Below are 72,089 nucleotides of genomic sequence, written 5' to 3' on the forward strand. Positions count from 1 at the left end.
TCCCTGCCCGACGGCTGTCAACCCCATTACTCGTACTTAGCTACTAAATAAAATAAATACGGATTACGGGAATGTCTCCTTAAGTGTAGTGATGTGATAGTATCGATATCGAGAACTATTCTCAATTTTTTATTTATTTTAGGGAGTTTTTACAGAGAATACGCATATGTAACAGAACCAATAAACACAGTCAAATTGGCTTATGTATTTTGTAATTACAAGTACTCACAGCCAGTATATTATTAATTTATACGTACTAAGATTTAGTTGTGAACAAACAATTCAAATTAAGAATAAAATACCTTCAGTATTAATCTTAAAAGTTACACAACAAGAAAACAGTGATCAAAAAATATTATTGTCTATATCGACAGTATTGTATCCTACAACTATCGATGAAGTCATTAAAAACAACGTGCAAAAGAAAAACTTATCGATACACAATACCAAACAGCACAACACTAAAACAAGCATGGGTAATTTTTTTACATTTCCCCCCGGCTTTCTGTAACCGTGTACATCAATTCCCGTATTACTGCCGAGGCCCTAGCAGCTATGTAGGGATACTAATGACTCTTGTTACTCTTAATTAGTGAATAATATCTACTGTAATGACCAAGCTTTTTGTAGTTTGCTTCGGTAAATGTAATAAATGGTTTTTGTTTATCAGTTTTTTGCAGGATCTCTTTCGGTTCGGATGTAATTAACTCAAAATTGTGAGCAGTCATTGAAATGGTTTACAAAAATGCGAACTGTGATCATTAAAATCCAAGAATAGTCATTTTTTTATGGGATAAGCCGAGCAGACGGATCACCTGATGGTAAGCAATTGCCGCTGCCCATGGACACCCAAAATACTGGAGGTGTTACAAATGCTTTGCCGGTATTTCGTCCACTATATTATTATTTATATTCATAGAATAACGTTACTTAATCTTAAAATTTTGGCAGTGTTTCTTCATCTTGTATATCTTAATTTTATCAGGACAATTGTTCAGTTATTTTCGAATTACGTAACAATTACAAAAAGCAACAGCTAACAACTAAATCCTTTAAACATCCCCCAACAAATAAATACACATGCGTTCAAAAATAGCGACTCACGCTACAGTATTTCATAGCTTGTTCAGTGACCCGAGCGATTGTACAATTGGGTACACCTGCGGTGTTGTGCCGTGAATTTTAAAGCATCGCAACATCTCACACAAATTCCACTCTGAATAGTAATAGTATACGAGTTCGCTTTCCCTGTTTTATTGCGCCGAAGTGTACGATTGCGTTTCTTGCTGATTTCTAGGATCTTGGTTTTATGTGGTCTTTCTGGATTGGTGTGTCAAACTTTGGCCGTTAGTTTTTGGTATTAGCTATAAAACATCGGACCTTTTTTCACAAAGGTGCAAATAAAGATTTAAATCATCTAACATCATCACTTAACACATATAAATATGATAATAGGTACATATGTGCAAGTCTTTGAGGCATGATACGTTCAGCAGAGGACACGTCTTGTGGCTGAAATGATGATCATGATTGAAATATACGAACACAATAATAAATGTTATTTCCAATTTAAAAGCCTGTTCAATTTTAAAACTTCAACGACAAAATCTCTAATATCTAATTTTATCATTGAACTCTAGCTAGCTGCATTTCATGAAATCGGAATCGTACCGGAGGTTCCGATTCCGGCCGCGTCTGATGTACCGGATCCGAACAAATCATGTAATAACCGCAGCGACTAGACGGGATGAAAATTTTCTAAGTACAGTCAGATAGGAACATACTGTATCTATGAGTGTATCAATGAAGATCCAATTTTAGGAACTTTCTAATTATTATAAAATAACTATTTTAATCACATAATTCTAATAGTGTCAATTTTTTTTTTATTCTTAATGCTTCAGATTCTCTGTCTGGACTGTAACTACAACTGTAATATAGGCTCCACTGTAGATTCTGTAACCAGTTTAGTACAATAACCAGTTTGGTATAACCTTTACGCTTTCCACGCAGCTGAAAAGGTTCAGTATAATCTCTATGAAAAGTTTAGTCCCATAGCCTTTCAATAAATACAAAAAATCTATCCCCATTGATGTTTATTTTATGTCTTCTCAGAATAAACCCATACAAATCCCCGTCTCACGATGAAGGCCAGCTTCTCTAACACGTAATCTATCCACTAGTCGCCAGTGTATCTAAACGACGTATTATCCCCCTACATAGCGTAAACACCATACAAATTGTTATTCACCGACACAAGCACACATTAATAGCCCATCAGTGGGCTGCAAGTCATTGCCATGATCGATGGACGATCATGGGAAGCAATTTTTCAGATCCACTCTCTGTGCGAGCAATTTAAGGCTGAAGACGATTTGATGTTATCTCTTTTGGTGATATTTTTATCTATAGTGGAACGTGATATCACGGTTATTGTTTTAGAAGGGGTGTTTGACTGGTTTCGGGGTGATGTGTAACTGCTAAATTATGAAAATGATAGTTTCATATGCCATGTAAAAGAATTATTAGGTAACATCTCTTGATCGATACTCTAGACATTGACAAGACACCCATTACTAAACATGGATCTTTTTCAATGATTTCCAGATCAGTCAAAGCGAACCAACTTGAGTCCAAATCAGAATAAAGCTATTAATTATGTAAATACGTTTACTGGAATGTCAGCATCATTGAATAATTAAAACACCTAATGAAATCACGGACATAACTAGATAACTCAAAATACACGCCTACTACCTCCAAGCCCTACTTAATACAGTTTATAGTCAAGATAAAATCCCAGAAAGCATTAAAACAACAATTTTCTCTCATACATACCCCAGTAACGACATATAAAAGAATCTTAACCGAGTAAATACCTTGTAATGTAGGCAAGTATATTAGTTTAAGTAAATAACAATGCAGTTTCTTCGGCCGCCAATGTAAATAGCCACCTGCGGGTCTTGCAACCGCATTACACAAATGAGAGTATATTTCTTTGCAGTTCCATACACTGCGGGCCACGAAAATGGGTGCAGTGAATTCTTAATAACGTTTTCTTTCTATTAGTGAAAGTGCTGCTGCATTAAACTGGTTATACAAACTTGAAATTAAGATTGTGGTGCATGTTGCCAGTTTCTTAGTAATACTCGTATTGTTGGTTAAAGTTAATTAGTTTTTATTAAGTTCTGTATTATTTGAACTGCACTTAAAAGTACACAGTCTACAATGAGTTGCTATCTTATTTATTTTATTAACATACATAATTTGTAAGTTTACTATCATGACGCGAGTGAAACTTGTCCATGGAGAACTAAAATATATAAATATACTTTGGACATTGTTATAATCTTGACATTATCATAACCAGTAAAGCAAAATACCAACGTCCATATAAATATTTTGTTTTTAATTTCAGACAGAATTTCATTTTTGCAACTGTAGCTTTACTGCATAAGCCTAAATAAATAAACTGGCTTGCTCGTATCTCGGCCCAGAACTAATATCAGCGTTGTGTAAACATAGTGCGCCAAAATTGCTGAAATTGCGCCTGTGGCGATACTTTTGCAAGTAAGTGTAGTGTACAGAAGATGGGAATGTAGACGAAATGGCTTCTTGGTTTTTCCTACGTTTGAATTTTTAAGGTCCAATGGCCGTGAGTTACTGAGTTCTACTTTGGATGTTAGTACTTACTTGGGTTTTTTGTGTGCATCAGGCACACAAGTTTTTTGGTCTCTGAATTTGTGTTTGGAAGCTGCTATTCAGGTTGAGGCTGAAATTTTTAATGTTGGATGAATGGAACTGATTCTTTGTATGTCACTTGGGGTCAATAGTATACCTCACATGGTGATCTGGTCGCATTTCACCGCCGACTTGTAACATACAGTAAAAAATATATCATCAAATGTTTTCATAAACTGTACCTACATACATTCATTTGCTTTTTTTTTGTGTGTGTGTGAAATAAATGTTTTTTCTTGCTTTCTTTCTTACTTTTTATGTGGTTTGGAACGTATTTTGTTATAGGTAATGTGACGCATTAAATAAATTACATCGTAATTCAGATGTGTGTTTTTTGTATTGTTCTTAAAACGATAGGTTCGGTATCATCAGTACATTTTAAAATAGCTTTACAAAATGATAATTTTTCCGACTGTCCTAAAAATAATCATTACGAAACTCGAAACAAATTAGCGAAACGGTAACAAAATGTTCTCCATTTAGAATCACCACAGAATTATTCTTAATTAAACTTTTGTAAGGGGATAAACGTTATGCAATCCTCTTCTTACTACCAACTTTTAAATGTAAAACGGTTTTGTCGTATAAATTCGGTTTACGATCTTCAGGAGTTATAAGAATTGCGAAACACTGAGTGATGTAGGCGACATTCTTTGGAAATGGAGTGAAATTGCATTGTAAGGCTGTTCCAAAGTAATTTTTGAAATTGGATTTTATTTAATACGACCATTTGAATACGAATACTGACGTAATATATTTATGTTAGTTTTCATGGATTGTGCTGATCACTTTCCATTAGATTTACCATTTCTATTCCGTAATCGTATCGTTTCATGCCTTTTATCCTCTAAGGGAGAAGGTGTAGGCAGAGCTGCACATTACGGCTAAAATATACTCCCACATGTCATCATTTGTGTTATAAGTCCCATGTAATTAATAGGAGGTGAGCCTATTGCCATATACTGGGCACAATTCCAGACTCCATGCTACTACCGAGAAATTTTCAGAAAACCGAAAAAAGCCCAGCAATACTTTGCTCGACCCGATAATCGAGCCCAAGACTCCTTGCCCGGCAGTCGCACTTGTAACCACTCGACCAACGAGGTAGTCCATAATCATGATCAATTTAATGGCACTTATGAATGAGTTGACGTTCAAAAGTGCCTTCCTGGTCTATTTGAAATAAATGATTTTGATTTCGATTTATGATTTTGAGTCATTTATTATACGTGCCATCACTATTTTATATCCTTTAGCACTAAGGTTATTCAACCCATGATGTGTCAGTATTCTTCAATGGAAACAAAATGTACTATAATTTGATAGATGAATCAAATGACCTTGAACTATGGATAAGTTCAAGTTAAGTGTTTGTTATATGGTTTCAGGAAATAATCAATGGCTGGCGCGGTAGCTGGGCAACTAGCTACTGCGAGACGTGTCGCAGGTTCAATTCCTGCACGAAACAACACTGTGTGATCCACAAGTTGTCGTTCCGGGTCTGGGTATCATGTGTATGTAAACTTGTATGTTTGTAAATACAACGTTGTAAAAAAATCTTTGAAAGTCTTTTTCTAATGTACCATATCTAATAACAATATGATTCCTTAAAACCTAATATATAAAATTCTCGTGTCACAGTTTTCGTTGCCACACTCCTCGGAAACGGCTTAACCGATTTTGATAAAAAAATTTGTGCTTATCCGCTATCTGTGAGAATCGGCCAACATCTATTTTTCATTCCCCTAAATGTTAGTTTTTTACAACCCAAAATTTTTTAGCTAGTGATAATATAGAAAATTACAAAAAAGAGTAATAGATGTATTTTTTAAAAATATTGACTCATTGATTTAATATTCGAAGATATAACCTACAAAGCGCACACTACGTTAGATCAGTGCTAGAAGAACAAAAAGCAACAATGCCCCCACTCAGTAGAACTACAGAGCAAGTCTCATAATAATTCCAGTAACAAATGAGTTACATCAGAGTCAGGTCATCATGTGGTGATGAAGTACGCCAGTTAATAACATGTTCGAGTCCCCAGCGGCATTGTACCCGACAACTAACCACTACCATTGGTTTATTTTGACTGGCAATATAAGTAGCATATGTTTTAAGTGTGATAGAGCCATGCTTTAGACCTAAGGATAGTTGGACAGACTCAACCGGAGTGATATCACGGTCTCACAGAAAACCGACGTGAAAAAACACTTGTGTTGTGTAAGTGTTACCAATCGCCGATTCCCCAACTACCCTTAAATTCCTAACGCCTCTGTTGTTTTAGGTATCCATTGGCGGCGCCAATTGCTTACCATCAGGTGAACCGTCGGCTCATTTACCGGCTTAAAAAGCAAATACAAAGAGGAGATGTTATAACGTCTTTTAATCCTCAAAAGAGGTAAGCAGATGTGCAAGGATCAATCTATACCTACCTAAAATTTGACACCGACTTTCCACGAATTGTCCTACACTGTGTTCAAGTTCAAACTCCATGGCATTATAATGATAGATTTTAGAAAAACTTAACAAGTACATAATCAATAACACCGCCGGAACCAATGTTTGGCAGCCAGATCAGCATTGCTACCAGCAAAATAATTTCCATATAGCTTTAAAAACCTAAACCACGACACACTATCAAAAAAATTTGTTTCTTTCTCCGTTTACTTTAGGCAGTGAAAGATATTATTAGAAACGGAAGGACCATATTGTATCAACCATATCGAAACTATCACTAAACAGTTTGACATTCTTAGTAGCGGCCTTTGAATCAGCTCATACAAAACGAGTTAATATTTTATGTGGCGCGTGAATACTCGGTTTTGCGATCGTCTCGAGACCACTTTAGATGAAAGATCGATTATTTATCGAAGCTATAGAAATGATTGAGGCTTACTTAGTCTAAGACCTGTTAGGTCTTTCAAGTTGTATAGGGAATTAATATTTCAGCAAGTTTGGCTTCTAGAACAATGCTGTTTTGCTGCGAAATATTTAAGGGTGCTTGTCAGTGAGACTCCCTAAGGTGGGATATATTGAAAAGCTAAAAAGAGTACAGATATTTTTTGTAATAGTCTCGTAATTGATATATGTATGTACATATAAATATTACTAATTATTGTACTAGATTCACAAGGCATAATTATGCTTAGATAATATAGTACCAATATGTAATTGGATGTAATCCTTATGGGACAAACCACAGGCAAACGAACAGACGGCAAGCAATCAGTACCACATCATAAAAAGTATCATAGTACCGCCCAGGGACAACAAATGAAAAGAGTTTTTAACGGAGAAGAAATCTTTTAAATCCTTTATGATTTTATAGTCACCAAAGAGTAGAATAAGTTTACCAATAATATATGACATTAAACTTCAATAGAAACTTCAAACCGAAGTGTTGTTGGACTGAATTGTCTAATTTTCCCTGAATACGAAAATAAATACTGCATTAGGATAGGTTCAGTATGCAGTGATATTTGATTACTCAGGAGCACGGACTTAAGAAATTATTATAATCACAGAACATTGTATTAATATTTTAGCACTCCGTTACAGAGTAAGAGTAGGAACAGTAATATAAAATCATGGCCACTGCGGAAGCTGGTGGTGATGCAGAAGAGTTGGATTATGAGACCAGTAGTCTTTTATCTTTAACTACAGGAGTGAAGTACGAAGACCCTAGGTTTCATTTAAATCTAGTTCAGAAGGTAACTGTGTACAGTTTATTTGTATTGAAAATACCACGATGATGAAGAGTCCATCTGTGACTCAAAAGTAGTAGTGCTTTTCTCAATAAATTAACTATTTTTTAGTTAACAATTTTCTTTACATTTATTCTACAAATAATTAAGTCACGGCGTTTTTGTCATCTTCCTAAACTATGAGCTTCCTTTACATTAGAATATGTAACATTCTCAGTAAGAATAGGTAAAACTTAGCAGTTTTGACATGTCATACATTATTTCATGAAATAAGGCAAGAGTCTATAAATCTATAATTTGTTAAATTATAGATTTAAAGACTCTTGATTGTAATCTTATCCCCAGAAAGAGTTACCTTCGGAACGTCCAATCATACCTTCGACAAAATGTGAAAGGCTGACTTTCTACAGAGGGTACACGTCATCACAATCAAAAACAGAAATAGTTGCTTCTCATCATGTCGAGTTAAATAGGTAATTAAGCTGATGTATTTTGTTCGACACACTTTTGTAATTTGAAATTAGCAAAACTGTATTTTTTTGCAACGTCACGCTCATATCTCCGAAAAGGTAGGCAGAAGTGCACGTTACAGCACTATACAATGTACATCCACTTTTCATTCACCATTTGTGTTATAAGTCCCATGTAATAAGGGGTGAGCCTATTGCCATATGCTAGGCACAATTCCAGTCTATGTGTTACTATATTATATATATTGTATAACACTATATTATAAAAGTCATGTTGTTTAATTACAGTTTTCTTTGGTTTTACGCGTTCAACGTGTTCTTCAAGAGCTTGCCTCATGGATTCGTTCACTTTTTCCTTGCATCCTACGCACCAGAGGAACATAGTTTTATCGCTAAAATGGTTCCGTTCTCCATAGGTACGTAAAGTGTTATTGTTTTTAAACTTGTATCATTGACTGACTGACTGATGACTTAGGTTAAATTCGGATTGCATTTAGTTGGGCGAATGAATAGCCCTTTTTTATCGCGGTGCAAATCTTGGTGGTCTTTCCTCGTCGTGGGGACAAACGGGCGTCTCTTACCAGCTTAAACCATCGCGGCGTTCCTCCTCAGCCAATGGTTGTGACCAGACTAGCAGGCCTCTCTTCCTAAATTTACGGCAGGTCGAACAAAGTTGAATGAATAGCTCTGAATGCAACTGCTGAACAAAATATGTCGAGTTTCATTAGGTCGTGACGCAAGCTAACGTGTTTTCAATTTTTCTTTATACGGGACTTAAAACATAACTAGCGAAAAGTAAGTGTTACAACAGACAGAGCTGAATAAACTTATTAAAGGTTTGTTCACCTCTGTCTTCATCGTCAGGGATTGAAAGGAAACTACACGTGTATAAAGTTATAATAAAATTAATGTTTTCTTCATTAAATAAATTATTTTCCAGGTTTAAAGTATTTGTTCATTTTAACTGGATTCTTGGAAATGATGCTGTATGTAGATTTACTGGTTTTGATGTTTCACTACACGAGTTTCGGTATTATTGCGAAAAATCCATGGAACAGGTACCTATCCACAAGTTATTATTTTGGGTAGTATTATTATTCGAAGAATAGGAATGATGACAGGGTCCGTCAGTTAGGTAATGAAAAATCCTATCTATTAATTTGTAGATTTGCTTAGTAGAGAATTTTGACATAAACTCCATACAAAATGTGTCAAAATTGTATGTCTAGTAAGCAAATCTCCAGATAGGTTATTGAAATTGGTCGTAAAAGGTATGATAATTATTTTATAATATTATGTTTTACTTTCCAGATGCTTGAATGCTACCTACATTGATCCACGAACGTCTCTTAAGGTAAATTGCTATGAAATAAAGGAATTCACACAGAAGTTTATAAATAATACTCATAAATATTCCGGATTTTATTTTATTGATTCAGATACACAAGAATATTTTCAGGTAGCCCAAATTGAATATTATAAGTAAGTATTGTGATCATCAATGACTATCTTTCTTTACTGTATAACCATAGAGTTTCTCTGCATAAAACCTTCCGATCTGCTGGTCATGTATGAAAATTATCGCTAATTGCTTTGAACTGCACAGTTGGTGCGGTTGCAGGACAACTGCTGCCGCGTGACGTGTAGCAGATCCATACCATTCTTGTTTCGGGTTTGGGTGTCATGTGTATGTGAACTTGTATGTTTGTAAACGCATCCATGACACAGGAAAAAAAAATAATGTGGGGAAACGTTATTTTCTTAAAAAAAAGAGTTTTAATTAGACGAGGCCCATGGTCCATGGTTCATTGTAACCGGCAAGTACTGATGCAGATCATTACTATTTATTAATTTCAGACAGCAAGTTTACAAAATCGCTACTGATTGGAATATAACATTGTTTGTGTTACTATGGTTTGCTGTGCAAGGTTTGCAGATATACGCCTGGAGGAAAGGTTTTTGGAAGGTACTGCAAATAAGTAATGTACTTAGTAAACTCAAAATGATTTGCTTATATCAATTAATATAGAATTAAACCTTAACAAAATTAACTAAAAATCACGGTTTACTCACGTAGGTAAATTAATGGAGAAAAGTTCTACTAGTTTCAAATCACAGAGCACGCTGCTCATGTTGAAGGAATTTTCTTGCGTAGACGCGGCCACGTCGCCGCAGTCCTGATTTGTTGCGCGATTATTGCGCCCTCTGCCGGTAAACACGTGTTTGTCCTAAACTCCGGCGGCGGGTGCGATGATGTCTAGTAAGACTCCTTGCGATTGATGGCGTATAAATCTTGATAAATTTTAGGTACTGAACTACGGCCAATGGGGAATCAATAGCGTCGATATATGTGTCTTTATATACTTGACGGTGGTACATTACCAAGTGGCCCATACAGAGAAATACTCTCATGATTACTTTCATGATTACTCGTATGATTTGCAAAAAGTGTCGGACAAAGAAACGGATTCTAGCCTTGGCTTTTCATTTTTGGTAAGACATCTTTGGTCACATAGGCCATACTATGTATAATGACGTTCTATTTAGAAGGCCGCAACCCTATTTGTATGTTATGAAATCTACACAAAATTGCTGTTGATCTGTCATGCATGGCTTGACACTCCCACAACTACAAGAATGGTGTAATCGCCACGCCTAATTCTTTTTTCTTAAGGTGTGTTTGCGAATTCCAATTGCTGATTTTAAAATTGAGCTCGGGTTTCATTAAGTTTGCTTCGGCTAAATGCCCATAAGTATGAATCATGTTGTATGAATAAAACTTTGAAATAATGTATAGAACATCATAGTTGTATCATTACAGGCGGCTGACCTTGAAATGCTTGCAGAATCGATCACAGCGCCCTCAGTGGTTCATATATTAGCTGCTAGAAGCGAACAAGAGGTAAATGCACTAATCTGATTTATAAATTTGATCTTGAGAGCACAAGTCTCTCAGTCCTCATCTATACCTAATGCGCTCTAACAAGGTGCGGCTGACAGATGCCAGTATGACGTTGACGTCTCTCTTTAGGGATGGACATTAGAAAAATCTTTTTTATCGCTATCGATACTCGCAGCATACATTTAATTCTCTTGAATTTTTTTATTAAATGTGTGTGTTATTTAGTTGTGCAGTCTAACTACGTGTATATACTTGTCAAAATAAATATTTTATGACCGAGCCCTGAGGTGTTTCAGAGTTACAGTTTTACAGAACCGTGAAGAAAACAAGGATATATTAGTTTGTATATGTTAGACTAAGTACCACCACGCATTATCAATGGCGCCGGAAATGTCTAGAAAAATGCCTACTACTTATTTCTGCTCAGATAATGTCACTGTGGTTTGGGCAGAGAGAGCCGCGTCTACAGTGGATTTACCCACATAATTAAAGGTTTTTTAAGAATGATAATTGAACGACGCATGATTTTCGTTTTTTATTCTAAAAAACATCGACTACCTATCCATTGTAGCCGTACATCCCATCACTAAACACGACTATGGCTTTACGTTATACGCATAACACTTTACTTTATTTTTCATTTCATTAGATTTTAATTGAATACTAGATCATTCCGGTTGGTTTTAATTTAATTAACTACGCATCCGAATGATTTAACATAATACGAATGTGATACAGCTAAAATATTAAGGCATAATTTTTAAATCGCAGCAACTTTCAAGAGTGATACGAAACGTTACTGAATCTGTCAGCCGCACCTTGTTAGAGCGCATTAGGTATAGTAATTTAGCCTGTCTGTTATAAATAATATTATAAAGAAAAAAACCTATCAAATATTTACTCGATACTTAATATAATATATTAGATAATAGGTTTTTTAAGGGGGAATATCATCCAATGACTTCTTCCGTCTTGGGTGAAGCAAGAGGAAGTGTCAGACTCTTACTGACTAAAATCTACCCTGGTCCTACTCTTGCTTTTCGAGCCGGAGCCCTGATAAACCCGCTAGGTAGTCGACAGCTCTGGGAATATTTCATAGTCTAACATAACAGGGGCATACTTGATTATTTTATTTAATACATATTTTGTGTGTATTTGTACAAAATTGCCACACCCATCATTGAGTTAGCAGTAAGTGGCAGTCGTATTTCAAGTCACACAATTCTGGTATTCATTAATTTCACATTAAGCATCAATTTTTTTGGATTTTTTTTTCGATTGATGTTGCTCTTTTTCAATACCTTTCCGTTTTGGACGCTCGTCTGGAGCACCCTTTATCGACCACCTAATACATGAGTACGACTTATTATGATTATTTCAGATCAATCCAGCACAAGACAGCACCGCAATGGTGATATCGAACGCATTAATCTACCTATTCAGAGGCCTGCTTAGTGTTAAAGTAAAAATTCACTGTGAGGATTTAATTCATACGAAATTGCCGCCTATAACGTTCAGTAAGTGATACTCTTTTACTCGTTTCTATCAGGTTTTTCTTCTCTAAAAAAACCCAGAGAAGGCTTAGTATGAAGTAAAACATAGAACAATTAAGTTTATCGTAATTACTAGTCGTGGTAGCTCGGTGGTTTTACGACGCATTCCAATAACCTACCTATCGGTAGATTTGCCTACCAGAGGTAGAATTATGTCATAAGCTCCATACATAATGTGTCAAAATTCTACGCATGAGAGTGCGGGTTCGAAACCCATTAGTGGCAAGTACCAAAGTGATTTTTTCCGAGTTATATGTACTTTCTAAGATAATTTAGACACCACCGACAAGCAGTAAAGGAAAACTTGTGGTAACCTGGGTTTATAATTATTCTAAGTTTGAAATCGCCTACCCGCATTGAGCAAGCGTGGTGATTAATGCTTAAATCTTCTTCGTGTGAGAAGAGGCCTTCTTAGCTCAGCAGTTATGATGATGTGTACTAGTAAATTTTTTTGGTTCCAGATGAACGCAGTTGGTTCTACCAGTGGCCGATGTTATTCCAACAATTCTATTTGGGCGACATATTTAGTGTTCTTTACACTGTATTCAGTATGGTTACAGAAATATGTATTGTTGTAAGTAACAACGTTTCGTCCTTCGATATCTGAAGTTCTATTCTCGATCTCATGACTTTTCTAACTTCATATTATAATTGAATCGAAATTGTTTGTTTGTAATTTGAAAGTTTCCATAAAAATGTTTAAAAAAAATTGCAACTGACTAGGTATAGAAAGTTTTGTAAGAATTTTAACGGTATTTGGAGGGTGGTAGATGGTAAAATAATAATGGTTATATTTCAGGTAGTAACAAATCTATGCATCATTGAAACAATTGTCTATGAGTGGCCCAAAGTGAAACGATGGAATGTCACTACTATATTTTCCATTGCTGGAATTATCATGTATTGCATCACGACTATTAATGTAATTGACCAACTTTATTTACTTAATCACTAGGAGAGCCTTGCTTTAGCACGAACGGGCTGACTTTACTGAAGTGATACCACGGTCTTACAGAAAAAAAATATAGTGGGAGGTAAATGCTGGCCTTATTTCTGGTCGTGTGATTGACCTGGATGCCTGAATCCTCCTTTCATCCTCAATCTCCAAATTCCTAAAACAACCAGCAATTAATTAAACTTGTAATTTCTTTGGTATCACAGTCGTCCATGGACGGCACCGATGACTTAGCACCGGGTGAACACCAATGAAAATGTGTCTTTAACCTCAAATCACACGGCAAAATACAACTCAAGCGTTGCTTCGCGTTTCGGTCGTGGGACCATCCTGGTCAAGCCGGCCTAATCGTACTGAAGCATGGCTCAGTCTGTTGACTCAGAACCCTACATTTTATATGTGTTTTATGTTACAGACTCGAGCTATTCTATGGGTTTATGCAAAAGGTATAGCTACTGTGGGTGAGATAGTGTTTCTATATCTGTGGTATCCAGTAGGAAGACTGATAGACGATTTCACCTTCCACTACGGTACCCCGCCAACTCAACTGAGGATTTTGAGCATACGGCTTGTGCCCATTTATTATATTGTACGTTCATTATAATTTTATTTATCTAGTCGAGACTTAGCATAATATTGGAAGGACCACCTAGCAGACACGGTGGAGCATACGGTGGCGATGTGTCCTGTTTGGGCTGTGTGTCCTCAGGAATGTGATCGGCGACGGCAACCTCTCACGTCCGGCATTAGTTCAGGCCATGGTGCGGGGCGAGGATGACTGGAACGCCATCTGCCATGCCCATCCTAAGGAAGAGGCAATGCGTGTGAGGAAACGAACTTCCTAGTCGAGAAACACTCCACGCGTCGTGGATCACGGGACGATCTCCCTACTTAATTTGTCAAGTCAAGCGTCAATTTTATTTTTTGGATTAGGCAAGGTAGTTTTATTGAAGTTATACGGTCATCAGAAATACGTCGGTACTGAGCCCTAGTGGCAATATCTTCAAACAAAAAGCGTATTCGAAAAAAATTGGAGAAGCCTAGGTCCAGCATGAGACAAACAGGGGTTGATAATAATGATTATATTTGTTTCAGTTCAAAGTCTATGTAATGTTCAGTTCATTATGGAATGTAATGCAGAAATCAAAGGTTGGACAAGAGTGTTCACACTACATATGGTCATGGTCCTTGATGGTGCTACCTATTATACTGGGAATGCTGTTCACTATGTATAAGTACCTCGTTATACATAGAGTGGTAATGTATTATTAATGTATATTGTAATAGAAACCGTCCTTTAATCTAAATTTTTCAGTCAGTATTTTTTTTTTTTCATTTTTTTGTAATAATGCAACGCCTTTTATCCCCGAAAAGGTAAGCAGAGGTGCACATTACGGTACGTAATGCCGCTATTACAATGACACCTATTCGCTATTTGTGTTATAAGTCCCATGTAATAGGGGGTAAGCCTATTGCCATATATGGGGCAATTTTTTGTAATAATTATGTACGCAAATACTTCTGATATCGATGAAAAATATTTATTTATTATATGTATTTTCAGCCGTGGAACTTCATTATGCGTCCAGTAGCAAAATGGGGACCACGTGATTTTTCTATCAGACAGTTGAGAAAGCAATTCGATTCGAGATACGTAAGTCGTGCATAAACATTGTACGAATAGAATACTATAATAGAATATAGAACTACTACCTATAATAAAATATAGAACAGAATAGAGAAATGTTTACATGAGTTTCATCTAATTTCATTTCTCTATAAATGGTGATAATATTATATCATAAGCTCCATACAAAATGTGACAAAATTGTGTCTCTAGTAGGCAAATGTACAGTTAGATAGGTTATTAAAATTGGCTGTAAGTCCGATATTTTTCTTTCAGTATATTGCTTCAGAAGTCCCCAGACTGTTGAGTCGTTACATCTTATCGAAAAGAGAGACCAAAGTTTATAAGGTAGATGTTCGCTACGACGTGCAAAGAAGATCTACAGTGACTAAAGCAGTCGGTTTTGGAATGACTTCTATGTCGGATAAACGAAGATCGCTTACCAAGAAAGCGTCTTGACGACGGTACCAAATTTGGTATAATTGTGTGATTTTTCAAATGTTTGGCTAAATTATTTCGCAGTTAGCTTTTTTTGAGGAGAAATATCATCCAATGACTTTACCGTTTTAGGTGAGGCGAGAAAGATTGTTAGACTCTTACTAATTTAAAATCTCCTACTGCTCTTCGAGCCGGCGGGAGCCCCGGCAACACTTTAATTCTACCGCGGCTCTGTGCCTCGCAACTGGCTTGAAAGGGATTTTAATAGTAAATTGAATATTTTTTTTAGATTATTGTTGTAATAATGTTTCATCTCAATGTAAGTTATTATAAATTTGCTTAAGTTATTATTTTTGATTTTGTTTTTAATTAGTGGAAGTAATTAGTTTTAAGTTTAATTTCTTTCGAATAAAAAACAATTGTGTCTATTCACTTGTGTTACTGTATTGTGTAATATTTAGGTAAATATAATATTATTATGTTAGGGCTGTCTTTTATTTTCCCGATTTTATTTTACTCGATTTAAAAAGAATTAGGGTTCTCAGTTTGGCCTGTAAATATGTATCCAATGTCGTGGTCCGGAAGGCCTTGGTGGCCCGGAGGTGTAAAATGCCCGCCTCTCAGGCATGATGGCATGGGCAAGGATGTTAGAAAAAAGGTGGACGCAATGTCACTCAGAAATGATGAAGGAACAAAAATGTCAACGGTATATTTATGTGTGCGTGTGTGTGGGTTATATTACTTAGATATTATAAGAAAATGACCATGGAAAGAAAAATAAATATATTTTTAGCGTCTATCGACTTGATATTGTTTTGGCTGCTTTTTACCAATTAGCATGATTATAGTTATTCTATCTACGCAGTATGCCAGTGTATAGGGAGCTCGTCGGCAGTCTGAGACTACGTCCACCATTGATTCAATGTCCTTGCCAGCAGGTCTGAATCCTGCCAATCTCCCAAAAATTAAGTACAGTTATGATTTTATTACTCTCTGTACGCCAAAGACAAAATAAACTACTGCCATTTGTCTTTCTGACAGTTTTAACGTAAACAACAAATCAATGTTTTGTATATTTACAATTATTTGTTTATTACATTGTTGTAATTGTTGTTGATTAAAATAATATTTTCTAGGGTAAGTACTAAGGTTCATAATTTTATTATAGGTTAGAAATAAAAGTCATTCATGGGCTACAATTAACTTTAATTCAACTTCTCGAAATTATTACTGTTTTGTTGTTTGGTATTCCCATGAAGCAAGTACAAATGTGGAAATGCAATAATGTGTTTGTGCATTGTGACACAAAAAATCGGCCTTGTCCAATGATATTAACAGTAAAAAAAATATATGCAGACTGCCTAGCGCATTACCGGCGGGAGAAGATATTGGATGATTTTCCTTCCCAAAATGTGGCTCAGAAAGTGACGCATTGCAATGTGGACAATTGGCACCGTTTTTCTAGCATGAGACCGCTAAATGAAAAATATAGGACAACGTGGTTTGTAACGTCGCGTCTCGCGCTCCCCAAAAAGTGTCAAGCGTTATGATATTATGACATCTCTTTATATTTGCTTCATGGGGTTTCCCATGTTGGTTAAATAAAATATTACTCTATACCTGTTATTACATAGGGCTCGCAACTAGTAAAAAATGTAAGTTGTTTCAATCTTATATGCACACCTATGTCTACAGCTATGTAGAATAATAATATTTAATCTTTCCAGGTTTCCTATTTACGCAAAAACCAAAAGGAACTTTTAGAAATATGTTTAGAATTTGTTAACTATTATCAAGTCTTCATCATGAACCGAGATAGTCGTAAGGAAATCGGAACTACTCACGAACGCGATGAAGCACCGTTGATGACTCCAGATAATCCGAGATTTCATTTGCATTTAGTGGCAAAGGTTTGTGTACATTTTTAGTATATGTATAATAAATCTTGTCTCTTCTTCTTGCTGCCTGAGTAACGAGCAAATAGTTTTACTAAAGGACAGATACGATAATTTTAAAATACTTAGGTATGTTCGTATTCCTACGTCTTATATTTTCTTAACTTTAGTTCCCATGTAAGTAAAATGAGAACTAGAAACTCGATTGGGATAATTAGATATGGTCTAACATAATCTTGTGTTCACTTTGAGTAAAAATAAAAAGCTTCATTACAAGTTTGATAATTTCATTAATTCTTCTTAAGAAAAACAACATTTTCACAGACATCGCAGCCTTCAGAGCGACCGATAATTAGATCAACAAAATGGGAGCGTCTCTCCTACTACAGAGCATTAACAGCAACACCGTGCAAGACAGAGATAATTGTAATGAAACATGTGGAGTTGAATGTGTAAGTTGTTTAAGTTGGTATACAGTTACACCCACTTATAGTGATAATACCAGTTCTTTGCAACACAAGCTAAAGAAGTGTGTTAGTATCATGGTAAGTGGCGTTCTGTAGTTGTGGCCAACGCTCATGGAATAGAAACGTGGGTTTTTTTTATATTATAAGCCGGCAAACGGACACCCGAAACACCAGTGGCGTTACAAGTGCGTTGACGGCCTTTTGGGGGTTAGGCATTTAAGGGTTGTTGGGTAATCAGAATCAGGGATTGGTAAAATTAGGGAAAGGGTTTTGGGTCTCAGGTAAGTTAACTCACATAACGAAACACAAAACAAGCGTTGTTTCACGTCGGTTTTATATGAGGCCGTGTTATCACTCCGGTTCTCCCACACTTGAGTGAAGGAAAGAAGTGTATACGTAATTTGTTTTATTTATTTTACAGTTGTATTTGGTTTTATGTACTGAATGTATTCTTTATAACATTACCACATTGCTTCGTCCATTTTTTTATGGCAACTTATGCACCTGAAGAGCATCTCTTTTTGATTAAAATGGTGCCTATCTGCTTCGGTATGTTAATTTAAGGATTTTTAATATTAATATGTTATTGCATGATATATAAAATAAACAAGAATCACGAGTTTTCTACGTCTAAAAAATGTTTGTATTTTCAGGTTTTAAATATTTGTTAGTTATGGCTGCATTTTGTGAGATTCTTCTATGTTTGGACACTGTGATGGTTTTGTTTCATTACTTGATGGATGGAATTATCCGGAAGAATCCATGGAACAGGTATGGCTCATGCTTAATTTATTATTTTAAGACGGGCACAATTACTAGTTTAGTATTAGGTACTAATCCAAAAAAATTACTGTCAATTTGAACATTATAGGTACACTTGAAAGTTGGTGACTGCGGGTTTGAGTGATTTTGTTGTAAGTTTGTTAACCGATCACGTTGAATCCGTTAATTGGGATGAAATTTGGATAAACAGGAGTAGATTATGGAATATAGTAATCTCCGTGGGATGAAATACTTTTATCCCAAGAGGACACGTGGTAGAAAGCTAATAAAAAGCCGCTGGTAGAAGCTAGTAGTTTTTAATTATGCGCTCTTGAAATTGACCATTTATAGTGATTAGTTTATTTAACTTGCAGGTGTGCTACGAAAACTTACTTTGATGCACTTCTAAATGTAACAATTCAATGCTACAATTTACAAGACTTTGCTGAGGCGTTTAAAAATGTTACTCTGGGCTACGATAAGTCTTCTTATGTGACACCAGATAAGAACTATATTCAAATATCGCAGATGGACTACTATAGGCATTTATTGTAAGTACATAGCATGGGTTATATTGTTGTAAAATACCTATTTGAGGCGCAGCGTAGAGCTACGGACTACCTAGTCGGAGCTCCGGGAAACTCGTCTCCGGCTCAAAGAGTAGGAGCACGAGGTGATTTTTAGTCAGTAAGAGTCTGACACTAAACTTCTTTTCGTCAATTGACATTGATTTAGTACATTCAAATGTTTTATCCACAGGCACTATATGAATGAATTGGATGTGTTCCGAAACGCCTCATACTTTTTGTTTTTATTTCTTGGTATCACTTTGTTTCATCAATTGGTTGAGACGAAAATTTTCTGGAAGGTACTTATAAAGTTTTTTTGTTAGTGGTTTTTGCAAACATCAAATATATTTAAAAAAAATCTTTATTTATTTTTTATAGTTTCTAAATGGATGTCAGTGGGGAATAAATATCGTTGATTTGATCACTTTTATATACTTGTTAGCGCAAAGCATTGAATTGACAGAAGAACAAAAATCAGTCATTAGAACTTCTGAAGCTAATAAAGGTCCTAGTATATTCAGCTCTCAGTTTTGGGTAAGGCATCATATCATACATATTACATTAATTTCTTTTACAACCAATCGATAGATAGCGTAAGAGTGATTGACAGTATATTTTTGTGGTTTTCGTTTCTTGTATTTTTGTTTTACACGATTAGAATCTGCATTAAAAACACTTTTACTCGACAGAACTCATTCTCAAAGACAAAGCATTTTTTTAATTAATCCTAAATTAAGCACTTTTGAAACGTCAAAAGTCTTGCAATCACCTTGACTAACAAGTCTAAATAAATCAATGCTTATCCTTTGAAAATAATATATTATTATACATTAACTTTAATAGACTCACGTGCTATTTTTGTTGACCACAGTCTGCTGACGTCGACGTTATATCTGAATCAATAACTGCTCCAGCTGTCATTCATGTCTTGACTGCTAGAAGCACACAGGAGGTACGCTAAAATTCATAATCTTATAATTATTTTGTGAACAACAATTTGTGGATCACACAAAGAAGAAATCGACCCGTGGAGAAACCAAATCTGCAACATGTTACTCAGTAGACAATCACCCAATTACAGCTTTAACTCAAATCAATTGAGGTTTAATTTCCAGTCACTTACGGAGACAGTTAAATTGCCAGGATGGCTTATTTAAAGTCCTACGTACCCAGTTTTTTTTTGGGGGGCAGAAAATCATGCAATGATTAGTCCCGCCTTGAGCGAGGCGAGAGGAAGTGTCAGACACTTACTGTGTGTTAGTCAGTAAGTGTTCCTTCTCCTGCTTTTGAGCCGGAACCACGGTAAGCCCGCTAGGTAGTCCGCAGCTGTCCTATGTCCCCTAGATGGGGCAGAGGGCATCCACAGGTCCTTCATATCGATTGGTCTTGAGCTTCTCGCTTCACCTCGCTCCACGTCATTCCGATGTCCACCGTTTTTCCTATCACTGTGCGCGCCAGGTTTGCCATGGACGGCCATGCTTCCTTTTCTCTTGGGATTCCAGTCTAAGACCTGGAGGGAGGAGAGAGGGATGGAGCTATGTAGGTTGTATAGCTCCTTCCCTCTTGCACTGCTCACCACTTGCTGCACCATTCTGACACAATTGTAATAGCAGACTAAGACCCCTGCTTGGGTATACAGGGTGACTTTGAATTCGACGTATTCCTCTCGGGAGGTGATAATACAACTAATTTCCTACAAAAATAGCCCTGAGGTCCTTGGGCGGAAAGTGGCTAGTTTCTGAGATATTCAACATTTTTGGTTTTGGTAAAAATATCCCGAATTGATTACAAAAACATCAATAAATAAAAAATACTGGTTGGATTTTAGTTATTTTAGTTTTAATCAGTTGCCAATACATCAGTTATCATTTATAAATACTAATAATGGCAGAAATATCATTCGTTTTAAAATAGCAAGTAATTTCCTATTAAATTTTGTTTTGTTTCACTAATTTGGTCAATAGATAGCTGGATTTATTTCGAAAAAAATATATGACACTAAGCGTACAAACTATTAGAAAAACTTCCTTGGTTTATTAGCTACCCAGAAACGTAAAATTATTTACAATATTCCCAAAAACAAATGAATTAATTGATGATAAGTAGAGTGTAAAGAGAAAAGCGCAATTTCAAAAACATCTTAATTTGCAAAATTTTGTTCAAAATGATCTTCCCTACGAAGAATACATGCCCGAACACACTTCCTTATCCCTATGACGTTCACTCTTGGGCTGAATATGCGTTTTATTTCGTAATTATTATAATACATTGATTCTCAGGCATTATATTGGCATGGGGGTCCAACTACATGGTAAGCGCGGTGTCCAGAATCTAACGCCGGTTGATTTTTACATGAAGTCCCTTGTTTATACAGAAGGAATTGGCCGTGTATCGTAATCTTTCTCTGAAACATATTTGAAGATAATTACGAAATAAAACTCATATTCAGCCCAAGAGTGAACGTCATAGGGATAAGGAAGTGTGTTCGGGCATGTATTCGTCGTAGGGAAGATCATTTTGAACAAAATTTTGCAAATTAAGATGTTTTTGAAATTGCGCTTTTCTCTTTACACTCTACTTATCATCAATTAATTCATTTGTTTTTGGGAATATTGTAAATAATTTTACGTTTCTGGGTAGCTAATAAACCAAGGAAGTTTTTCTAATAGTTTGTACGCTTAGTGTCATATATTTTTTCGAAATAAATCCAGCTATCTATTGACCAAATTAGTGAAACAAAACAAAATTTAATAGGAAATTACTTGCTATTTTAAAACGAATGATATTTCTGCCATTATTAGTATTTATAAATGATAACTGATGTATTGGCAACTGATTAAAACTAAAATAACTAAAATCCAACCAGTATTTTTTATTTATTGATGTTTTTATATCAATTCGGGATATTTTTACCAAAACCAAAAATGTTGAATATCTCAGAAACTAGCCACTTTCCGCCCAAGGACCTCAGGGCTATTTTTGTAGGAAATTAGTTGTATTATCACCTCCCGAGAGGAATACGTCGAATTCAAAGTCACCCTGTATAGTCGGGACCCCTTCGGAGCATATGGCTTCTCCAACATTGCCAGGATACTGTTAAAAAAAAGTTTTTTTTTTCAGATCTCACCGAGCACAGATTCTGCAACGATGGTGATTTCAAATGCACTAATTTACTTGTTCAGAGTCGTGCTATCAAACCGTGTCCGATTATACGTTGAACGTCTTATACTAAAAGAGGTTCACGTTGAAGAATTTTGTAAGTAATTTTTTATTAGTAGCAATGTGAATAGTTTTGTAGGAGAAACGAAATTCTTGATGAGCCGTCATTTGCATAAATATTTTGAACCGATAAAATTAACGTGTATGCTTTAATCGGAATCCTATTTCAATACCAATACTGCCATACATATACAAAATGACCAATTAAATGTTTATGTGTAGAGCACTAGCTTCTGCCAGCGGCTTCTTCGACGCTCCCGTAGGATGAAATTATCTACCCCTTTGATTGAGTCACAATCATACTAACAAATAAACACAGACGTTCGCATTTAAAGTATTAGTTAGATAACACTATAAATGTAATCATATAGGTATCAGGGACTAAAATATTATGATGCTCATGGTCACACTTATTTTCAGACCCAAGAAACTATTTCTTTTTCTGGACTATGTTTTATTCGAACTTCTATCTTGGTAATATATTTACCGTATTATTTATGGGATTTTCTGGACTAATGGAATTCACAATGATTGTAAGTATTTGATGAGTGAAGTATAATTTTAATGTGACTTCGTTTGCCGTGGGCCATATTACCCCCTTCCCAATTCCCGATTTCTCAACAATCCTTAAATTCCTAACCCCCAAAAAGGCCAGCAACACACTTGTAACGCCTTTGGTGTTTCACTTGTAAATAGGCGGTGGTGATTGCTTACCATTACCGGCTTATACCATAAGAAAAAATATCCAAACACATTCTTAATTTTTTTATATTACGTCTCATTTCAGGTTGTAACCTACCACTGCTTGATACAAACGGTTCTATATGAATGGCCGAAAATAAAAATATTTGTATTCAAAGGAGTTCTCTTAACTGTTGCATTGTTCATGTTTGTGATTACTAGTATTTGGGTAAGAATTGTATGAAATAATGTATTATTAAGTGCATTCAACGTCAACGCCACGCCTTTTATCTCCGAAGGGGTAGGAAGAGGTGCACATTACGGCATAACTGCCGTAAGTGTATTCAAAAAGTCCTAAAGCGTGCTTAATCTATATTTTTAATGAATTTATCATTAAGAATCAGGTACAGTCTCTAATTTCGTGCATGCATTGAAAATTTTAATAGATCCAATAATAATGTATTGATTACTGTCTAACTGCTATACTCAGAGACATTTAATGATTAGTTTAACTATTCCTTATTAACGATTTTGTTCCTAATATAATCACTAAAGACTGGTGGTTAAGTAACAATTAAATGACTCTGAGTATGGCAGTCGTTCTACGTGGAGGATTAAGAGGGAGGCCTTTGTTCAGCAGTGGACGTCTCTCGGCTGATGATGATGATGAGTATGGCAGTAACTTATATAATTTTATGTACCTATGCATACTGTTATACAACATTAAGTTGTCTCACTTCCTTTCCAGACTAGAGCGATGTTGTTTGTGTATGGTAAAGGCATAGCGACTATGACAGAGTCCATATTTCTGTACTTACTATATCCAGTGGGACGTCTGGTGGACGATTACACATTCCACTATGGATCACCTCCGACTAAACTGAGAATTTTAAGTCTACGAATGGTACCTGTTTATTACACGGTCAGTATAATAATAATTACGGTATCTTTGCTCATGGTATTCGTACTTTGGGTCACCATTGGATTGTTTTAAGAGTTGCGTGGATCACTTGATGGTAAACAGTCAATGCCATTCATGGATTTCCACTTTTCAAGTAAGAAGTGCGTTACTAGCTCTGTATTCGGTTCTGAGCCTGTATCTAAATGCCATTTAGCGCTTGTGTACTTCTAGAGTAAAAAACTAAATTGTGTGGGATTGACGTAAAATTTGACACTTTTCAGTGTCTCCACTGCGTGCCTATATAGTTTACCTGTGTATTATCTCAAGTAAATATAAACAAGGTGCTATATTTAGATAGATGTCAAAGTCAAAGTTAAAGCCAGTACAAGAAGGTATTTTTGATCGTCAAACAAAAAAAAAGGAATATCTAAAGTGTCGGTTCTCTAGTGAACCTACTTGCTCGTTCCAAAGTGTAGATTCCTATGGAGAAGAATGAGCAAGAACCTCAATAGGTTACTCTTTTTCAATCAGGTTCACAAAACATTTCTTAGTTACATTATTTCGTCGATTCAATTACCACCACTAAATGATAGCATTTTGTTTCACAGTTCAAATTCTATTTCTTAATGAAAGCAGTGTGGAATGTTCTAGAGGATGATAAGTACGGATCGCTAGTGCCACATTACATGTGGTCCTGGTTTATCATGGTGATTCCTCTCTTCGTTGGAGTACTGGTTGTGTCATACAAGTACTTGATAAAACAACACATGGTAATGTGTGCTTTTTTCTACTTTTTCTGCAAATGATTTGGTTTTGTATGGGATATAGGGATAAACAAGCAGACAAATCACTTGATGGTAAGCAATTTAACGTACCTATAATTCCTAACACACTTACAACGCCTCTGGTGTTTCGGGTGTCCATAGGCGGTTGCTTACCATCAGGTGATCCGTCTACTCGTTTATCGGTTACGTGACCTTTTTGGGTAGAGAAGTGTGGAATGAATTGAATATACTTTTTGAATCAATTAATTAGACGAAATGACTAGGTGAGTAAGTAGGCGACTAATTAACCTATTTCTTTCTCTTGCAGACATGGCAATTTATGTTTCGGCCGATGCCTAAATGGGGACCCAAGGAGTTTTCTGAAAGACAACTTAGGAAGCAGTTTAGTTCCAGATATGTAAGTACTATCATAAAATTATTGTTATATTGTTTAAATAATATTACCTGATTTTTCACTATACTGTTGAGGAATAATGATACAGTTAAATGCGTTTATTTTATTTTATTCTGTGCTCGTGTTTTTGATAGCTATGAAACAGCTACGTTTTTACGTATAACATTTTAAACGTTTATAAAATTACTATTAAAAATCTCCCTAATGTAGAAAGTATATATTTAGTACATACGCTACTCGATCGACCTTTTTAATAGATTTTCAACCTCATTGTATCATAATACAGTCTAAATTTCTTCGCAACCGGATTATACTGTGTCAGTAACATAGTCTATTTTTGGTTTTTCCAGTATATCAGCTCAGAAGTGCCAAGATTATTGAGTCGTTACCTAATTACGAAGAGGGAATCGAAGGTTTATAAGGTAGATGTTCGCTATGATGCCCAGAAAAGATCTACAGCTACCAAGGCTGTGGGATTTGGAGCCATTAATGACGATAAAAAGATAATATAATTTTAAATTGTTTATTACTTATCTACTACATGAATTGTAAGACGATTTTTATTTATTATAGTCTAATTTTGTAATAATTTAAGTTTGTACTAGATAAATATTTTATTTGTTAAATAATAATTTGTTGATTAATTTAATTTTAGAGTAATGGAAGAATTATAAATAAATTTCGATTTTATTGCTTTGGTATGATGTAGTTTTTTTTTATTTGGTTAAAAAAGTTCTCATAGTGGAGTGTGAAACAGAGAACGAGAGGCAGCCGAGGGCGTTATTTGTTAGTCGTCCTAACACATACTAATACGTTATTTAATTCATCTTTACTCACGTAACTGTTTGACATGGAATTTGACTAGTTTCAAGCCATGTTAGAGGCTCATACTGAGTTGCTACTACTAAGGAGCAGCGCGGCAATCACGGCGTCGTGTGTCGCGGAATGCTTCTCATGAAAATGAGCCTTTAGTATAACTTGAAACTAGTCGAGTTGCCGATAACATAATAATTAATTTGGTATCTCACAAATGTTATAAAAAGCATGTCAGTATACCACTGCAAATAATGGCCATAAAATAAATTTATAATGAACTTTAAATGAAAAATTAAAGCAATAATCACCTTCCCACCTAATTCATATTAATGCATACAGAATTTTCACAAGCTCATTCCGAAAATATAAATATTTAGTAGGACCCACCCCACGTGTCAGATGCAAATAAATTCAATTCGGTACAATCGCATTGCTACCAATACAATGGCAGTAATTAAATCTGTTCATTTCATTGTGAAACGTGTTGAACAAATGTGTATTGTATTGTTCACTATTAGTGTAAGCTTCGATTATTATAATAAAGCTAATGCTAAAAAGGCAGACTTTGAAATATAAATGGTATCATGAATATAACAATAGACTTTATACGTTTTAACATACAGTCTAATTCTTGGATTGAAAATAGGTGCTTAGAATTATTATTATTTACTAACTGATAACCGCGGCTTCAATCGCGTGGACTTTTTGATAAAAAAGTAGCTTAAGGTACTCCTTAGCACATCAGCTCTATTTCAGAGATTAGCCAAAAGAAACATACTGACAGAAAAAAAATGTGTAAATATTATTTTGGTATATTTATCGTATAAAATGATATGCATGAAATAAAAAGCGGTTATTACAATTTTATAATTTACTAGCTTTTGCCCGCGACTTCGTTCGCGTGGAATAGTGACTTCCGGCAAATTTTTGGTTTTAACCACATAGTTCCCATAGCTATAGGCTGATGATGATGATGATGATGATGAGTTCCCGATCTCGCGGGATCTTTTCAAAAATGAGATGTGGAAGATATTCCAGGGAACTCTTCAAAAATCAACATAATGAGCTCTGCGTTTGATTTTAATAGATGTATACTCACTTACGGCATTGAAAAAATAGTTTAAAAACGGACTTTAACTAAAGAAATATTATAATCTTTCCGAACTTAAGATGAAAACTAACTTAAAACTAAAGAAAGCTACGAATTACGAATTTATAACAATTAAAAAAGAAATTATATTAGAACCTATCCTTTATGCTATAATAACCAAGCTTAAACTAAATAATTTAAAAGAAACGACTTAAATCTAATCTAATTAATTTATAAATTAGACTTACAATTTTATTAAAAAAACTAACTACAGTAACTACTAATAATCGATATCAAACTAAACCTACGTTAAAAAGTTTAACCAGAAAACCAGGAAAACCCAACAAATAAACTTATTAATTGACAAATACAACGAAACCAATTTAGAATATACGAAACAGCAGGACCACTACAGACAAACAATCATACGACCGATAATACACATTTTCTACAATAGTACCGAAGCGCTCGGCCGATACCCAACCAAATAATTGTAACAAAACCATAGCGCAATCTATTTCGATCCCAACGCCATCAATCGAGGATAAAGACAACTTGGATTATTTATTTATACTCCGTTCGGGCATTTTCTTTGTACTAAAAGTTTAATTATATTGATATAATTTTTTTCATACCTTTTTACTATTTGTTAACTTTTTTTCGATGAATTAAAACAAAACATGAACCGAAGTCGTGTAACGATCGACATAGAATTATCTATACTCCGTTAGAGCGTTTTCTTTGTACTAAAAGTTGTATTATGTTATATTTTTCATTGCTTTTTACTATTTTGTAAAAACAAATTTCCAATGAATTAAAACAATAACATGAACTGAACAATTGTAATTACACCATTGCGCGATCAACGCCATCTATCTACGGAGTATAGGAACAGCCCGACATTGTTCAATTCCGTACTTATAGTAAGTACGTATTCGTACTTATAGTACGGAATTGAACAATAGATGGCGCTGTATGTCCGGAATAAATTTATTTTTTATTTTATTTTTATTTTATTTTTATTTTATTTTTATTTTATTTTTATTTTATTTTTATTTTATTTTTATTTTATTTTTATTTTATTTTTATTTTATTTTTATTTTATTTTTATTTTATTTTTATTTTATTTTTATTTTATTTTTATTTTATTTTTATTTTATTTTTATTTTATTTTTATTTTATTTTTATTTTATTTTTATTTTATTTTTATTTTATTTTTATTTTATTTTTATTTTATTTTTATTTTATTTTTATTTTATTTTTATTTTATTTTTATTTTATTTTTATTTTATTTTTATTTTATTTTTATTTTATTTTTATTTTATTTTTATTTTATTTTTATTTTATTTTTATTTTATTTTTATTTTATTTTTATTTTATTTTTATTTTATTTTTATTTTATTTTTATTTTATTTTTATTTTATTTTTATTTTTATTTTTATTTTTATTTTATGGTGGGGAGGTCTCTCCTTCTCGGGTTTGACCCGGTGAAAATGAGCATCGCGTCCCGCGACCCGCAGGAAAAACGGTGCTCATTGCCCCCTACTAATTATTAATTTATAGCTCTCCTCCTTCCTCTTCTGCTGACTTCTTGAGTATTGATACTGTTTGTGTGTTGTTCTGAATTTTGTGTGGATGTAGATTGAATGCCAGTTGTAGAATATGAGTTTTGTGTGATGTTTTGTGTTTATTTTATTTTATTTTATTTTATTTTATTTTATTTTATTTTATTTTATTTTATTTTATTTTATTTTATTTTATTTTATTTTATTTTATTTTATTTTATTTTATTTTATTTTATTTTATTTTATTTTATTTTATTTTATTTTATTTTATTTTATTTTATTTTATTTTATTTTATTTTATTTTATTTTATTTTATTTTATTTTATTTTATTTTATTTTATTTTATTTTATTTTATTTTATTTTATTTTATTTTATTTTATTTTATTTTATTTTATTTTATTTTATTTTATTTTATTTTATTTTATTTTATTTTATTTTATTTTATTTTATTTTATTTTATTTTATTTTTATTTTTATTTTTATTTTTATTTTTATTTTTATTTTTATTTTTATTTTTATTTTTATTTTTATTTTTATTTTTATTTTTATTTTTATTTTTATTTTTATTTTTATTTTTATTTTTATTTTTATTTTTATTTTTATTTTTATTTTTATTTTTATTTTTATTTTTATTTTTATTTTTATTTTTATTTTTATTTTTATTTTTATTTTTATTTTTATTTTTATTTTTATTTTTATTTTTATTTTTATTTTTATTTTTATTTTTATTTTTATTTTTATTTTTATTTTTATTTTTATTTTTATTTTTATTTTTATTTTTATTTTTATTTTATTTTTATTTTTATTTTTATTTTATTTTTTGATTTTTTAAATAAAAATATATCTATGTCCTTTCTAAGGTTCTAAACTATATCTGTACCAAATTTCAACCAAATCCGTCAAATAGTTGCGGAGATTAATGGTATAAGCATAGAATGTTCGACGTGATTCTTTAATTTGACATAACTTTTTTATTTAAGAACCGATTGACATGAAACAAACACTAAATGTAAATTTAAGCATCCCACAATATATTCGTGAAAACCGCATCCAACTCGGATCAGCCGTTTCTGAGATTAGCGCGCACAGACGAACAGACAAACAGACAAACAGACAAACAGACAAACAGACAAACAGACAAACAGACAAAAAAAAAGTTAATTACATTTTTGGGTTCGACATCGACATAACAATAACCCCTGCTATTTTTTTTATTTTTATTTTCAATGTACAGACAGCACTTTTCTACGATTTTATTATATGTATAGATAATATAGGCATATTATAAATTATATTGCTGACCAAATATTAAAAAATAATTTATCTTAATCTTCATTCATGACGGGTTTTTTTGGTATCGCAGTTAGATGAAAAATTTTGTGTTACCTATACCTCGGCTGCTAGTTCAGTTACGCCAGATAACCAGGTCTAATAAGCTGATAACTTAAATAAAACATATACCACAGATACCAAGCCAAATCCTTAAAAAAATGCCCCAATTTTAACCTTAATTGATGCACATTTGCCACAGAAATGTGTATCAAAATCACAATTATAAGATACACAGGTATTCATAAATGTTCAGTGTTATTGTGAAGTACATTTGCCAACTTAATTGCTGACTGCGAAGTGAGATACAGTTGTTATTTTAGCTTTTAGAACGGGAACGATGAACGCTTCTAGAGTGGAAATGTTTATAAGTACTCCTAGTCAGTATGAGAGCCTGGTACTTTTAATTTATATTTTGTTTAAATGGTGTGAAATTATGTTGAAGTTAGTTTGAAATATTGTGCAATATTTTGCTAATATGTGCGTATATTAATAATACTGGTGATGTTAGAATTAAGCTAATTACACAGACAAGTTCAAATAATAATTCTAATTGCAAAAACCAACCAGTTCTAAAATCTGCCATCTCACTATTAGTCTTTTTTTGGTGACCACATCTAAATATTAAAGTTAATTTTACGCTAGGACTTTTTCCTGTGTCGTAGGTTCGTTTACAAACAAATAAATTCACATGATACCCAGCCCTGATTAACAACAATTTGTGGATCACACAAAGAGTTACTCCGTGCGGGAATTAAACCCGCTACACGTTGCACGGCATCCAGTTGCCCAGCCACCACACCAACCGTGTACCGTTTGATATATCACGCAGCTACTAAATTATTGTCTCATAAATCTAAGTGTATTAGAAATATTCATTTAAAATCACTTGTAAACAATAATAACAAAGTCCAATGCACTAAACGTCTCCAGACCGCCCAAACAGTTGGCCTCAATATCCCAATCTACGCCATACAATGTAAAGGCGTTATATAAACAGTAAAACTCAGATTCCGCAATAAAAAGCACGTAAAGACGAGATTTGTGATGTTCTGTGAATCTTCGTAATTACCCTTATATAATGGGGGTACAAAGAATTACACATTAGGGATAACGACTGACAGAATTATGTGGACCGAGCAAAAACTTCTTCTGCATATAGATTAGTTTTTATTTTCTGTCGCGATACTGTGAGGTATTTGCATTTTATTGATGAGCAATGCATTTTGTTTTTTGTAAAAGGTAATAAAGTATATGCAATGGTTTAGTTTTATCTTGCTTGTACTTCTTTATAAAAAAATATAATTTGGAATAATTAAACACTCTTAACCGATGTCTTAATGACTGTTGATGAAGCGATAGAGTTATGTAAGATTCGTAGCGATTGGTGTTCCATTGTCTCTGACATCCATAATGGAAGACAGGCATGAGGTTATGTATGTATGTATATATTAATTAATTTCACTAGGAGATTAACCAACTGACAGACACTTTTAATTTTAAATAATAATTTGTGTATTTTGTTTGGGTGTCGATATTTAAAATATTCAAATTATTTGAATTTGTTTGATCGAAGTGGCCAAAGGCTATTGCATACAAGCCTCTGCAAGTTCAATTTCAAAAGGGAATTCCGTTTACTGAGATAGTTATTTCTTGGTATTCCATACGACCTACAATATCTCAACTTCGAAGATTGGGTTATTCAATTTTGAATTTGAATTCAGACAAGTAAACTGACTACATGGTATTCACAGAGTGAATTTCGTAAAGGAATCGGAAACCAGAGAAGGCCAATTACTATATTATTCCTTGTACATTTAATTTTAGCTTTCTTCATGACCAAGAGTCAGTTTGGAGATTGTAGATAAAGCCTATAGACCAGTTGATGATCATTTTCCTAGTACCTAAAGAATAAGTGAAACAACCCTTATTTATTATGTTATCGGATTACTCACGTAACTTTTTGACGAGGAACTCGACTAGCTTCAAGTCGTGCTAGAGGCTCATATTCATGAGCAGCATTCCGCGACACACGACGCGGTGATTGTCGCGCTGCTACGTTAGCAGTCAACGGCTTGAAACTAGTCGAGTTCCTCGTCAAACAGTTTCGTGAGTAAGCCTATAACATAATAATTAATTTAGTATGTCTCACTAAAGTTATAATAAAATTATATGTCATTACTCCTTACCCTTAGTATAAGTTTGTTTAACGTTTAAAGTAATTGAAATGAGAGCGCGTTCGGCGCTCTGATTGGTTAGTTTATTCGAGACGGCCAATCAGAGGACCGAATACGCTCTCGTTTCGATTACTTTAAACGTAAAGTAAACTTGTACTAAGGGTAATGACCTTGTCGTCGGTCGAGATCTCTTCGTGAAATAGTTCTAAATTACATAGTCACAAGACGTAACGTTTTTAGGTCACACAATAAAATCTGTTATCGTGTCTCAGTGGCCAGGCTAACTGCCCAAAGGCCGTTAAGTTTCATTTGCAAGTATTATAGTGTCCTATATCTACCAAGGGCAAAGTAAAAAACCTCTTCTCACATTTGTGTCAAAGATTTGTGTTTATTTTTATATTTATGTTGGCTTTCTAGATGTAATTACGTAATTCTTGGTCGCAACCGCGTCTCTTGTTCTACGACTGGTTGTGGTACATGTGACGAAAATATATTAAACGCTTATATTTACAAACTAGCGACCCGCCCCAGCTTCGCATGCGTGCAATGTTGATATAATTATTATGCAAGAAGCACTCTATTTATTAAAAAACCGCATCAAAATCCGTTGCGCAGTTTTAAACATTTAAGCATAGAGAGGGACATTCACATAGGAACAGAGAAAGCGACTTTGTTTCATATTATGTAATGAAGTTATGAAAAATTTAATGTTTTTTACTATTCTTCTTTTGTTACGAGTTTTTCTTTTTTAAGAAGGAACTCAATGTTTAAACCGTATTTTACTAAGAACGTAATTCTAAAGCTTTTTAAAAAAGATTAACCAAAGACTCGACATTTTAATAAAATATTTGTGCGTACTTAATAAAGGTGTATGATGATTACTTTGCGGAAATCCATGCTATACTAACAATATATTAGATTTTTAGTTTTAATTCCGCTTATAGATTGTTTTAACATGCGGTGTGCAGCACCGCACTCCCTCCCGCAATTAAATGCTCATGCAGCAGAGGTGCTATATAAAGGTATTGAAAATCCAATTAACATAGTTTTTACTACATAGGGAAAATAAAACCATTTTTACTACAATCCATTTGAAAAAGATATTTATAGGGTCAAATACAAAACTCGTAGCGAACATGCTAAAATAAATAAAATCGCAGATCGCTTACAACTTCCACCAAGACGCCAGAGATGGTTATCTTTTCACTAAATTAGAGGCTGGCGTGGGTAGAAAGGGTTTCAGTTTATCTCAGCCTTAAATGTAAGTAGATGCGGGTACACACTATTGTTTATTTCCTAGTTACAGCCTCGTTTCTTGTTCTTGACCTGTTCAGTCAAGGTCGTCTACTTGGAGACTAGAAAATCTAAGTATAAGGGGATTACGTCTTCACTGCAGCTGGCGGCTTGTCGTTCTATGTGGAGGACTAAGGGCCTTTGTTCAGCAACGCTTTGGACGTCTCTTCGCTGATGATGATGATGATGATGATGTCTTCAGTTTACCACTAGTTTGTGAAGGCTGTAACAGCATACTTTAAGTCGAGAGAGGTTAATTTAGTGAATGTTATCTTCTGAATAGGATGACGTACATAAAGTTTTTTTTAGTACTGCTACATAAAAGAGAACGGGACTACTATCATTATTTAATTATTATTATGTAATTCAAAGGAAATGAAATTACGAGTTTTTTCAACTCGTGTGCACTGTATCAAGATAACGGGACTACTATAATAATTGTGTTATTATTATTTAATTCAAAGGAAAAGAAATTACAAGGCTTTTCAACTCGTGTGCACTGTTTTAAATTAGACCCACAAACAACACCTTTAGGGTGCTTTTCCATAACAGATCTGCTATGTAGCTACGAGTATGTTACGAAGATGTAATAGCTAAGCTGTGAAACGGTATGACTTGTTTCCACTGATACCAAGCTATGTAGCTGTGCGAGTAAAATGTGCTACGAAGATGCGCCGCCGCAAAGTAGCTGTGCATAGCACACATTCATGGCACGCATCCTCCCATCTAAAAACATAACTTAGCTGCGTCTCCGCTTCCACAAGTGATTTTTAGATGCCAAACGCATCTACAGCAACGTAGCATAGCACATCTTTTGTGGAAAAGCAGCCTAACAAAACACAATTACCACAAAATTCTGTCAATAGAAAGAAAACGTCAAGAAAACATTTCCGCATTTTCATAAAGCAATTGTTTTAATCAGTAACCAATCAGGTTTCCACTCTTGCAGAAGGAAGGCTCCAAGACAGAAGATAGAAAATTAAAAAGCAAATTTATGATTGTACTTTTAATTTTTCGAAAACAAAACGTTGTGAATGTAAGTAAGGTGTTGAATTATTTAGCTGATTCTCGCTCCTCAGTGCAGAAGTTGTCATATAAATTTCCAGGAATGTTACCATTATTTACTGGAATTTACAGCCATCTTGAAGTTTTTGCTTCTTACTTCTGGATTCTGAGAGAATGCGCATTGAATCTGTCTTAAAGTTAATGTTGTTTTATTTAGGTTTTAATATTTAAGTGTGGGAGAGCCATGCTTCGGCATGAATGGGCTGGCTCGACCGAAGTAATACCACGGCCTCACCGAAAACCGACGTGAAACAACGCTTGCGTTGTGTGAGTGAGGTTAAAAGAGGCCCAATTCTCCCCTTAAAAAAATATCTGGATGGTGCCTGCCGATTATTTAACACACAATAGAAAATACATTATTTCTGCCGTGGATCTATCTGCGTTACGGCATAACGCGTTATTCCTGTGACCTCTCCAGAATCTCAGTTAATTCTATTTAAAAAACAAACATGATATAAACTTAACCTACATACATAAGGTTCCGGATAAAATCAATTACTTAAACCTAGACCCGGGTATGTAATAATACGGGCACAAAGAAACAATATATCCGTTCCTGAAAGAAATAATCTCAGCCAACTTATTCCGATTAGGTTTCATAAAAACAAAGGTTCTATAAGATCTGACCGTTGCGTATTATTGGCGAATAAAAATAAGAATTGTAATTTTTTCCAGCCGGTTGCCTAGCAACGGTATTGATGAAAGTACAACTTCAACTGTGTGGTCATTGGTCTAGAATATTCTGCAGGTTTTGGGTGATTTTCCACCAGATATGTGCAAAGTAGCTATGCTACAAAGCTTTCTATATATGTGACCGTTTCCACTAATACTAAGCTATGTAGCTGTGCGAGGAATATGCAATGTATCGATAGTAGGGAAGGCATTCATAGCACACATTTATAGCACGCATCCATAGCACGCTTTTTTCCATTTAAAAACATAACTTAGCTGATTCCCTTTCCACCAGTGCAAAGCTATGTGTACCAATGAATATGATCGGTGAAAGGCAAACGCAACCAAAGCAACGTAGGATAGCTTATCTCTGGTGGAAAAACACTCATACAATTTTTTTGTGGTGATGGTTACGTACGACGACTTCACTCTGTGGATTCACTTGTATCCTATTTAGATCCTACATTTTCTCATCGATTCATTTTCAATTGGTGCAACAGATAGTTTGGGTGATTATTCGAGTGGTTTTTAGTGCCACTGTCCTGCCAGAGGTCTCAGTTAAAGCTGGGGACTACCTAGCCGGTTTACAGTGACACCTGCTTGAAAAACAGGAGTAGGAATGGGGTGTTTAAAGGTGTGAGAAATCATTGAATATTTTTCCTCCTTTAAAAGCAGGGTTCCCTAGTCAGGCAATATAAGACTATTTTGTGTTTAGTTTTTTATCTCAGTTATTGCTAAGATCATAGACGGCAATTGTGATACTAATTTATACACTTTTCAACGAAAACCAATGATTGAAGACTGATTCTGTACTCAAATACTTGTAAAGCAAGTTAGAATAAAAAGATTAACAGTTTCAACTTATAAATGCAAAACAATATATCTAAAACGCCTTTTGTTTTAACAAAAGCAACTCAAAAACTAACGCAGCAACACTATTAAAATTCTGAACTAAAATCCGAGCTTAGATTTTGTTGAAAATTGTGCTAAATCTAGATTAGAATAACTATTATGATCTGAATTTCTAAATGAACCCCATTCCTGCCCAGTCTCTAATGGTACTAATGCTCACGAAAGAGTAATATCATTTTCCTAACTGTAAATTGAAATATTTGGAATTGTTTGTGCAGTTTTAAAGGAATGTTTGTAAAATTCTTAGTTTTAGTTGCTCGGTTAATTGTGTTTTAAGTTTTATTTTGAGTAAAATTAATTGAAAGCATTTGTGAGCAAAACAAGGTCATTGCAATTCGATGTTAAACGAAAAAAAAAATATTTATCAACACATGTCAATAATAAAATTATGAGTCATAAAATTATAAGCTAGTTTCTGAACTATTAAAACAAACAATTAAAAAATCTTAACCCAGTACATGACTAAGTTGCATTTGTAAACATCGACATTGAACGATTAAAATATAACTGAACTATTTCATAGAACGATCGAAAGATCGTTACATAACACGCCTTGTACATATCACATCCAGTTCCCATCCTTTCAATGTTTGAAAAGTAATTGATCAAAACGATTGTCTCATCTCTAGCTTCGCTTTGAGAGCCATCACCTCCATGAGAAAGGTTTGCAAAGTCAACAAAATACGTATTGAGGTTCAGTTTTACATAGGGTTGCTCCTATTTGAATTTGATTTACATATTTAGCATTGACGTCTATTTTCAAAGGAGAAGATCTTTATCAAAATAGAATTGTAGTTTAGTAACTTTTGCTTGTGGATTTTCTCATGATATGCGAATAGTCCAAAATACGCCACTATATTTGTGCTATGATTTAAAGTAGTCCAGTGACCTAGGTATGAAGAGCTAATAAATAAACTATTTTGAAAAAGTTCACGAAAATTAAAAATACTATTTAAACATTGAAATAGCAACCCACTAGCTGTAAATATATTGGCACTTATAGATTTACAATTTGAAGTAACAAATCCAAATTCTACCACGATAACTTGTTAATAACTCTTGTCATAACTTAGTCTTAAAAATAACATTATCTATAATTCACAAGTGCATCTGTAGAGTATTCTTTCATGTAGCTTCCGTCCTTCCCTTTCACCCCTCCATTCTTGACAACCGTGCACCTGAACTTCCTAACCATCACGATGAGAGTAGTAATAGTAGCATTGTATAAACCATTAGACCCTATAGCAAAAATATTTACGTTTTCATTCTAACAATGAAAAAAAATAAACACTTAGTTTAACATAATATGTAATAACTATCTCACGGAGATAGAAACATTGTGCAAATTAATGCAACAATGAAATTAATCATTCATCTATGAGACTCGTAGGTGATAAGGTGGTTATAATGGTTTCCAAGATAATTTTGATATTCATAGCCAAAATATTGTGGACTGTCGCTTGGGATATGAGTGATGTGGACGATATTGATGACATCGATATTTATGAGATCAATACTGGTAATTATGTTTTATTTATTTCACCTAAAACTTGAATTAATTTTGCCTTTGTTCTAAATGGTCTCTTCTATTGGTCCCAGTTTGAAAAACTTACAAGTTACAATAATATATTACGTGCTCAAATTAGAAACCTCAATCAAAACTGCGGTTGGGTGGATCTCTTTTTTCAGAGCACCCTCTTAACTGTCTCATATTGGAACTCTTTATCTCCTCTGATGTTGTGAGTGTACAAAAGACGGCGTCACTTACCATCAGGTTATCCGTCTTCTACTTTTCGTCTATTCCCCAAAAAAATGTAATGTATTTTTACTGCAACAGGAAAGGCTCCTTTTTTCGAACTACCTTGTATGAAAATTGGCGGTACTTGTGCAAAAGTGCATGCTTGTCCACCCGGAACAAAAGTTGGCCAAAAAGGCCTGTGTCCCGAACAACAAAAATATGGCATGGAATGCTGTAGACCTCGTGAGTTCTTCTTCCTCTATGCATTTTTTGAAATAAGAAGCAAAATGTTTGGAAAGGTAAAATTTTGGTGTAGTCTACAACTTATTTGTAATCATTATCTGTGATAATACTGCCACTAGTTTACTTTACTGTGAAATTTTAGTAAGAATTTGAGTTTTGATAACATCAGTAGTCTTTGCACCGAAATTTTACCCGACCTCATTGGCTTATCAGATTGTAATAGAGATTGAAAAACAGGGCATAAGGCCGTGGCAGTAAGCAGTGGAAGTAGCACTGGAAGACAACACATACCAGTTAAGTGGACAATAAACAAGGAAGACAAAGGGAAGAGTTGGAAAAAGAAAGTTCAACCAAAACTATTGTGGCGCACAAAGAGCAAGGTAGTTGATGAAATAAGCCAATGAATTGAATTGAATTTAGAAACATATTGTATTTTGATAGTCAAACTCAGTTGTGTCTGTGATACAATCTCATTAGTGGCAGTATTATTTATGTTGGTTCAATTTATTTTAAATACAAAATTGGTGCTCTATTCTGTAGCAGTTGTAAGACAAAACACGCGAGTTTACCTTAGATTCATTTGGTACTCATTTATGGATCACACTGATATTCCAAATTTTTTTTGTAATCGTTATGCCTTTTATCCCCGAAGTAAGCAGAGGTACATATTATGGCACGTAATGCCACTGTAGAATGTACACCCACATTTCACAATTTATGTTGTAAGTCCCATGTAGTAGGGGGTGAGCCTATTGTCATATACCGGACAAATTTTCAGACTCCGTGCTACTACTGAGAAATTTTCGAAAAACCGAAAAAAGGCCAGCAATACTCGGTATATTAAGTGCTAGTTTGGAGAGACAACATAAAAAAAATTTCAACCACAAGAAATATTTAATGTAACTTACATTTTTGAAGAGGGTGATGACGTCATTGCTCAGTCAACCCAAAGTCACAACGAAAGGTCTCTTGTTTACTCCTTAATGAGGCTATCCAAACATTTTGACTGATTGAATATTCTTGTTAACAAACACCTTTGTTTCAGTAAAGGGGTTAACCGAGTGTCGATCCAGACACGGCGAATGCGTCCCAAGATCATTCAGGTGTTCACCAGACCTTCATGTGTCAGATGCTACAGGGTGCGGATTTAAGGAGACCTGTTGTTTACGAATCCCATTGCATGCGATGTAGAGACCCTTGCTATTACTGCTCCATTGTTATTCTTTAATGATTCAAGTTGTGAGGAATTGAGTAGCAGTAATTCTGGGTCTACGTTTTTGTTACTGTTATATGATTTTCTGTTGAATTCATTGGTTTTATATATTTTTTTGGTAATTAAGACAAATCAGAAGTTTCCCTATTAATCATACAAACATTATTATATCTGTATCTAATCAAATGGAAACTATAAATTCTAATTACATATTGTATTATTTTGTCGTTTTTGTTTTATTTGCTGCATTAAAATTAATGTAGTTCACATAGCTATATTCCTATTATTAGTTCCTAGACCACATAACCGAGCCACCAGGTCGAGTCGTGTCGGCATCATTGGGCCTTATTGGACCCGTCTGTGGTGGTCTGATGGCTCTTTGACTCTAGCTCGCCGTCCGCATACCCACACTTACGGTGGCCGGAGATCATGGCGCCAACCCCGACGCTCTAAGTGTCTCTTACGACGACTGGAGCGTGAGTCCTCGCCTCCTTCTCATATAGCATGACTGCTTTGCAGAAGGAGAAGACGACATCCCGGTATTCACAGCATGGCTTGAATCAATGCAGGAGAGCGAGAGGTCGCCGTCGCCGACCACATCATCTAGGGTGCACCGCCTGTGTCTAAGCTGTTTGTACCTAAGTAGCAAGGCAATTAAAATTATGCTTTCTTAACTTTAAAATAGAACGCGATATCCTTTACTTAAGCAGTTAACATTTTATCACCTCACAAAATATAATCGCTACTTTTATGCCTGTAGAATAGTTAGGAGGCTGGATAGTTATTAGTATAGACTACTCCTTTTTCTTTGACCACGTGGATTCCGCTGCAAACAGAAATGTAGTTGCTTATAAATAAAAATAAGTCGGGTTTTCCTTCCTGACGCTATAGCTCCAGAACCCACGAACCGATTTCCACGGTTTTGCATTCGTTGGAAAGGTCGCGGACTCCGTGAGTTTTATAGCAAATTCAAAAGAAAAGCAGGCAAACAGGGAATATTATTGGTGGCGAAACGGAGTTTGCCGAGTTTGGTAGTTGCTTATAAATTAGCTGAACAGTACCAGAGGACAGGCTTTTGAGGACATAGCAATGTAGATTGAGTCCCTGTTTCAATGACAAGGACAGATATGCAGTGACCCACATGTGGATGTGAGCGCGGACAATACCTTTTGTTAGACGCGTGCTAACGCGCATTGGAGATCGTTTCGTACGACATCTAGTGTAGATTTTAATGCATTGAATATATTGTTGAACGGTTATTATAGCAATAACACGTTATTATGGTCTACTTTATCCTATGTCTATATTATACTTTCTAAGTATAGAATTTCTGGAAAATCACAATATTACAAAATGTGAACGTTTGTCACGACACCAGCAATTTATACTACGCTAACTCAAAAAGCGTACTTTACAGTAGAGGCGTTTAAAGGGAAAAACGTGATAACTTTTACATTAATTAAGATACTTTTTTGAATTTTTTTTTTTTTTAACGTTGCCCCACACTAGGATTTTCTCCTGTGTCGTGGGTGCGTTTACAAACATACAAGTTCACATACACATGACACCCAGACCCGAAACAACAATTTGTGGATCACACAAAGAGTTGCTCCGTGCGGGAATCGAACCCGCTACCCGTTGCGCGGCAGCCAGTTGCCCAGCCACCGCACCAACCGTGCAGTCCAATCTCATATTTATATTTCCTTACTTATTTCTATTTTTTGATTTAGCGCAAGTTAGCCGTATATAAACGAAATTCATCAAAAAAATGTTACATCTTATACACGTCTAACTTATGTTAGCGTAGTGTAGTACGGGAGGTCGGAGTGCATGATTAATCATCTGATGCATATTTCAAAATTTTTATAAAGAACATGTACTTACTTACAAAAGAATAGTCAACGTACCATTAATAAACTAATTAATACGTTAACACATAAGTATTTACTATGTAAATGTCGCTAAGTCGTTCATTTTAAAAACGAACAAGTATACACACGAACGCACTAAACTACGCTATGAGTTAGTGCAGTGTTGCACGGATTTTGACCAAAGTGATCCCCGCGCACACTCCGCTAATAATAGTTGGCGTAATATAAATCGAGTGATTTCAAAAAGTACCTTTACTTAGCGTTTTATAAGATTTATAACTTTCTTATTTTTGCATATTTCTTCTCAATTTTTTTATGACGTATGTAAACCCACATTTTAAGCAACTTGGCATAAAAATAGTTTTTTCCAAATTTCGAGTTAGCGTAGTATAAATTGCTGGTGTCGGTCTGTCAAACACGCTGAAACTACTAAACGGATTTTAACGAAATTGGCTAAGTTTGTGTGATAGGATACTTTTTAACTCACAGGAGCGCGGGCGAAACCGCTGGCAGAAGCTAGCATAGAATATGTTTTATGAACAATTTCCTCTCATCATCTTATTAGCCATAATATGTCCTTTACTGAACTATGTATAGGTATGTTCCCCCAAAGACTTCCAAATCAAAGACTAGCAACTCCCTACTACCTTATTAGGTTGTTTGTTCTATTCACCTTAGACAGTGTTTGGGTTGGCGCCACTGTCGCCAAAGAGGTTGAAGTAAAACGTCACACACTCGAACGAAGACATTTATTAAGACATTTTCTCTAGACTTATACTATTCTTTGTAACGAAACCATAGCTCGAATTTAAATCGGCGAACGCCATCTATCGAGCTATGATACAACTCGAAATATAAATAATTTATTATATAAAACTGTGCTACGCCTGAACATACCGCCCACCAAGGACTTATAGTCCTTAAAACAAATAAAATTAAGAATTAATTACTAACTATTATAATCTACTACAGTTCTTGGTGTTTGGTTCTTAAATGACTAAAATATAAAGACGTAGAAAAAAGTATAAGTCTAACAAATTAATTAATTGACATTGGTTAAAACACAAAATTTACAAGTTGGACGTTTAACTCGGGAGCCCTTATATTCTATTGTTAGCCCACTTATGTCTTTGCAAGAACATTGTCAAATACTCCCGAGACCAGTGTTTGTATCAATATTAAATCACTATTTGTGTCAATTGCCAACGTCTCAAGCCACCTAAGTTGTTAATAATACGGTACTACCTATGGTTGACTATCACAGAAATGTCCTGGAGTCAATGAATTTACATCAGAAGTGCTTACATTAAACTCTGATGTACCTACAAGGTAGTACGCTTACCAAATATGATTTTGGTATCATACCTCAAGAAGTGAGGTCCTAAACTAGAGAGTGAGGCTGGATTACCTTCTATAATTTTAGAGGTCCTATTCTACAATGAATGTTGTTCATCGCCCTGGGTGATAAACCTCTGAGCCAGCACGCCTGTCGAAGCCATCTAAGAAAGTAATAATTTCCTTTAAAGAAATTTCCTAAAAATAAAAGTAATAATATATAACAAACACTAACTACTTCTACGATCCAAAAACTAAAACTATGATACATTATGACTCCAATCCTAGTAAGTATAATTAAATATATTATATTGGAGCCACCTTTATTTTTAAAAGCGACAAGATTGCAGTGAACCCGATCCTCCTCATCTACTACTACCAGGTAAATAACTTAGGTTTGTAACCTACTATAATTAGACTGCTACTTTGTACCTGTTGTGTGTATGTTTAGATCACTCTTCATCGCAACCTAAATTGATCAAGTTTTTTGAGATGAAGATTTGAGCGGTAAGCGGTAAGAGAAGTAAAATGCAGCCAAACCTAGCAGATACTACAAACGCTGTATTGCAGTGGACTGTATTAATTTTAGTAAGTAGTTTCAGTTGGATCAGTGATAGCTGTGACTACTGCGAGGTAAGTAAATCTTGTAATGGAATGGATTTGTGATTGAAGGTAAGTCCTAAAATTCTAGTTTATCTTTTATTTTAAGATGACTTCCATTGTCAAGCCTAATATTATATTGCTCGTGTGAAGTCAGGTAAGTTCAACTAGATGATTGATGTTCTTCAGGACGAATGATTAAAATATCAGAGCATTAATACCCTGCCTTAATTTCCTTGAACTTTTTATGAATATTATTTTCTTCGACCTTAGCGTGCATGTTAACTAAATTATGATGTCTCACTATTTGAATTACTGACCTCTCCAGATATGATCCAGCCGAGGTAAGTATCTTGAGCCATTATTTTACCCGTAGGGTCCTTCATTAAGCCATTTTTTAAGAGTTTGGCATAGGCTCCCAACCCTAACAAAATGTCAATTTTGTTAGGCCTATTAAAATTTGGATCAGCTAACGTAATATTTCCTAGTTCTGGCCAATCCACTAATGTAAATTTCCTTTCAGGTAAAATTGCATTTATCTTCTTAAGCACATAAGCTTTCGTTTCAAAGGTGAGGTTAGGATCCTGCATAGATTGAATATTTACCCTAACCATAAATTTGGATGTCAGATTGCCCTGACTTCCACCTACACCTGAAATAGTGGTTTTAACTGCTATTTTTTTTAACCTGAGTTTCTGAACCGCACATTCCGTTATAAATGAAGCTTGAGAACCCTGGTCTAACAAGGCTCTCAAAACTTTTGAATGCACATTACTCGACCTAGCCTGAACACGGGCTGTAGCCAGTACGACCTGACTATGAATGTTTCGAGTATGATGGGTTGTAATATGAGGTTCAGCCGTGGCCTCGTCCGGTGGTTTCAGTTTAATCGGAGATGCGGAGGAGCGTTTCTCCGTACCTGAATCCGATTTCTGATGCAAGAGTGTGTGATGTCTTTTTTTACAAATCCTGCATTTGGTATTTGCACGACAATTAATACTTATATGACTTGAGCGAAGGCAATTGAAACACAAACCCCGTGATTTTATAATGTTACGCCGTTGTTCTACGGATTTCTGAACAAACTTCTTGCAATAACATAAGAGATGTTCTTCGGAACAATGAGGGCAGGATATCTTTGAAATTACATGAAACGTTTTAGAGGTACCTTTAGACTTGCTACTTTGTGGTTCTACAAATTCCAAGGCTCGAAAACGTTTGTCTAGGAAGTCTTGAAAATCTTGGAAGGTAGGAAGGTCCTCACAAGATTTACTTACCTGCAATTCCCATTGCTTCCGAGTCTCCACGTCCAACTTGGAGCTAATTAAATAAATAATAATAATGTCCCAGGCGTCTACCTGAACCCCTAGAGTTGCCAATTCGTGTAAGCAATCGGTCGTTGTGTCTAAGAGTTCTTTGAGCGCAACCGATGACTCACCCGCCATTTGTTTTTGATTAAGTAAACGCCTGAGAACACTATTAGCTAAAAATCTCTTATTGTTATATCTGTTATCTAACATAGACCAACATTTCTTATAATTAGCATGTGTAATCGGAATGTGTTTAATGAGTTGTGCTGCTTCACCTGACAACTGTGACCTTAAGTAATGTAAACGTTGAACATCATCCAAAGCTTCGTTACCATCAATTAATGATAAAAACAAATCTCTGAACGATGACCATTGTGTATATTGACCACTAAAAGTTGGGATACATATTTTAGGTAATTTTGTGATTGACGACTTATTTGCTTGCATGTGATCAGGTGAAACATCACTCGGTACAGAAGTCTTAAGTTTGGGTAAGGCGTTTTTTAAGTCTACTTTGTATGTTATAAAAGTGTCCATAACATCCTCAAAAACATCATTTTGAACGTAACTGGTAGAGCTCAATTCCTTTTCTGTATAATTTTCCAAAAGTTCGTCATGTTTTTGTACAAATTGTTGATATTGATTTTCTAGTATTTCCAACCTCGAGTCAATGTATGCCTGATTGATTCTGTCTTTCGGTGACTTTTTAAAATTGACGTATCCTTTGTCAATACGACTTTTGAGGTCGTCTAACAATCTCAACTTAGCCTCCATGGTTGTAGACAAAGTATCCGAACTTTTTCTTATAGGTAATGAAACCTTTTTTAAGTCTAGACTGATGGAATTTTTCTATGTCTTTTAGAAGCTGAATTTTTCTAAGTCTTTGACGTTTCTAGGCAAAATCGGGCATAGATTCGGGGTCTCTTCACTTTTTTGGAAATTATTCTAAGTCCCAAGTAATTTCTTCTAAATTTTACTAAGTCCTGAACTTCTTCCGAATTATTCTAAGTCCTTAATTTTTTCTAAGTCCATGAACTGACTAGCACTTGGGACGTTTAAATAAGGCAATGTACTCACAGTTTTTATGGCCACTTCACAAACACTATCTCACTTTACACAACTCCTTGCTCTGCTCTCCTTGGACTCCGCTCGGTTTTCTTCCTCTTCGACGACCGTTGGTTCTGATTTCCTCCACTAGAGGCACTTGTCACTGTACTATCACTATACTATCCGGCTCGAAGGACCTTATGTTTGGGTTGGCGCCACTGTCGCCAAAGAGGTTGAAGTAAAACGTCACACACTCGAACGAAGACATTTATTAAGACATTTTCTCTAGACTTATACTATTCTTTGTAACGAAACCATAGCTCGAATTTAAATCGGCGAACGCCATCTATCGAGCTATGGTACAACTCGAAATATAAATAATTTATTATATAAAACTGTGCTACGCCTGAACAGACAGAGATGACAGAATATCAGCCCACTTTATATTATTTTTTTAAGTAATTGGCTCACTTATTTAGCGATCGCCATTTTCTATTCTCTAGCTGATTTTCAGTACAATTACACAATTGTGAATTAGTTTTGAATTCAAAAGTGAAACTCACCTTTGATCGTAGTGCATTGATTTATCAAAACAATATGACTTGTATTCTCGAACAAACATTACCTCTACTGTAAAGTAAAACTATTGTCACTTGAAAAAATGTACCATTGTTTTATTTATTGGAATAATTATTCTGAAAGGTTAGTTAGGAGACATAATGCGACGTTTCATTCTCTGGTGCTAAGATTTATTTTCTTTTTAAAATCATTATTTTTCCTAATTGACGCATGACGGAGTGTCAGACTCTTATTGACTAAAAAGCACCCTGAGGTAATCCTGCTCTAAGCTGAGGTCACAATAACTTATTGAGCTTTACCCACATCCCCTTTTTTGAGGGGAGAAACTCAACCAATGACTCCTACCGCCTTGTGCGAGTGGAAAGGGTGTGTCAGACTCTTGCTAGCTAAAGAACCACCTTGTTCGTACTCCTGCTTTTCGAGCCGGAGCCCCGATAACCCACTTGGTGGTCTCCAACTGGAAAATTTAGTTACTTTTATTTGTAGATAATTTAATGTATCTTTTACATTGACTGCAGCGACATTACACAGTTCGGGCAATAGCTAGGTACTGAACTGACTACTGTGCATACTGTGCATATCACGGATTCAATTCTTGGTGTAGTTCGCGAAGTGTTGGTCTAGGTTAGGTTAGGTTTGCGTGTGATGTGTATTTCAATCGTACGTTTATAAACTCACCCAATATATCACATCCGAAACTTATTCAGCAGCCCACCATACCCTTAGCTAACAGGCACTAAGGAATAATTCCCGATCATTATATTTTTAAATGTGGCGGTTTTAACAGATAGCAACACCATCAACTGGTACGAGTTTTTTTACTATTTTGGATATTTGATATGCAAATCTGAAAGACCAGGAATTTCGAGGTTTTCGTTTAAAAATATTTGTATTTTTTATTCTGAAATAATGGGTCTGAATATAAACTTGAATTCGGATTGGCCCTAATTTCAGATGACACCATACCATATTTTGGCATCCGCCCTTTGTTATAAGGAAAATAATAAACCTTAAAAACGCCAAAACAGTAATTGTCGTTTCCTTTATTTACCATAAATCCGGGTATAAATATATTACCAAAATCCATTTCCTATCACATTTCTATATCGGTCAATAGAAGGAAGGCGAGTGTCAAACATGTATCGTATTATCTTTTTCATTATATTAGCTGGTAATACTCCGTATAGTCGAACTTTGTACCCAGTGCGGCATATAAGGGCAAGTGATGATAGTGGAGATGACTATAGCTATGGTAACAAAATTTTTCCAATATTTTTTGAAAACAAACTTTTACAGTTCAATGTTTGACTATTTTTTAAAATGTTTATTCAATCTCAGTTCTTCGTGACAATACTGGAACAATTTATTTTTTATGGTGTAAACCGGTAAACGAGCAGACGCCTCGAATCGCCTGATGGTAAGCAATCGCCGCCGCCCATGGACACCCGAAACACCAGAGAACATTTCATACATTTGACTTTAGCTTTTTTTTACAATTTTAATTTATTTGTTTTATGTAGTCGCAGGATCCACAGAAGCCAGCGATGTCACACTGACAGCAGATCCCTTACCAGACAAAGAATCGTGCGCGCGATTGAACGGTGTTTGTGCCGAAATAGGTAATTGCCCACGCGGATCCAAGATAGAAATTAGAGGCTTATGCCCAGATGAAGACGACAACGACATGGAATGTTGTATACCCTGTAAGTTGCTTTAAAGATTTTTTTACTGTGAGTTGAGTAGTATGGTCACTTATAATTAATCGAATTTTGTCGGTAATATTTTTAGTTTGGAGATTTTACGGTTGTGTTGTCATTGTGTCATTTATTTGCTCATTGCGCTAAAATTACCAAAAAAAAAAAACGGTTTATAACTTTTTAATGGTTTATTATTTTACAATATTAAAACCATACTAACACAGTTAATGATGACATAAAATGAGATCATGTTTAATTTTGGATCTAAGACATCAATTAGTGGTGGAAATACACCCCGAAATTTGTATGGCGAAAAATAACGAACTAGAGCCACCTTAAGTGTGGAGATTACGCCATACCCCTCTATAGTAGAAGGGACTTAGAATCCAGCAGTGAACTTGTATGGGTCATTGATGACGTATTGTAAGTAATTATTTGTTTCGTTTCAGATAAAAGGCAGAGCAGATGTTGCCACACTCGATCTGCTTGTGTGCCCAAAGTCTTTGAATGTTCACAGCACTACAGAATATACGAGAAGATCTATATGGCTACATAATTTGTATTGTCCAAAACACTTAATTATTTCCAATAGCATGGAAACTTTCCAAAATCAAAATTATTAAATAATAACCACAACAAATTAAAGGAGAATTAAAATAATTTGGTTTTATTTCTTGTAAAAGTGTAAATACAAAAGTGAAATTCACCGAAGGCCTCTTCTCGAGTGGAGAAGGTTTGAGCAATTATCACCACGCTTGCTCAATATGGATTGGCAATTTAAAACTTATAATCAGAAACTATAAGCCGAAGTTTCCTCGTGAAGCTTTCCTTCACTATTAGTCAGTGGTGTCTAAATAATCATAGAAAGTACATATAACTCGGAAAAAGTCACATTGGTACTTTCCGTTTGTAGGTTTCGAGCCCTTATGAATGAAAAGTGGGCGAATTTAATTTAGTTTAATGTTTAATACAAAAATAAATAGATTAAAAGAATATTTCTTTTATTTATTCCTTTTTAATTTTTCCTTAAACGTCTAGAAAAACGTTCATTTAGGTAGTCATAACATAATGAAATGAATACACGAGTGTTTTTACCCACAATCAGGATATTATGCTATGATTTCAATTATAGTTCAACTATTATGTTATTATAAGAACATTCTTGAAACTCATGTATAATTATTTTTCTCTGAGATTTTCCATAGCTTCCATCGAGTTGGTTTTTTTCAGAAAAAAAAAAATATTTTTATTGAAAACTTGTAGACACTTTTAACTACTGATATTACAAATTCTACATGTTTCTTATTTTTCATCACTTTTTTTACAACCTTCATCTATCTCCTATTTCTCATGCGTTTGAATCCCTAAAGACAGAAATGTATAGGTAATGTGTGAAAGGGTAGACAGAAACGTATAATGTGACAACCACCTTTTCACCATGTACAATGGTGGTCACACACGCCTGACCACCACTAAGTTAATGTTTGCTTGCTCAGATTAATTAAGCTTTCTAGCCCCGCCCCATGACCTTGAATTGACGAATAATTTGATTTACCACTGACTAAAGTTTTCACGAGTTGTGTCACTAAGCTGCGGTGTTATCGCTTTTCTATTAGATGACATATTATCAGTAATATTTAATGGATGGTTTAATATTAGTACTACAAGAGTATTTTTGAACTGCTGCGCCTGCTTATGTGACCTGAATGATTTGTTGCTACTAATGGCGGTGCACCTCTATATCAATACTTTTCCAAATACAATTTATTTATAACCGTTTGGAGATTATAAAACTTAAAATAAATCCTTAAAAGAAGTCATGACCCAATAAACAATTAAACTATACAAACCTTCATCTCTAGGTTTCACCTGCAATGAAATAGAAAACAAATACCATTGTATTCACTAGAAGAAAAAACATCTCACCATTAGACTAGAGCATGCGTCATCTAATGTATTGCCTAATATAATTAAATGAATAACTTTCTCACGAAACATAATATTAGTTTTATCGAGCAGTTTACAACTGGACATTTAATTGGAGGACGTCAAAGGAAACGGTTGTACTACGAACATGTGCTGCCAAATTAGCTTCGTGGTCTGCGTTTTAGCCTATTTCGTGTACAGTGCAACAGTGCCTTTCGAAAAAATTGGTGAAGTTCAGGGTAAATATTTTTTTATAATAACTACTAAAAAAGCTTTAAACGGAGAGGAGTGGAAGGAAGGTAGGCCTTTGCCCTGCAGTGGGATGATCATGGCTGAAATCTAAATCTAACTACTAAATTAACTAAAAATAACAGTTTACTCCCGTAAATGTACTGAGAAAAGCTCAACTAGTTTCGAGAGTAGGCTGTGCAACGTCGCCACGTCCTCTGTTCATAATGAAGAGTCCCTCTGTGACTAGAATTCTCAGTATTTACCTGTGACACCGTATTGTTTTAGTAAATTAAATAATTTGTTATTATAATTGGCTTTATTTACAAGTGGTTATGTAAACAAAGTATGATTTGACTTTCTCATGGCCATGTAAATTAGACGTGATTACTGATTTCATCATCGAAGATGAATTGAGTATTTACGACTTTCGTTATCATCATCCAGAAAGCATCAACGAATGCTGTACAAATGCCTTCCTTTTAATTAGGACCCAGTAATTTTGTTAGGATGCTGATACCCGTTTTTAGGTGTCCTTGCAATTGGTTGCACCAGTTTATAACTAATATAAACCTTTACTACTCTTAATGTGTCTCTAGTATTTCGAAATGGTTTTCTAATTAATTGATTATATAATTCCAGCAATACAAGCACCATTCTTCGAGCTCCCGTGTATGAGAATTGGAGGTACTTGTGCCAAAGCGTTCGCATGTCCAACAGGGACTAGAGTTGGACGAAAAGGACTTTGTCCAGACCAACAGGAATTAGGCATAGAATGCTGTAGACCCAGTAAGTTCTTCGGCAACGTACATTATTACGACATATTCTAACTGATCTTATTGGTATTGGCTGGTAATGCAATACCAATTTAAAAAATCCAATATGTAAATTGGAGGTAATTATTTATTCTTACTATTTACAAAAATAATATCTTTTTTAACTATAGATAGGGTGGCCCGACCTCTGGATCAAACACAACAAGAGCGCAAAAGTGAACGAAAGCCTGCGAACCCGGGAAAAAGTAATGTTTTTTTAATAATTTTTCGAAGTATACAAATTACTTTAAATGTTTTTATTGATCTGTTTATTAAATTTTAATTAATCTGTAATATATTTATTAATCTTTAATGTACAACACTATTGTTACAGCGGAGGGCGAAAATAAATGCATTACGAGAAATGGTGTGTGTATACCAACTATTGGCGAATGTCCTCCATCAATGCAGATAGAAGGAACTTCAGACTGTAGACCAGAAGAAATATGCTGTATTTATAACCAATAATACTTTTAATTATTTTTAAGTCATGACGTTGTTTCATTTTATATTCCTTTACAAACACAGCCAAGAGCACTTATAAGTATGTTCATCTAATTTATATATTTCTATATAATATGTTTACAATTAATAAAAGCATAGAATAAAACCTATTAAACTGCTGACAATTAACACCTTAATCAAAATAATAGATGTTTTATTTTGGAAATTGCAGACTTTATTAGAGTAATAAATTTTCTTGTAGTACTATAGTGTCTTAGGTTTAGCTATGGCCATATTTAGTTACAATTGACACCATGCTTTAACAACTACTATTCTTCAAACGACTGTAGCACATTATTATGATATAACGAAACAAATTCCAGAAAGCATATTATTACAATGAATTTCAACTTCCAAAATGAAACTACTATCATCATCATCATCAAATACCCTTAATGGTCCGCTGTAAACTAGCGTAGATAGACTATCTTTATATTAGAAGGTTTGTTATGACATCCATGCTTAGCAAACAGGTTGGAAATCGCAGACTGAAAAGGAGATCCAGGTTTATCCGAAACTGCTGATACCCTGTCTGTAGTAGATGTATAGTTTAATTTTTTTTTAATTAGGTAAACCGGTAAACGAGTAGCTAGAACGAATACCTGGTAGGAAGTAACCGACGCCACTCATAAACATCTGATAGGGATAGGAATTTGAAGATTGTTGGGGATTTGTAGATTGGAAAGGGGGGAATCAGGTCTCCGATAACCTTACTTACATAATGAAACAACGCTTGCATTATTTTAGGTCGTTTTTCTGTGAGGTCATGGTATCACTTCGGTCGAGTTCACCCATTGGTACCAAAGCATGGCTCTCCCCTACTTAATAACATATCTGTTTACATTGCAGTCCTCACATTACTTCTAAATAAAAACAAACTTGACATCAATATTATTCAACTACCTAATGTCTACTACACTGGATAAAACCCACTACCTCGAGCAATAATATTCGGAAACAATTAGCATGAACTTAAGGTTGAACGGTTTCATTGAGGAATTTACGTCTGACCAATTTTGCCTTGGACCTTTTGGGGATATCCCAATACTAGACGACGTATGAGTAATTGAGTAACGTACCAAAACCTAAGGTCACTGCTCAATTTGAATGCTAAAACAGCTCAATGAATGGATAGGATTAGTCATTTAATTTCATCATCATCAGTCGAGAGACGTCCAATGCAAAACAATAATATCTCTTTAATTTATTAGTTCATAAATAAATAGAAAATAATCATTAACTGACTGATTATTATGGGAGACAATCTCTTTGCTGAGTGATAGTAAGCGTGTCTTTTAATGGATCTTGGATTCAATTGTTAAATCGAAATGAATGCAAAAAAGAACAATTTTTCGAAATTCTGTAAGGCAATTAAATACAGTTTCCGACAAAAGGAGAATTCTAACAAAGAAGGATATATTATGTATTGTTCTACTACAATAACTATTAATACTACAGATCAAGTCGAGTAATTTCTCGAACCAAATGCTAATGTGACTCATTTAATACATTGAATAGTAGATTAGTCATCAAATCTATTAAGTTCATGGTCGATTGAGTCATCATTTTAGTAATATTGTAGTGACAGACGAATTAACATAGCATTTCAACTGTTTTGAATTATGTCATTGACAGCTATTTAATTTATATCGTAATTATTTTTATTTTAAAGGGAGAGGTGCACATTACGGCATGTAATACCACTGTACAATGTACGCCCACTTCTTCACCATTTTTGTAAGCTCACCAGGCTCACCCGATGTAATCCATGCGGTGAGCCTATTACCATACTGAGCACAATTTCAGACTCCGTGCAGAAATTTTTGAAAAACTGAAAAATATGCCAGTCGTACTTTGCTCGACCCGGAAAGCAAACCAGAGACTCCTCCCTCGACTGTCGCACTTGCAACCACTCGACCAACCAGACAGAATTCTAGCATATTCTGTACATGCAACGTTCCGTACAGTTTACCACCGTACCGTACAGTTAAAATTTGTACCATTCTAAATAAGCATTTTGATTAGGTAGTTTAATAGAGATTTCTCACATTCATAGGTCAGTTTATACTGGTTTTGCATATAACTCGGCGTGCAGCCATGTTTACCAACAAGACTCGTTTACTTGCCAGCACATTGCCATTAACTTACATAGTCATTAGCTTCTACTACTTACTATAGGTATAGTCATAGCTCTGTCTTTCTGCAATAGATTTTGAACTGTACGTTTGTTGTAATAAACATCAAAGTCTATTGACAGATTGGAGAAGGTCAATCTCAGTTGCATATTACAAAGTCTACGTATGACCGTTTACTGCATACAATTTACTTAGTAACGCATAAAATATGGTGAAAGTAAGAGTCGAAGAAAGCCACTAGGTTCAAACGCAATAAGGCTTTCACTAGTAGAAATATATATAGTCTATGCCTACACAGTGTGTCTATTATTTTGTCAAATAGATTTGTGTTCTATTTTTATATCTATTAAGTACAAAATTCAATGTACAAAAAGGTGCGTTTAACATTTATTATTAAGGACTTGCATAATTTTTTTTTTGTTTTAACTAGATTTTATAAAAAATATTATGGTTTAAAATACTAGATAGATAGAAAACACTGCAGTAATAATATCAAATGACGTAAGTTATAATAACGAAAGGAATTCATATATTTTTTAAACATCCAATGATTTACTTGAGAATCAAAATAGGTACTATATTATCATAATATTTTCTAGAATTAAAAGTTTAATTTTTAAATATTTTTTCGTACCTAACTATTTGACAGGGAACTCTACTAATTATAAGCATTGAGAAACATTTAATAATTAATTTAGTATGTCTCACAAAAGTTATAATATAAACAATCAAAAGTTTGTTTACGTCATAAAAATCTGATAAAATAAATGTATTACTTGGTTCAATAAAGAAAGCAACCAAAAATGGCGGCGCTTATCATGCTCTCTCGCTTGCACACTACAAAACACAAACAAAAAAAATATTCTTGACTTGTTTTAAATGTCTTCCAATTTTTTCAGTTACAACCGGGCGAAGCAATTGTCAGATGTTACTTTCCACGGCCTCAAAGAAAACCGACGTGAAACCACGCTTGCGTTGTGTTTCGTTGTGTCATTTAGGTTACCGGAGGCCCAATTCCCAACCCCAAAATGCCGGCAACGACGCCTTATTTCAAGTGTCCATGAGCGACGGATTGTTTACTATCAGGTGATACGTTTGCTCGTTTACCGGTATTCCACAAAAAAACTTTACTTAACTTGACATTTTATACTCGTATACTAATCGTACTATCTGTCAACGCAAGTACATCGCCCCATTTAAGATACCATCTTTAATGCACCGGCTTATACTCGTACACCTAATTCTGTATATTTACACATCCTGTACTTCACGCATCTACACAATTACGCAGCCTGTATTTTATGCGTCAGTCAATGAACTTGAATTTACGATACACAAACAATACATGTATTATAATATATACATATATTATATAACTTAGTTGCAACATAACAATCATTTCACCGATGAATAAAAAGAGCAGGTATTGTGTGTTTATGCACATATACAAGGTAATTTCCAGTAAGTTATCATTCGTCTTAGATAGTTGGGTAAGAGTGGTCGTGTTCAAGAAAATGCATTTCAATATTTTATTTTTTGTTTTAATTTTAAATATTATTCGATCATCGCAACTGTTGGACTCTGATAATAATTACGAATTGGTACCAGTAATGAATCCCATGGGTGAGTTTAATTTTATATTTTATCTTGTGTATCTCAAAAAAAAGGTGTAATTATTTTTATACAATTTTAATTAAAATTAATGATCATGTATAAAAAAATATTACGCTCTTACAAAAGGCTTGTGATTTAAAATTTTATAATAATATATTTAATTTAATTTGTATAAAATTATTTTAAATTATTATTATTCTCCGTCAGTAAAAACTTCAGTATTATTTTAAAACCCACATTTATTATCTCGATTTTCTAAGATTTTTAAATTGTGAATTAAGAATTTACATGTAAATATTATATTGTAAATAATAAAATTAATTCCTTAATAATACTCTAATCAAAATAACTCTACGAATAATGAAATAATTAATTTATTAATATTTCTTCGATCTTATTGTTAGATTAAAATGGCTTATTTTTGTTTGACAACTAACATAATACTTTAAAAAGCTTTGCAAAACTCGTAACAATATAACAACTGTAATATTATTATGTAATGTTTAATCAGTCAATAGTACTATCAGCCCAGTCGTAAAAGTACTGCAATATGTAACGGCTTATCATTTATTGGTAAACAATGCTTTTTAAACATTGCACACTCTTTATTTAATGCCCATTACTAGGTCAGTTAAATAATACAATTTCATCATATTAGGGACATATACAACATAACATATCATGCAATCTTATTGGTGGACATTATACTATTTTAATATTAATTAATGTACCGTCGACATTTTTAAATCATGTCCCATTTTAATTTTAATTTGATTCATAAAAATTACAAAACATTTATCGCATTTGAAAGAGATTTAAAAAATAAAATGATAATTAAATTTATTTGCCTCTTTTATGTCAGAGATATTAAAGTTCGTCAATATTCAAATCCTTTAAAAATCTTCAGCGATTTTTTTTAAAAACCAACTCCAATTGTTACTTTGATTTGTTACATAGCGTCAAAAATACGCACCGTGACAAAAATACTCCCCGTGACAAAAATACGCGCCGTGACAAAAATACGCCCCGTAACAACAGGACGAACTCAAAAACGAAAGCGAACACGGCGTGTAACTACGAAAAAAATCAGGCTTGGTACTGTATATACACGTACACATAAACTCACGATTTTTCCTGTAGACAGAAACCAGAAAGAAAAACAATGTCCACAGAAATCCACCTTGTACGATCCTTACATACATTAGCTCCCATCACACACAGTCCATTTATATTTTATTACATTACACGACAATGTAGTACTTTAGAAATACTCACACCGCAAATTTTTGTACGTATTAAGGTAAAATAGAACTAACACCGAATGATACTTTATGTTTAACCAATTTATAAGTGACAGCCAAAGGTGAGTTAAGGTGCTTTATCACGATAAGTAGGTAACTCTTAGATGGGAAATGGTTTAGTGGGTGGTTGATGAAAAGGGTCTTTGGTGTAAATAAGGAAATATTTCTCAGTTTGTAAATAAATATATTTTGTCAATTACAGCTGGAAACGCACCATTTTTCGAGCTTCCATGCATGATCGTTGGAGGTACTTGCGCCAAACCGATGTATTGCCCAGATGGCACTAGAGTGGGCACAAAGGGTCTGTGTCCAGTTCAACAGCCGCAAGGCATGGAGTGCTGCCGACCAAGTAAGTTGAATTATCTTTGAAACCCTAAGACTAAAGGACTATATCTTTTTTTGCAATTCAAATTTTGTTTGATTAGGTATATATATATATTTTTTTTTTGGTAGATGATTTATATTTCTAAAATTTGTATTTAAAGACTTAATATACGCATTAGTTTTTTTTTCTTAAAATCGTTAACCATTTAGTTAAACATTTTCAAAAAGAGTAGGGAGTTTAGAATGGAGCCTTTCGCTTTGTCTGAAAATGGGCCTAACTAACTAACTGGTAAAAACCGGCGTTATCATCACGTCAACTACTAACTACTTATATATCTCTTATTTTACCATCCAAAAACGACTATAACACCAATATAAAAATAACATTCCTAAATTGCGAGAAATAAACAGGACTAAGTGGAGAGTTCTTGGTTCAGCCGCCAACATTCATCGCGGGTCAGTGAGCTCAAGAACTTTGTTTATACTTCAATAGTTAAGCACCTTATGTAAGTTTCTTTGAGGAAGTATTACGACCCCGTTTTCGCCTTCAGCAATACGGTGGTATTATGAACTTTAACGATCATGAATTAGCAAGAATTTTGTTTGTGCTTTTACTCCTTCATTTGATCCAGTCTTCGCTGGTGAGTGATTGTGTGCCTTCCGAACTAACTTCCATTCCTGAATCACTAAGTGCCGCATTCAGAGACATTTAATGATTATTTAAACTATTCCTTAGTAACAATTTTGTATCGAAAATCGAAAACTAAGGAACTAATTGCTAAGGATTGGGTTAAATAAGCATTAAATGACTCTGACTGCGGTGGTAAAAGTATTATTGGGGTTGAGATTTATTCCCAGTGTATGTTAATGGATTTGGCTTTTACACTTAGGTGTAATTAGATACCCGAAGCTGAGGACAGATTAACGGGTTATCAGGGCTTTCGCTCAAAGCAGGAGTAGGAAGGGGGTGATTTTTAGTCAGTAAGTCCCTAACACTCTCTTTTGCCTCATGTTTTGTCAAGGTTTATAATACTAAATCTTCCGATCGATTTAGATTAATATGGTAAGTCTAACTAGATTAACCCAACCCAACTACAGGAGATATTATAGTGCACAAGTGTGTGCGCAAACACAGGTGCACTCTCTATTCCCTCACTCTCTGAACCTGATGGGTTCGCCTCACCCGAGGTGGGAAGAGCCATTGGATGAAGTTACTCTCTCATTAAAAGGACTTATTAAACAATATTAGAATTGCATGGTCTATGTTTGCATCCATAAGACTCAAACCCAAACCAGAACTAACAAAAAGTGTGTGACGCATTTGGTATTGTTGTATAAAAATCTTCACGGATTACAAGTCTGCTGCGCTAATCATCAGGTGAAACGTCTGCTCATTTACCTCTATACTATAAATAGAATGAGTCAGCCGTAAGCAACTTACCCAGTAGTTTAGTTAACCTGCCTTAACTAGAACAAAAGGAAAAAAACAATATCTATAATTACGTATTATCTTATTCACCTTTTGTTTGGGATTTTCGCTTACCTAGCCTTTAGAATTTCAATAACCCTGTTATGAATATTGACATCACTAAATCCATGAATAGCTATAATATTATATTGTTTTTACTTAATCCTGAAGTCTATTGAAAATCCCTAATGTTTAGATATAAAATCCATTGTTTTTTGAAATCTTTAAACTTAGTTTTAACTAAACTTCTGAAGCGAGTATGTTCACAGTGATGACCGTTTGTTTATTTTTATGAAGCAGCGGATCTGGTAGAGGCAAAACAAGGCGACAAAACAAGTGATGTTTAGCCATACTGCCCATGGACATGCACAATACCGCAGGAGTTTCACGTGCGTTGCCGGCCCTTTATGGACCTTCCTTTTTCTACCTATATAATTTTTATTTTGATTATGATACAATATGTTACGTAACATTCCACTCGCTCAAGAGACAGGCACATGTTGGTATGTTACAATAATTGTAATATTAACTTATCATAAACTATAACAATGTTATGTCTCCCAAGTAATGAGGAATGAGCCTATTGTCATAAACTGGAATCCCAGACAATTATGCTGTGCTACTCTTTTTTATGGTATAAGCCGGTAATCGAGCAGACGGATCACCTGATGGTGAGTAATCGCCGCCGGCCTTTTGGGGGTTAGGAATTTAAGGGTTGTTGGGGAATCGGGAATTAAGAAGATTGCGAATGGGGATAATTGGGCCTCCGGTAACCTCATTTACACAACAAAACATAACGAAAGCGTTGTTTCACGTCGGTTTTCTGTGAGGCCGTGGTATCACTCCGGCCGAGCCGTCCCATTCGTGCCGAAGCATGACTGTTCCACACTTTAAATACTCGTATTGCCAAAATACTATACGAAGAGTTAAATATTGAAGTCTGTATCCAAGGAGGCACACTAATAAACTACTAATGCCATACTCTTGCACTTGCCACGATGGATGCGAATCAAAATTTGAATTTAAAGGTTTAGGTTTATCAGAGAGAACTGTCTGCCTGTCAAATATGTAGACGTTTACCCTGTTTACGTCAACCGCTGAAGGTGTTTTATAGAGTCAAATAAATTCTAATATGCCATCGCTACAAGGTTTAGGGTGCTTTTCCATCAGAGATGTCTTATGGTACATTGTTGTGGAAGTGTGGATGCGTTTGACTTCCACTATTTATATTAATTGGTACTGGTGAAAACGGACTCAGCTGGACCGAATATACAGGGTGTCCCTGAAGTCGACGTCCAACGGGCACTAGATGATCGGCAAGGTTCCAAATGTTATCAGAAAAATATAAAAAAAATTCTAAGTCCTACAGTTTTTAAATTACAGTGACTTATGTGTTATCCACGAAAAAGTACACCCTGTGCCAGTCTTTTGACTCTTGTTGCTACAAATCTTTATTTTTTCGTCTGCAGTCTTCCTTACATTATCCTGAATAGTGCTCCAGTAATATGGAATCATAAATTCTTAGCCAACTGCTTTAGATTGGAAAACATTGTTAGTTTTAGAGGAACCAAATACTCCGAATAAAATTTTCACCTTACTTTAAGTGACTGTACTGTATAAATTATGTATGGCGCTAATAGTGGCAAATTTCACCAAAGTTGGCGCATTTAATAAGGATTATAAAATGGATGATGAAATCATGAGTAGACAGACAATGTTGTTTGACAAGAGATCCTCGCTGATTTTCAACATGATGATAATAAATAGCGTGCAAAGTGCTGTCTAGTGCATACGAGGTTGTAACGTATGATTTGAGTACACTAGAAGAAATATTAGTAAGTTGAAATAAATTCATCGAAACGGAGTTTCGTAGAAAAATCTTTTTTTGTGTCGAATTTAAGAAATAATTTGCAAAGTGCTATACCATTTTATAATCCTTATTAAATGCGCCAACTTTGGTGAAATTTGCCACTACTAGCGCCATACATAATTTATTCAGTACAGTCATTTAAAGTAAAGTAAAAATTTTATTCAGAGTATTTGGTTCCTCTAAAACTAACAATATTTTCCAATCTAAAGCAGTTGGCTAAGAATTTATGATTCCATATTACTGGAGCACTATTCAGGATAATGTAAGGAAGACTGCAGACGAAAAAATAAAGATTTGTAGCAATAAGAGTCAAAAGACTGGCACAGGGTGTACTTTTTCGTGGATAACACATAAGTCACTGTAATTTAAAAACTGTAGGACTTAGAATTTTTTTTTATATTTTTCTGATAACAGTTGGGACCTTGCTGATCATCTAGGGCCCGTTGGACGTCGATTTCAGGGACACCCTGTATACGTTTTATATGAAAAGATGCGTGCTATGGATGTGTGCTATGGATGGCTTCTCTACTATCGATACATCGTATACTAGAGTTGCGCATCTTCCTCGCACAGCTACGTATCAGTGGGAACAGCCACGTAGTTTCACGGCTCAGCTATTACATCTTCGTGGCATAGCTACATAGTACATCTCTGGCGGAAAAGCACCCTTATTGCTATGTATTTAATTACTATTTTGTTTCAGGCACACACGACATAACCTGTCATTCAAAAGGGGGTGAGTGCGTTTCAGACCATTACAAATGTCCACGACTGTTACGAGTGAAAGAGGCAAATGATTGTGGCGTCGGAAATACATGTTGTGCATTCATCTGAATAAATGTTTCTTTGAACTGCTGTTTTATTACTAACCTTATAATATTTCCTTTAACATTTTGTAAAATATTAGAAATAATGGGAAGGATGACATGTCATAATCGTTATGTCATTATCATAATCATAATCATTATGACATACTCATTATGTAATTGACAGATTGTTATGTTATAATAATATTTTCTAATTATTATAAGTTTTAAATCGTCAATCCACTTTTAGCAAGTGTGGTGACTATTGTTCCTTCCTTCTCCGTGTGAGGAGGTAGCATTGTTCAGCAGAGGCACTTAAAAGGCTGATGATGATGAGGGTGATAGGTTCTTGAATTTGAAATTTGTGATGCTTCTGGAACATTATGCTTTGTGGAACTGAACATTTAAAAAGTAAGTTTAATTTAAGCACATTTTAGTTTATACCAAAGTAGAGTCAATAGTGTACTTACTGTATATTTTTTATGTCAAAAATGTTATTACAAGAAACTATGTTTCTGTTGTGATAAAATTCTGTACCATAATTCTACTAATCTAAGTGCTAATAAGATCAAGGTAAGCCTGATATGTACTATCTGTATTGTGTTTCAATGATACAATTTATTAAAAAAATGTTAATTGTGATGTTTTTTTCCATATATTGAACCAAACAAGAGATTTCGACAACATGAATGACAGAGTATATCAATCAAACCAGTTTATCATGGTCTCGCTTTGTTTTATCTTTCCAAACATTAAACAGTCAGTTTATACTGGTTTAGCATAGGTTAATGTGAAGCTATGTGCCTAAGTCCAACTAACTTGTAACTAAATATCTATAATTTTCTTTTGCATGTACAAATATTCAGAATACGAGAAATATATGGAGAGTCTTCCTTGGTACTACAGATACAAACCTCCACATAAATATCCTATACATCATCCAAAACACGAAGAAGTTTATGAAGGACAGTATGAGGATGAGATTCCTGACATTAGAGTGAAAAAAATTGAAGAAATACACGCAGTTACCGCTGTGTTTCTGAGAAAACAAGCTCCTATTCTAGGAGCCCATTAAATTACAGATAAATAATTTGTGTAACGATTATTTGTCGTTTACTAATGATTATTCAATTTGTTAACTGTTCGGTAATATACATACTAATTTTTATGTAATAATTATTATGTCTAAAATATTGTTTTCGATAACATGTCATAATCATTATGTCATTGACCTATTTGTTGTTTTATATTAAAACATGTTTTTATGTTGTTATTTATTTTTTTATTTCACGTATGAGATTTTTTAATAAAAATAGCATCTGCCAAACTGCATAGCAGTTTGTCGGCAGTAGGTTTTCGTGGGTTTCACATTATAACATCCCATATTTTTTTTACTATTTTCAACTATGATTTGTATAAAACGTGTACCACATTTAAAGTTGCAGTGTAATCAATATGTTTAAAAGATCTTGTTTAAAAGCAGAGAAAACATTTTAGAAATTTCGACTGGAATCGTAATAATTTAGCATAGCTAATTTAATTTTATCAAAATTATACAAATGCAACATTATTACTTTTGTTATTACTCCTAAATTCAATGTAATTTTAGAAGTTTAAAAACATAATTAATACATAGTTTTATAAACGTATCATGCTTTTTATTTATCAACTGGAAATAATCCACTCTCCATCAGTTATGTTACATGTTCAACGAAATTCTTACTGGTATGCACTTGCAATATTAGACTTCATGTCAAAATTAAGAAGTTTCTAAAGACCAATGATACTTTGCTTGACCATGGTATCAACCATGAAATGTTCAATTTTGACGACTCTTCGACCAACCAAGTAGGCGGTCAGAAATAGAAATTCAGCGAGGTATAAAATACAAAATAATTCCTTATAATTAAACAAACCACAACGAGGTAAATGCGTTACGTAAACGATAACGTTTTCTTAGGGAAATAACTGTTAACGCAACGAACTGTACCTGTCGTGAAACATACAGGATGTGTTTATTGTCATGTTTGTTTTTAATATGATTGTGACTCCGGATAGGTTATATGACTTACCTATGTAATAAATGGAAAACGAATTGCTATACATGAAGCATAATTATTTACAGGACGACGTCAATAATTGCTGAGAATTTTGAAAATCGCATATTAGAAATAATTTTTTTTCACATATCAATCCTTTCTGAAAATCAGTCTTGAGATAACTTGACAAATGAGACAGTTTATAATTATAGGTTTATTTCAAAATACTGCCCCTGCGCTAAAAAAGTCTCAGTGATTATCTCCAATGTAAAGTGACACCCGAAAAAAATAAGGGGCTGAATGGAAGCCTAATAATGACATCTATTACATAATGGTCAACGTCATTTATTTAAATATAATTTATGAAGACTGTTGTTAATTGATATTATAGTAGAAGAAATATAAATAAACTGGTTATCTATTATATAAAAATAAGTCGGGTTTTCCTTCCTGACGCTATAACTCCAGATCGCACGAACCGATTTCCACGGTTTTGCATTCGATGGAAAGGTAACGGGTTCCGTGATGTTTATAGCAAAGAAAATTAAAAAAAAAACAAGAAAAGAGCAGGTGGCGAAACGGAGTTCGTTGGGTTTGCTAGTATTATATAAATGACTGTAAGAGGTTTCTTGTAAAGTAACTATGCTAATGTTAACTTAGATAAATAAATGCTTGCATATTCATACATAGATTCAAACATAACTGGTGGAAATTGACACTCCTAAATCTTATTGTAACTTTCGTGAGACATACTAAATTAATTATTATGTTATCGGCTTACTCACGTTTGACGAGGAACTCGACTAGTTTCAGTAGCAGCGCGACAATCGCCGCGTCGTGTGTCGCGGAATGCTGCTCATGAATATGAGCCTCTAGCATGGCTTGAAACTAGTCGAGTTCCTCGTCAAAACTATATGTGAGTAAGCCGATAACATAATAATTAACTTCTAAATCTATACGTGGCCTTGGCCACTGCGGACCAAAGGCCTGTTCTCTCCTGGAAACAAAAAAAAAATTACCTATGGAAAATACATCACCCTTTGCGTGAAATGTAAAGTAACAAACACATTTTCGTTGTAAGTTCATGCTGGGGTAAGCATTGTGCGGTCACGGCGAACGAGAACACGCTATTTGCGTATACCGTTTACACTTGTGGACAGAAATAGTAGCACACCTTAGGAATTCTTATTATTTTCAAGCATAATCTTATATTGTTGACATATTTATTGTACGGTAAACTGTAAACTTGTTTTGTTATAAAGAATTCACAATGATAATGGCATAATTAAAAAAGTATATATAAACTTGATTTAAAAACAGACTAAATAGCATTACTACACATACTACTCCATAATATTTACAACTGAACTAGAAAACATAAAAAATAAAACAGAAAAAAAGAAAAGCAAACTATAAATAAAAAAGTGTCATATAGTAAAAAATGGTGCCTGTTTACTAATTGAAATTAAAATTCTTTGACGACATAACTAACAAGATAAATGATTTTCTTCAAAATTTCTAGTACTCACACAATTTTTCTAATTAAAAAATATATTAATGGTCTTGCATTTTACAAGGTAAAGGTCTTTACATCATTATACATTATGCTCATCATTTTCCTTATTAACAAATTAGTGAGATAAACATTTTTAGGCAAAAATTACGTAAATGAAGTTATGAGAAATTGCATTAATTATACACCGTTTTTAATTTTAAGTCCGAAATTAATTGTGTCTTTATTTTAGACTACTTTGTTTAAAGTATTGTGTTAGACAAAATTAAATATTGTAATCTGGGGGCACGGTAGTGCCCCGCCAAGACGAGCCAAGCGAAGCGCAAAAGGGCACTACCTACCTTTTCTCGAAGCGCTTCGTCGTATTTTTGAACCTTCATAACTTGAGTTTGGGTTATACCAGATAAACAAAATTTTCAGGATATAATGTCAGTGGTAGACTTAATAAACCTCTAAAGTTTCAATTGCATAGCTCTTATACTTTAGATTTTATTGATATCTAAAATACCCCGATTTCGTCATTCACTCACTCACTCACTCACTGATGATCAACAAAATTCTTAAGGTACTTCCTGAAGTCCTAGAAAACTGAAATTTGGTATGTAAGCTAGTATTAGTACCCAAACAAATCCTAAAACTTGGAACTTTTACCCCCAACCCCTTAAACTAGGGGTGAAAGTTTGTTCGAGACTTCCGCAACTTTTGACGCTAGAGGTCTGAATGCGGCCGCGGAGGGGTAAAAATCTGAAATAGGGAAACTTAATTCCCTATTTCCTGCTTGAGATCTGAAAATTATACACAAGTGCACGGAAAGAGTTTAGAAGATTGAATAGATTTTTAAGCTCAAGCCCATATGACGAATAGCAAAAAGTCCGTGCGGCCGACTCGCCAGTTACGTCCAAGGTTTGCACGCCTACGAGATTATAGCGTAAAAACTCTGCTACGCGCTACGAACTACGCAGTACGAGCTATGGCTGTAGAATTTCCCCGTAACTTGAGTGTGAAATTAGGGCTTATCGATTTAGGTCTGGGCATGTAGGGTTAGAAACTTGGCTCTACACGGGATCTGATTACTTTTTGACAGTGCGAGTTATATGGTCTCGTCTTGGCAACATTTAACATGAAATGTTTTTGTGGGATATTGATATTTACAAAATAAAATTTAATATTTTACGTATATGCGTAGTAGTAAATTGTTTTTTTTGTAAATAATACTCCCAAACTTATGCATGATTATGATTATATAACAAACTAAACTCTTACCAACACCATTTCCTTAACAGTTCATAGTTCTAAACACCATACACAACTCCCATCACAAAAGAACTCCCATAAACCACAAAAACATTATCTAAAACGAAAAACGCAAACAAAAGCAAAATTCGAAAAACAAAACATCGCAAACAATTTGTGTAAACAAAACGCTGTCCCATTTCTAGCGGCCCGCACTGTACTCAAAAAACAATAGATGCAGCCCCACCATTTTGGAAACGAACGCTAAATATACATTATACACGTAATTTATACATTATAAGCCTAAGTGACGGATTGTAGTTGGTGTATTGTTCAAATTGTTTAGACTGATCTATATAAATTAGTATAATTTACCTTAATAAGGCTTAATTTTGTAGGCTTGTGGTGGCTGGTGTATTGAGCTTGTTATGACTAAGGTTGGGTATTTTGTTTTGTCTTGGTATCTAGTTAGACAGTATTTAATGTTTGTCAAACAAATTGCTGTCATGTCTAATTAGTGTTGTGAAAACAAATGGAAAAGTGTTTTTATTTTCGAGATTTGTGCTAGGGATGATTTACTTAAGTATCCTTAAATAAACATCATCATAATTATTATGTTTTGCCGTAATGTGCACCTCTGCCTAACCCTTCGAGGATAAAAGGTGTGACGTTGCATTATAATGTTTTTATTTAACAGAATGATACAGATATAAAAGTATAATAAAAATTACACGAGTTTGGTAAAACAATTAATTTTGAATGTTAAATAAAACAGTCATCCAGCTTTCACTTGTGTAATATTACTGACGTTTTTCACAGAAACTCACCGATACAATTGCCCAGTTCTTTTGATACATACACAAAAAATAAAATATACAAAAGCCCACTCTCCTCCCTCTGGACAAGTTCGGAATCCAACGTCAATCCACGAATCAACAATCCAATTAGTGCAATCGTCAAATTGGAACAAAGTGCAGTTTATCAAACTGCCAGTTGAAATAATAAAAAAAAAACATGAAATGAAAAAAAAAACCCAAGTCATTCCGTTGAAGATTTTAATTCAAGCGAAAGAAAACTTTTCTTGTTTGAAACGAGTTTCACGCGAGACTGAGAGCCGGCCCTGATTAATGGTAGTTGGCTGGAGATAAAAAAGAACGGCTTCTAGCTTGTGTTTAAAAAAAGCCGTTACACAAGTCACAATTTAGTGACGTCACAATTGATGTGTTTCTTGTTTTCCGTATGTGATTTTCGGAGTGTGAAAAATGAATGCTTGGTCGAGTGAGAAGCTTGTTAGCGATGGAACCCCTTTTTGTTATTGGAAGCTGTTCTTATTTTTGTCTTGTTACATTCAGACTGTGTACGTAGGTATTCTGCTGAGCTAGACGTAAAATATTGACTTTTGCGCAGTAATAGCACGATTCGAGTTTGATTTATTTGTTCGAAATTGTCTAGATTGCAAAATAATTGCAATGTTAGGTTTCAGAAACTTTTGCAGCATAATGAAAATACTATATTTTAAAGATATTTTCTTGTATAATTTTAATGTGTGAAGTAAAAATTTTCTGATAATGGAGTCTACAGCACCAAGACATATCAGAAACAAAAATCAAAAAGCCCTCTATCTCTATAAATTGCTCAACCTGCATAATTAGAACGAGGCCATATCAAAATGTGCTCAGTTTGTCAAGGACATTCAAGGAAACTACGCCCTCGAACATAGGCCCAATTACCTCAGGAGCCTAATTGTATCCGCAGTAAATTGAAGATAAAATTACTTTGGGTATTGTCTAATAGGCAATCTTAGAATCAGGTGTCTGTCACTATTACCGTTACACAGGAAGATTATACTGAATGACGCTGTATTATATCGTTGGTGTGAGATATCATGTTCAAAGAGATGTAGATAAATATATTTATTTAATGTATAAGCCAGTAAACGAGCAGGCGGATCACTTGATAGTAAGCAATCACCATCGCCTAAGGACACCAGAGGCGTTACAAGTGAGTTACTAGCCTTTTGGGGGTTAGGAATTTCAAAAGAATTTAAGGGTTGCAGAGGAAATCGAGGATTGGGAAGATAAGGAAGGGATGTAATTGGGTCTCCGGTAACCTCACTCACACAACGCAAGCATTGTTTCACATCATAGGTGTTTTATTAGTCAATTTGATAGAGGATTGGTTACTCAAAAATAGAACTTTAAATTACTGTTTTACAGGCTTATTCTACGAAAATAATAAAATCTGAACCTAATTACATACGCATAAAATTTAACTCACATCGACAAAACTAGCTGAAAAATTTCGTATAGGTTAATCAAACACTCAAAAATGTTAGCAAACTGTTGCCAAATTAAACCTCAACTAGTTACCTACGTACGAAATATGCATTTACAGTGACCATAACATTATTTAAGCAAGCGAAAATTTTCGCATAATTTTTCGTAACAAACTGACAAATACGACGGCTGCATACATTAGCTGCGGAACGGGCGTGCTGAAGCGGAAGCCAGTGAAAAAAAAAAAACAAAAAAAGCCCCCACACCGCACGTGTTGCTTAAAAGTTAGTGCAGTTTAACAGTTTTTTTGAATAATTTATAGGGTCGTCGTTATGTTAAAATCTCGTCTTGTTGATGTTTAATTTATGAAGGTTGCTCTTATGTGAGGCTGCTGGCCGGTTGGAGCTCAAAGACTGCTATGTATATTGCAGGAGAGGTCTCAAGGATGTTAATCACGTTTTATTACTTACTATGAAAGTGTTAGTGTAATAAGTTACTGCACTTGTCTAGCCCTCCTCCTTTTTTTTATTCGTATTTCTTTAAAACGTTCTAGTCTTTTCTTTTATTCTCGTCTGGATTACCAGACGAGAATAAAAGAAAAGACTAGAACGGTACGGTTTTAGGAAGGTAGGTACTACATGTCCACTAATGATGACATCATCTTAATATCAACCATAAGATATCTATTACTCCGTATTACATGGGGCTTATAACACAAATGACTTTCAAATCACCAATTTGGAAGTCACTGGGGCTTACTCCTTCTAAAGGCGTGACTTTGTTAGGTCACCTTGTAGTGAGTGCCATCGGATTAGCAACAACGTCTTTTACTAGTAATTAAGAAATAATCTTAGATCAAACTACGTTTAAAAATCCGACTTCAACAGACGTGTTAATACAGGTAGTTCTGTGCGAACCTCCATTTTTTTTAATCAAGTAATATAAAACTTTCTCCTAAGTCTGAAAAATACTATGCTGAAAATCAAATTCAAATCGGTTGAGATCAACTCGAGATAATCGACACAAACATACAAGTGAAACTGAGAACCTCCTTTTTAAAATCGGGTAAAAATTCTCTTTACCACAGAATTCCCTTCTCACGGCAACCGCACACCAAGAACTCGTTCACCTTTTTATATTCAACCACGTGCTCCTAGGAACTAGATCAATGAAAGAATTACCCTCGTAAACTACAAAGCAAAGCCACTTACCCACATTCCTTTAATCACGGACCCAAATAAACAAAAAACGCTACAAGAAGTACAGGTGTAGTCGGGAATGGTACACAAAAACTTTGAAGGTCCGTGGAACGAAACTATTTTATTAGTTCCCTAACTTTGTTTCGGGAATCATTGTAGGTAATCTCAGAAGCTGGGATTTTGGTGTGTAGTAATGTGCGGTGTGTGACGTTTCATTTATGTTATTACTTGTTTTTTGACAGTGGTTTATACTGATTTAGTGTGCTTTTTTACCAGAGATGTACTAGAAACTGACTCAGCTATGTTTTTATATGAATAGACGCGTACCTTTGTTGCGTATAGACGCAACTCATCGTATCGATAGGAGTGGAAACCAACAAAGGTACACTAGAGTAGTATCTAGTAGAGACATACGGACGAAGTACTGAAACTATATAGATAGTTTCAGTTTTCTCTTTGCAACTCTGTACCTAAATCGAGAAAGTATATTATACAATGCTTAATTTATAAATCCTACCAATGCAGTGGTTACCAAAACAAACTTCGAAAGAACTTCAAACGTATTAAAAAATGTCCACATACTCAGTAATATCAATACAATATACAAGTTCGAGAGATGCGAATGGAGCTGCAAATAAGCTTGTTATAAAAAACTTAATAATACAGTCAGCCAATAGAATCCTCATGTACCTAGTTATGCACTATTCAGACCAACATGTTACTTTTCTACATACGGCGACATATCAAGCTACACAAACCAGTATAAACTGACCTTCCAATGTACGAATAGATCATATAAAGCGAGACGATGATAAACTGGTTTTGTATATTTCAATGTTCAGTACGTGACTCCGACCAGTGCCAGCGCAATTCCCTCCAAACTTCTACTTACTCTGCAATAGAATAGAGTGCTATGTGCTCATGATGTTTTTATAAATCCATATTATTATGGATGGGTGTGAAATATGAAAGATTTTATTTGGTCGATTTGATAGAAATGTTTTGAAATCGACTAAAAAAGGAGGTTCTCAGTTTGTTCTGTATGTATGTTTGTGCGTAATTATCTCGCGTTTGGATGAATGGATTTTAATGCAGTTTTCAATATTGTATTTTTCAGACTTAGGATAAGATTTTAGGCGTGACTTAAATTAAGTAGTTAGAAATATTTAAAAAATATATATATAGTTTTCTACAATGTAGTGAAATGAGATAAAAGGATGGGGAGAAAGAACTTTGTTGGCGAATAAGATGATGTCTAGTCTGATAATTATTTCTGAATATCGAGTGTATATCGTGTCCAATAATATTACCCACAATTGCCCTTCAAGTATGGCATCTTCAACCAAAACTCATTACCAATTTAATTTCTAATCCGCCATTCAAAGTCAGCCTTTTATTCTCGCCAGTACTTTGAACAGAAGCAAACTAAAACCGCGACCGTTCCGTTTGATTTCGCCATACATTCGTGCCTTTGGATTTTTATTTACTCGCTTCCTAGATCTGCTGGGCTCCCAATATAGACTGGAACGGGCAAGTCATTAGTTACTGTGGTTAACCATGTCCCGTATTTCCGATTGCAACAAGTGTTAGTGTCAAAATTGCAGCTAGGAAAGTCGCTTCCAGAGAAATGTGTTTTTATTCTTTGTTGCTATTTTCTGCTAGTCGTGTTGGTTCGAAGCAATAATGGGGGAATTGTACGTTTTTAGAATGCAATTGAAATTTCATTTTAGGAATTTGTTTATTGTTCCTGGTGAGTTTGATGACTGTAACATAATTACGTACCTACGCTAATTTTCAAACTTCTGTCGTAAATTGGTGTTTTAGTACCTCTAAAATCGTAACTGCAATTTCGCGTTTCAAAACCTATAACTATTGCTGCCAAGTCTGCAATCACTTATGTGAAAATTAATCCACTCGTTTAAGTCATAACCAACCATCTGGTCGGAAATTTTGACTGAACCATCGGTTGGTGCGATGGCTTGGCAGCCAGCTGCCGCGCAGTGTATAGCGAGTTCGAGTCCTGCACGAAGCAGTCGGGTATGGGTGTCATTTGTTTGTTTGTAAACGCACACACGATACAGGAGAAAATCCGAGTATGAAGCAACGTTTTATTTAAAAAAATCTATTCTTCCAACTTTCATATCCATTTACTTCCAACATAATCTAACCCATGCCCATGTTCTAGTATGGTCTTACTCGTAATATGCGTTTGCATCCAAAATAACATCCCATAGTCATCAAAACCTAATTTCTAATCAAAGTTTGTCAATAATAATACACATCATTACCACTTACTTCTCTTCTCTTTTCCTCCCAAATTATCCTTCCACACCTTACCCAACAAGACATAATATAACAAAAACAGAAATAATCTAAGTAGATTCTCCTTTTAATTTAGTTGCCGCATCTTAAGAGATCTCTCGAGGTAGTAAATTCCCCGCAAATTGAGTGACTTGTACACTTCCCTCCTATAATGCGTCCCTAGACGTTGCACTCTTGAAAGGTCATCTCCTCTTAACTGTTATTAGCTGGCTGGAATGAAATGGACTCGTTTTGTTAAGATTTTTTGTGAAGTGCAGGGGTTTTTGGGCAATAAGTAGAAGTAAAAGTAGTGTAGATTTGAACTAAACTATTTTAGGAAATGTTTTGGTTTAAAACGGTGACATTAAGTTGATTAACATTAAGCATATTTCCAACTAACACGCACTCATCAGACTTTATGACACACTTCAAACGTCACGCCTTTTATCCCCGAAGGGGTAGGTAGAGGTGCACTTACAGCGCGTAATGCCGCTGTATAATGTACACCAACTTTTCACTATTTGTGTTATAAGTCCCATGTAATAGGGGGTGAGCCTATTGCCATTTACTGGGCACAATTCCAGACTACGTGCTACTACTTCCCAGCAATATTTTGTCCAGGGCCCTTGTCCGGCAACCTCACTCGAAAAAGATATTTAACACCAACGACATTTTAATACACATCATTGGCTAATTTTCTAACACGAATGCTTAGTTAGCTTTACATTAGTTTACATGACAATAATACTAATGTATGTAGTTGGCTGTAATACTAGAAGTTGACAGTATTACATGGCATCCCTAATGACTTGAGAGCTCGTAAAACTCTTGGTTCCAGTTATCATACGTAGATTTATGATGGTCGTTACGTATAGTTAGCGAACTGACAATGTATTGAAATGTCCACAATTTTTAAGA

At 34.5% G+C, this 72,089-nt stretch overlaps 6 protein-coding genes across 10 annotated transcripts; all 6 read left to right on the forward strand.

The window, feature by feature from the left end:
* Positions 1-7,158: 7,158 nt before the first annotated feature.
* Positions 7,159-15,536, forward strand: LOC118262858 (uncharacterized). Its single transcript, XM_050697142.1, has 15 exons — positions 7,159-7,454; positions 7,794-7,921; positions 8,207-8,334; positions 8,859-8,976; positions 9,230-9,400; positions 9,776-9,884; positions 10,226-10,411; positions 10,740-10,820; positions 12,202-12,337; positions 12,835-12,947; positions 13,173-13,295; positions 13,744-13,917; positions 14,424-14,585; positions 14,893-14,982; positions 15,232-15,536. Exons 1-15 carry the CDS (start codon positions 7,332-7,334, stop codon positions 15,412-15,414), a joined length of 2,025 nt encoding a protein of 674 aa, XP_050553099.1. The 5' UTR covers positions 7,159-7,331; the 3' UTR covers positions 15,415-15,536.
* Positions 15,537-16,434: 898 nt separating this feature from the next.
* LOC118263183 (uncharacterized) lies at positions 16,435-25,616 on the forward strand. The gene is made up of 16 exons (XM_050697175.1): positions 16,435-16,530; positions 17,121-17,303; positions 17,613-17,740; positions 18,177-18,304; positions 18,409-18,526; positions 18,892-19,068; positions 19,277-19,385; positions 19,465-19,620; positions 19,958-20,038; positions 22,207-22,342; positions 22,726-22,838; positions 23,093-23,215; positions 23,735-23,908; positions 24,496-24,657; positions 24,980-25,069; positions 25,417-25,616. Exons 2-16 carry the CDS (start codon positions 17,199-17,201, stop codon positions 25,576-25,578), a joined length of 1,962 nt encoding a protein of 653 aa, XP_050553132.1. The 5' UTR covers positions 16,435-16,530; positions 17,121-17,198; the 3' UTR covers positions 25,579-25,616.
* An 11,734-nt stretch (positions 25,617-37,350) lies between these two features.
* LOC118262841 (uncharacterized) lies at positions 37,351-39,406 on the forward strand. Of its 5 annotated transcripts, none has more exons than XM_035574463.2 (4): positions 37,351-37,505; positions 37,824-37,967; positions 38,205-38,347; positions 39,018-39,406. In XM_035574463.2, exons 1-4 carry the CDS (start codon positions 37,364-37,366, stop codon positions 39,156-39,158), a joined length of 570 nt encoding a protein of 189 aa, XP_035430356.1. In that variant the 5' UTR covers positions 37,351-37,363; the 3' UTR covers positions 39,159-39,406. The 5 variants fall into 5 exon arrangements, with proteins under 5 accessions (XP_035430356.1, XP_035430359.1, XP_035430357.1 ...); XM_035574466.2 differs by having other exon boundaries at positions 39,013-39,160; XM_035574464.2 differs by lacking the exon at positions 38,205-38,347 and having other exon boundaries at positions 37,824-38,023.
* Positions 39,407-47,013: 7,607 nt separating this feature from the next.
* LOC118262999 (uncharacterized) lies at positions 47,014-48,258 on the forward strand. Its single transcript, XM_035574726.2, has 3 exons — positions 47,014-47,174; positions 47,443-47,625; positions 48,069-48,258. The coding sequence occupies exons 1-3, from the start codon at positions 47,060-47,062 to the stop codon at positions 48,173-48,175; spliced, it is 405 nt and encodes a 134-aa protein (XP_035430619.2). The 5' UTR covers positions 47,014-47,059; the 3' UTR covers positions 48,176-48,258.
* A 1,356-nt stretch (positions 48,259-49,614) lies between these two features.
* LOC118262942 (uncharacterized) lies at positions 49,615-51,079 on the forward strand. The gene is made up of 4 exons (XM_035574649.2): positions 49,615-49,784; positions 50,416-50,562; positions 50,720-50,794; positions 50,923-51,079. The coding sequence occupies exons 1-4, from the start codon at positions 49,694-49,696 to the stop codon at positions 51,054-51,056; spliced, it is 447 nt and encodes a 148-aa protein (XP_035430542.1). The 5' UTR covers positions 49,615-49,693; the 3' UTR covers positions 51,057-51,079.
* Positions 51,080-54,652: 3,573 nt separating this feature from the next.
* Positions 54,653-60,655, forward strand: LOC118263156 (U-scoloptoxin(19)-Sm1a-like). The gene is made up of 3 exons (XM_035574966.2): positions 54,653-54,850; positions 56,345-56,491; positions 60,508-60,655. The coding sequence occupies exons 1-3, from the start codon at positions 54,664-54,666 to the stop codon at positions 60,636-60,638; spliced, it is 465 nt and encodes a 154-aa protein (XP_035430859.1). The 5' UTR covers positions 54,653-54,663; the 3' UTR covers positions 60,639-60,655.
* Positions 60,656-72,089: the final 11,434 nt, after the last annotated feature.

The sequence above is a fragment of the Spodoptera frugiperda genome, chromosome 12, assembly GCF_023101765.2.
Source record: "Spodoptera frugiperda isolate SF20-4 chromosome 12, AGI-APGP_CSIRO_Sfru_2.0, whole genome shotgun sequence".
NCBI lineage: Eukaryota > Metazoa > Arthropoda > Insecta > Lepidoptera > Noctuidae > Spodoptera > Spodoptera frugiperda.

Bases quoted from the DNA above. Each gene is read 5' to 3' on its own strand.
- LOC118263156 (XM_035574966.2), top strand. From the start codon at position 54,664: ATGCACATATACAAGGTAATTTCCAGTAAGTTATCATTCGTCTTAGAT. The intron at 54,851-56,344 runs GTGAGTTTAATT...TGTCAATTACAG, and splicing joins ACCAGTAATGAATCCCATGG to CTGGAAACGCACCATTTTTC. The intron at 56,492-60,507 runs GTAAGTTGAATT...ATTTTGTTTCAG, and splicing joins CATGGAGTGCTGCCGACCAA to GCACACACGACATAACCTGT.
- LOC118262999 (XM_035574726.2), top strand. From the start codon at position 47,060: ATGTATCGTATTATCTTTTTCATTATATTAGCTGGTAATACTCCGTAT. The intron at 47,175-47,442 runs GTAACAAAATTT...TGTTTTATGTAG, and splicing joins TGGAGATGACTATAGCTATG to TCGCAGGATCCACAGAAGCC. The intron at 47,626-48,068 runs GTAAGTTGCTTT...GTTTCGTTTCAG, and splicing joins CATGGAATGTTGTATACCCT to ATAAAAGGCAGAGCAGATGT.
- LOC118263183 (XM_050697175.1), top strand. From the start codon at position 17,199: ATGAACCGAGATAGTCGTAAGGAAATCGGAACTACTCACGAACGCGAT. The intron at 17,741-18,176 runs GTAAGTTGTTTA...TTTATTTTACAG, and splicing joins AAACATGTGGAGTTGAATGT to TTGTATTTGGTTTTATGTAC. The intron at 19,386-19,464 runs GTACTTATAAAG...TATTTTTTATAG, and splicing joins AGACGAAAATTTTCTGGAAG to TTTCTAAATGGATGTCAGTG.
- LOC118262841 (XM_035574463.2), top strand. From the start codon at position 37,364: ATGAGACTCGTAGGTGATAAGGTGGTTATAATGGTTTCCAAGATAATT. The intron at 37,506-37,823 runs GTAATTATGTTT...TTACTGCAACAG, and splicing joins TATTTATGAGATCAATACTG to GAAAGGCTCCTTTTTTCGAA. The intron at 38,348-39,017 runs GTAGTTGATGAA...GTTTCAGTAAAG, and splicing joins TGTGGCGCACAAAGAGCAAG to GGGTTAACCGAGTGTCGATC.
- LOC118262942 (XM_035574649.2), top strand. From the start codon at position 49,694: ATGTGCTGCCAAATTAGCTTCGTGGTCTGCGTTTTAGCCTATTTCGTG. The intron at 49,785-50,415 runs GTAAATATTTTT...ATATAATTCCAG, and splicing joins AAAAATTGGTGAAGTTCAGG to CAATACAAGCACCATTCTTC. The intron at 50,563-50,719 runs GTAAGTTCTTCG...TTTTAACTATAG, and splicing joins CATAGAATGCTGTAGACCCA to ATAGGGTGGCCCGACCTCTG.
- LOC118262858 (XM_050697142.1), top strand. From the start codon at position 7,332: ATGGCCACTGCGGAAGCTGGTGGTGATGCAGAAGAGTTGGATTATGAG. The intron at 12,948-13,172 runs GTAAGTAACAAC...GTTATATTTCAG, and splicing joins TTACAGAAATATGTATTGTT to GTAGTAACAAATCTATGCAT. The intron at 14,586-14,892 runs GTAATGTATTAT...ATGTATTTTCAG, and splicing joins ACCTCGTTATACATAGAGTG to CCGTGGAACTTCATTATGCG.